At 38.7% G+C, this 72,089-nt stretch overlaps 1 protein-coding gene across 3 annotated transcripts; it reads left to right on the top strand.

Annotated features, from left to right (window-relative positions):
- Positions 1 to 1,233: 1,233 nt before the first annotated feature.
- LOC131229865 (pentatricopeptide repeat-containing protein At5g65560-like) lies at positions 1,234 to 28,795 on the top strand. Of its 3 annotated transcripts, none has more exons than XM_058225906.1 (4): positions 1,234 to 4,452; positions 5,648 to 5,732; positions 21,619 to 21,769; positions 28,485 to 28,795. In XM_058225906.1, exon 1 carries the CDS (start codon positions 1,542 to 1,544, stop codon positions 4,272 to 4,274), a length of 2,733 nt encoding a protein of 910 aa, XP_058081889.1. In that variant the 5' UTR covers positions 1,234 to 1,541; the 3' UTR covers positions 4,275 to 4,452; positions 5,648 to 5,732; positions 21,619 to 21,769; positions 28,485 to 28,795. The 3 variants fall into 3 exon arrangements, with proteins under 3 accessions (XP_058081889.1, XP_058081891.1, XP_058081888.1); XM_058225908.1 differs by having other exon boundaries at positions 21,619 to 21,754; XM_058225905.1 differs by lacking the exon at positions 21,619 to 21,769.
- Positions 28,796 to 72,089: the final 43,294 nt, after the last annotated feature.

Below are 72,089 nucleotides of genomic sequence, written 5' to 3' on the forward strand. Positions count from 1 at the left end.
CCTAATAAACAGATTGGATGTCAAATAAACAGTACAGTGGGCCTTAGGAGGATTTTAATGATGGATATCCAATCACTATTGTTTTCATGTGGTGTGGTCCGCCTGAGATTTATATACTATAATTTTTGGAATAAATTGCCAAAATGATCTTTAAAAATGGATGAACCTAATGGATGAAAAACATATATCACAGTGGGGCCCACAAAGCACCGACCACCAGCCAAGGGGCTGGTGTCAGGGGGAGTAGCCAATCCGATTTCGAGATGGATCTACCGTATTCCGGTTCTACCTCCTCCGCCGTATCCTCTCCAGCACAATGCACTTGGGTTTGGGGTTCGTACAAGTGGGGCCCATTTCTCAATCATCCAGAACATTGGTCTTGGATAGTAAGATCCTAGCCAAACAATACGAAACTCTTTTCACTGGAATGGGACCATCGCTACATTCTCTTCCTGACCGTCTATTGTTCGGACAAAAATCCACCGATAACGATTTTACAATCAGGGAGATTTTAGGGCCATCGTCCATCCATAGCAAGCCACAATAGATCAACAATCCAGATGACTTAAGATGGTCCCCATTTATCAGAACTTAAAACCCGAGTATTACAATGTGCAACCATGGGCCGAGGATAATGTAATGAGGTGCACTCATATGTTACCCGTACCACCACAGCTTCTAGTGGTATTGTGCTTCTGTGGGGCGCTCATCAACAGTACATCCGATCCACTCCGTCCATCGTGTTTTTCTTATGGTGATAAATTAAAAAAATAATAAAAATGCCGATCCAATTCTTATTTCGGCAAAAATAAAGATAAAAATATAAAATCATGCCTATGACCTGTAAATTCACGTGGTGTGGACCGCTTTACTTTTGAAATTTGCGTATTTTTAGTATATAATTTATCCTAATGGGAATAATACGATGAATGGATTAGATGAAATATAAGAAAAATGGTAGATCCCACAAACGGGGGAGAATATTTCATTGGTTAGACATCCCCTTCCAACTATTCCTTGATTTATGGCCCACCTAAATTCCTTTATGAATGATTTTCTTCCCAATAGCATAAAATCTAAGGATACATATAATGGACGGTGTGGATCTGATGAAAATTTGATGTGGGTCCCATATCAGCCCAGTACGGCCATAAGCTGTCGTTGTACCGTACCATACGTGACAACCTCTCCAAAACCCATTAAAACCTAGGACCGCAGCCACCCTCCGTCCGCTGTGGCTGTAATGCAGCCACCTCTCTCCTCAACCTACCACAGCGAACTGCCACTGTGGGTGAATTTCTCACCGGCCGATCACAAATCAAACGTCTACATACCGACTTTTTCTTTTGGGTGTGGATTTGCGTAGGGCCCAGCATCCATCCTTGATCGACTGCCATCGTACTTTCACAGCATATGCGCCTTTTTGGGCCCGATTCCCAAACCCGTCTCCACCTTCTCCCCATTTTCATCCGCCCTCCCTCCGGCAGCAGCAACAGCAGCAGCAGCAGCTCTTCCATGGCCGACAGCTTCCATTGCCATCCATGACAGCAATGGTAAAACCCCTCTCCTCCTCTCTCATAAAAAACCCACCTCACATCTCTCTATTGGCGTCCCTCCATCTCCTCAGATTCTGCTCAAACCCGTCTACGCCGTTGGTCTCAGCGGTCGCTGCAATCTGCGACATCCTCCACACTGATCCCCGATGGCAGCACAACCCTAACTTCAAATCACTGGCCCCACACCTCACCCCCCACCAAATCACCCAAGTCATTGAATCCCACCCTAACCCGAACTCAGCGCTCCATTTCTTCAACTGGGTCTCTCAGAGGCATTTCGACAAACACCTCATTGACACGTTCTTCGCGCTCTTGAACAAGCTCGTGCAGCACCGGATGTTTGGCCCTGCGGACCGCGTCCGTATCCTGTTGATCAAGGCTTGCCGGAATGAGGAAGAGCTCTCGAGATCAATGGGGTTCCTGGACAGGATCAGCGTTGGCGGGTTCAGCTTCTCTTTGTTCAGCTACAACACACTTTTAACCAAATTGGGTAAGTTTGATATGGTTGAAACTGCACAAAGTGTTTATAAACAGATGATGGGGAGCGGAGTAATTCCGAGCCTTGTGACGTTCAATGCTTTAATTAATATATTATGTAGGAATGGGAGGGTTAAAGAGGCCAAGCTGGTTTTGAGTCGGATTTTCCAATATGAATTGAGGCCGGACGTGGTCACATACACGTCATTTATTCTTGGATACTGTAGGAATCATGATTTGGATTTGGCATTTCAAGTTTTTGATAGAATGGTTAAAGAGGGATGTGCTCCCAATTCTGTGACCTATACTACTTTGATCAACGGACTTTGTAATGAGGGGCGGGTGGACGAGGCATTGGGGCTTCTTAAAGAGATGGTGGAGAATGGCGTGGAGCCCACGGTGTATACATATACTGTTCCGGTCACTTCCCTTTGTGGGTGTGGCAGGATCAAGGATGCATGTGATCTAGTTGTTGATATGAGGAAGAGGGGGTGTCGTCCAAATGTACATACTTATACGGCGTTGATCAGCGGATTGTTTCGTGCGGACCAATTCGAGATCTCCATTGGATTATTTCACAAGATATTGAGGGATGGGTTGGTCCCTAATACAGTGACGTACAATGCATTAATAAATGGGTTATGTTCGAACCAAAAAATTGAGTCTGCCTTAAAGGTGTTCGGTCAAATGGGGAGGAAGGGTTGCTTGCCTAATGTTAAAACTTACAATGAGATGATTAATGGGTTTTGCATGACTGCTAAGATTGAAAAAGCGATGGTTCTTTTCAATGGAATGCTAAAGATGGGCCCGCCGCCAAATCGGATAACGTACAACACACTGATCAATGGGTATTGTAAATGTGGCTACCTTAGCAATGCTATGAGATTATTGGATTTCATGAAAGGGAATGGATGCGAACCAGATGAATGGACGTACACTGAACTTATATGTGGTTTCTGCAAAGTGGGTAAACTTGAATTGGCGTCTAAAGTGTTTGATGAAATGGGGGAACACAGTTTGAGCGCGAATGAGGTCACGTACACTGCATTGATTGACGGTCACTGTAAGTCCGGGAAGGTAGACGTTGCATTGTCATTATTGGAGAGGATGGAGGAAATGGGCCGCAAACTGGACATGCAGACGTACAATGTTGTCATCAATGGTTTTTGCAAGGAGAATAGGTTGTCGGAAGCGGAGAAGCTCCTTGAGACGATGATTGAGCGGGGTTTGCTGCCGAACGTTGTGACGTACACGTCATTGGTTGATGGGCTGTGCAAGAACGGGGCGGTCCACCTTGCATTTAGAGTTGTCGATGAGATGGTGAAGCAGGACTGCATGCCGAACCTCCACACGTACAGCGTGCTGGTTTACGGGCTATGTCAAGAAGGTAAGGCTGAGGAAGCGGAGGCGTTGATTGGAGAAATGGAGGCAAAAGGATTAGTTCTTGATGAGGTAACATATACGTCGATAATCGACGGGTTTGTTATGTTGGGTAGGCTAGATCATGCCTTTTCGCTTTTGAAGCGGATGGTGAGTGCGGGTTGCAAGCCCAACTACCGAACTTTTGGCGTGTTGATGAAAGGGTTGCAAAAAGAACGCCAAGAGCTCAAAGAAAAACGTGTGGGCTTGCATGAAGGAATCTATAATTGCGGTTCGGATGACAAGGATGCACACTTTGATACAGCTTCCGATCTTTTAGTCAGATTGTCAGAGAATGGATGTGATCCTACTTTTGATACTTACAGTATTCTAGTATGTGGGCTATGTAGAGAAGGACGTGCATATGAGGCTGATCAGTTGGTTAGAAGCATGGCGGAAAAGGGCATGTGCCCAGATGCAGAAATGTGTAGTGCGTTGGTAGTTGCATACTGTAAGCAGTCCAGAGTTGATGCTGCCGTAGAAGTCTTCAATAAGATGGATGTTGGAGGCTTCGAACCTCGCCTAGGTATTTACAAAGCATTGATATGTGCTCTATGCAAGATAAGCAGGATAAAAGAAGCTGAAGCTTTGTTTGAGAGAATGCTTCAGCAGAACCGGAATCCGGATGAGGTTGTTTGGACAGTGCTCATTGATGGGCTACTGAAGGAAGGAGATTCGAAGTTATGCATGAACTTTCTACATGTCATGGAAGCAAGGGATTGTGCTATCAGCTTCCAGACCTATGTGATTTTGGCAAGAGAACTGTCCAAGGAAGATAAATCTATTGATACAGACTGGATTGCTGATAAGTTGAGAGTCTGAGGGATGTCTTGTTGGTTACGGCATTTGAAATTCAGCATCTGTTGGAATGATGGATGATTGCCTATTAGCAATCACTGTTCCTCAGTCAATGCGGGCCACATCTTTTCAGCTCGTGAGTCAGGAGATTTCAACTGAATATTGGTGGCAATCAGCTCTCGATTGCATCGAGTAATAAATGGTATGTGGATAATGTGTGTGCCCCAATTATTCTTTTTATTTTTATTTTCTTTTTGTTTGTTTTGAAGTAATTGGAGGTTTGCTAGCACCACACCCACTTTCTTGACATGCACATCTACACCACAGTTAAAAAACCTGAAAACTCGAGTCACTGGATGTTCATTTGGTCGGGTTAACTTGAAGACTCAACCTGACTCAACACAATGGCTAATAACTATTAGCTAACAAATAGTGGAAATGGTAGTAAACATTTAAATACTTGTATATGTATTAAATGGAAGTTTGCCATTTCTTCTTTTGTTTGAGAGCTTTAGATTGTATTCTTTTCCTACCTTTTGATGGGTGTCTTAATAAATTCTTAGTTCTCTCTCTCTCTCTCTCTCTCTCTCTCTCTCTCAAAAATAAAAAATAAAAATAAAACATTTAAATTACTTATATTTGTACATGTATTATAAGATACAAGAAAGAAAGCAACAAGTTTTTCCATAGCTTGATGGTTTGGTACTTTGCACCTCTAAAAGAGGTCTTGGGTTCAAATCTTTCCCATATCATTTTTTACCCTTAATGAAAGGAGGCCTGACAAGGTGAGTGATTAGGCCTGAGTTAGAGTGAGTTGCATAAATTTGACCGAGTTAATGAGTCAACTCGATTTGTCTCGCTTTGCTCGACCAAGTCATGGTCAGATTCGATTCTTTAAGTGACTTGGCTTGAAATCTTGCCAAGTTGAATAGACTCGGACGAGTTTTGCCTATCTCGGTGAGTTTTAGGACTATGATCTATTGGCAGTGAACATGCCCAACCTGGCAAGTTTGTGAGACATCCGTGTGCTGCATGCTGTGGCCCTCACCATGGAGATGGCTATACATAAAGATCAGGCTGGTTGAGTCATCAGGCAGAACCTGAGTTTATGTTGAATGTAGACTGTTGGCTAGTTTCATTCTAAACCATATATTTTTTCTCATAAATCCAGCCTGTTATTTGCATATGGTTCATGGTGGGGGCCACCGTATGCACTGAGCAGATGTCCCATACACTTGCCAGGTTGGCATGTGCACCTGTGGGGCTATGAAACCTTTTCATGACTGTTAGTGGTAGTGCTATGCTTACATTCTTTCTTCTCAAACAGAACATTTTAAAATGCGATATAGCTTTGGTAATCTAAATCCATTCTTCTTTTGTTTTTTCCACTATTGCAGTGCATGAGACATGCTGTACATTTTTGAACTTGGGGTTCTGGAATGGCTTTCTGGTGTTTAAAATGAAGACTACAAGAATTTTCAGGTAGGGAATTCACATGCTTACAATCTGAGAAGTCATTGCTGAAAGTGAATTGCTATTAATTCATTTTGAGTGCATCTGGATTCATTATTGAATTGATTTGCAGTTCTTCATCTAAGGCTATATTTGGACAACAAACATTTGAACATCCAGATTTTCAGGTAACCTGGATTTCATGGGGTCCATGACTGCCACAAGCAATAGCTTGTTGTTTTGCAAGTAACTCCTGCAAAATCACGAAATTCAAAAGTTACTGCAAAACCAAGAATGTCCGAACTTCTTGGTTTTGTGGGAGTTTCCCCCAAACTAGACACTACTGCTTATGTGGGTGGTAGGCGCGGGCAATGTGACAAAGATCGCTGAGATTTTGAAAATCTTGCAATAATTTTACGAAAAAAATACAGAAATCAATATTATCATGACATTTTTTAAAAATATTGATGGATCATAAAATATCATGTTTTTATTGCGACATTATCTTGAATTTAACCTGAAAAATACTAAAAACCTTAAAAATTGTTATATATTATATATTTAAAAATTAAAATTATTTATTTATTGATAACGAACATTTTTAACTATTTAATTTTCTGCGAGATTTTCCCAATAATATCCCGACCCAAGAAAATCCTCATGGGGTGATCCATATTGAGGTGGAAACCAAATGGGGCAGTTTACATGGGAAAGTATTTTCTCGTGGGGTGGGATGTAAATGGGTAGGTGTGAAAATGTTTACATATGTAAATTGGTGCTGATGAAAATATGCAAATTGATTTACATATGTAAATGGCATGGAAACAAACGCACCCGAAGGCTTCGGGTTAGCTTAGTACTGCTTCATGGCTGTAAGGAAGAGTTTTGTTTTTGTGATCATAGTATCATACAGACTATTGCAGATTACTTGATTTCTCTTTTCAAGAAGGAAATCTTCATGCTTTTGTCCATGCTTTTCCAGATGAAGACAGATTTGCTGTAGCTTAACATTCGGATCTTAAACTTCATGAATATTTTGTGTTCTGCTATTCTGTTGAGGGTTTAGCAAGTTTGTTAAAGACATGGAAAGTTTTCATTTTGAGAGAGACAACAACATTCACATATAGTTTACTGGATAAAAAGTTGGAAAAGTAATTCTATGCTGAGCATTGCACATTCCTTTATTGGCTGTTGTGATCACAAACAAGAATTTTCATTTGAGTATAGCAGTAGCATAGCATAATCATCCTAGGATAATTTCTAGAAATAGTTTCCACCAAAGAGCTGACAAACATGAAACAACAAAAGAAGTAAGGAGCTCTGTGGTCATGGTATGCCAAATCGGTTACGTATCGGCCGTATCGGCTGATACGTAACGGTAACGGTGCGAACCGTTACCCGTTTCGGGGCCGAAACGGCCGATTCGATTTTTTGTACCTGTATCGGCCGATACGGGACCGATACGGGCATAACGGCCCGAAACGGGCCCGAAACGGTAACTTTTTTTTTTTTTTTTTTTAAAGCTCTGTTTTTGCTGTTTTTTTGAAACCTCCTGCTTCCAAACTGTTTCTAACTCCTTCTACTACTAATTTCGACCAACCTTAGCTAGGTATTTGATAGAAAAACACATTATATTATAGATTTTTTTGAATCAAAGCTCGGTGGGCCATTTTTCAGAAATTCGTCAAAAATAAGTATTTATACTTTTTTAAATATATTTTGCTGTTTTAATCATGTCATATGATGTGTTAATCATAGTAGAACATGTTAATGTGCATTTTACAGATTTGGGGTACCATTTAATAAATTTTTAATATTTTTTTCTATTTACGCATGAATTTTGGCCCCTTTTTTTAAAATTCGAAAAATCAGTTTTTAATGGTTGTTTTGCTGTTTTAATCATGCCATTTGATGTATTAATCATAGTAGAATATGTTAATGTGCATTTTACAGATTTGGGGTGCCATTTTATATTTTTTTAATATTTTTTTCTATTTACGCATTTATTTTGGCCCTTTTTTTGAAAATTCGAAAAACCATTTTTAAATGATTCTTTTGCTGTTTTAATGATGTCATATGATGTGTTAATCATAGTAGTACATGTTAATGTGCATTTTACAGATTTGGGGTTCCATTTTATATATTTTTTATATTTTTTTCTATGTACGCATTTATTTCGGCCCTTTTTTTGAAAATTCGAAAAATCATTTTTTAATGATTCTTTTGCTGTTTTAATGATGCCATATGATGTGTTAATCATAGTAGAACATGTTAATATGCATTTTACAGATTTGGGGTGCCATTTTATATTTTTTAAATATTTTTTTCTATTTACGCATTTATTTCGGCCCTTTTTTTGAAAATTCGAAAAATCATTTTTTAATGATTCTTTTGCTGTTTTAATGATGCCATATGATGTGTTAATCATAGTAGAACATGTTAATGTGCATTTTACATATTTGGGGTGCCATTTTATATATATTTTTTATTTTTTTCTATTTACGCATTTATTTCGGCCCTTTTTTTGAAAATTCGAAAAATCATTTTTTAATGATTCTTTTGCTGTTTTAATGATGCCATATGATGTGTTAATCATAGTAGAGCATGTTAATGTGCATTTTACATATTTGGGGTGCCATTTTATATTTTTTTTCTATTTACGCATGAATTTTGGCCCTCAAAAATAATTGCAAACACCTAAATGTAAGATATTTTCATATTACATTCATTCTAATATATCTATCATTGATAGTAGATAGTTAGAAAATTAAATATATGAATTTTGTAGTCAAATTCAGGTTATCTGGTTCATAAATTCATCAGACAGTCCGATACAACTTCTCACTAAAGAGTGGACCGTTACACCACCATAAACATGTTCCAATTTATAAATGAATGTATATTTGGAATGCTTAGAATATTCCGGATTTAATCCATATTTTTTCATATTTTTTTGGCAAAAAAAGTTTTTTGGCAAAAAAATTTTTTTGCGCCGTTACGCCCCCGTATCACCGTTACGCCCCCGTATCCGTATCGGTTTTGGAGGTCACCGTTATGCCAACCGATACCGATACGGGACACCTTGTCTGTAGTATAGATGCTGATAAGAATGACAATCACAAACATAAGATCAGCTGTAATAGGTTAGGTGTAGAAATGCAGATCTACACCCACTGTATGCTTCTCAATTAATCCCAATTTTTGGAAGCAGTATCGAAATTTTACGATTGTGGGACCATAAGCTGTGTTACGAGGATATGGGAACAGGTGTCCCGTATGGGAAGGATCAGAGTATTGTGATCCTCCAAATTACAAAATCATAAAATAACAGATATGGCAAGCATCAGACAGTACATTTCCTTTTTCTACTTCCTCTCTCTCTCTCTCTCTCTCTCTCGCTCTCTCTCTCTCTCTCTCTTCCAAGAGATTTAACATCAAGTACGTTAAAGATATAGTTGGAAGTGTGTTCTTATTGTGTCAATAGCATTAGGCTTCTTTCTCTATCTCTGGATTGCTCTTTTTGGCAAGTCCCTGAGGAGGAAAATAGTACGGCCAATTGCCTCACTAAGCAAGGGGTCGTGGAATAGATTTCTATCTAGTGCCTTAGTGGATCTATGTATTTCTTTTCCCTTTGGACATTTTTAATAAGATCTTTCTTTATCTTTTGTTATAAAAAAAGCTTGTAAAGTCAACAAAAATAAGAGGTTATGGTTGTCAAATCGATATGAAATTAGGAATGGGTCCATCTATAGAAATTTGGAACTTGGTACATATGGCCCATGTGTATATTGGTAGTGAGCACGTGACAAATGACCATACTCTACCAGTGTATCAAGTAATAAGAATTGCTTTAAATAGTGATGAAATGTCAGCCTAGTGTAGCGATTTTCTTCACCCATTGCATTGCAACCAAATCCCGGCAGTGAAAGATCTCTCCCCCCATCCCTCTTCCTCTTTGGCCATCCTAACACCTCTCTCTCCATCCCATCTCACCATCCATGAGGAACTCTCTCTTTGGTGTCCTCTATCTATCTTCTTTGCGCCCCCGACCCCCCCCCCCTCTCTCACCTAGTCACCTAGTTGTAATTTGTACCCACATCATGTCATGTCGAAATGAGCACTCTCAGGTGTTTTAGAGGATCTTGGTTATAAAGATCATAAGGAGTGATGGAGGTCTTGGGTTTGTGTCATTATCCTCACATCATGGGATATATCTATAAAGTGATCTCTCTCTTTTAGATCTAGTCGTAAGTTGTACCCACATCATATCATGTCGAAATGAGTACTCTCAGGTATTTTGGAGGATCTGGGTATCGGAGATTGTGAGTGATGGAGATTTTAGGTTGTGTCATTATCCTTGTGGAGTGATATCTAAGATCCTTGCAAACCAAATGAAAAAGGTAGTGTTTCATATTTCCCCATCCTAAGAGTGTCTTCATTCAAGACGAGAATCTACATGGATTCTTATAGCAAGCATTTTGAATCATGAATTAAGGAGTTTTTTCTGTTAGGTAACAGGCAACAGAACACAAAATGGGAAGAATGGAGAAATCTCTGCACTGCATATTCATTAAGCAATCAGCCTTTAAATAGGCATTACACCAACTAATAAACAAGAAAATAGGAACTAACTTATATGCTGCAGAATCTGTAGATTTAATTCCTAAAGAATAGGTAAACATAACAAACTCCTATTGACTAGAACAATAAGCCACATGACAAAGTATTTACTGCTGACTTATTCAACAAACCCTCCCTTAAACTAATGATTAAATATTAGTTTAAATAAAAATACTGCTGTTGCTGCTGCTTTTTGCAATCGGTTGATCCTTGATTCTATTTTATATTAGTCTTTTGATTTATAAGGAAGAGAAAGAGGAAGGGGAAGAGGACGAGGTAGAGGTGGATATCATTCAACTACTCGTAAACCAAGTTCAAGAGACAAGTCTAACATAGAATGTTATCGGTGCCACAGGTATGGACATTACAAATCTGAATGTTGTACTCTAACATAGAATGAAGAGGAAGTCTCTCTTTTAATGGTTTGTTATGCGAAAGAAGAAACGGGCAAGAACATGTGGTACTTAGACACAGGCTGCAGCAATCACATGTGTGGTGATAAGTCGCTCTTCTCCACCTTAGACGAATCTATCCGAGACAATGTGAAATTTGGGGACTACTCCAAAGTCTCTATCATGGGCAAAGGAGAAGTAATTATCTAGACTAAAGGAGGTGCCGCTCAAACCATTTCCAATTTCCTTTTTGTTCTAGATCTAAAGACCAACTTATTGAGTATCGGTCAGTTGCAAGAGAGGGGTTATGAGGTTTCTATCAATGATGGAGTGTGCTGAATTCAAGATGCCAAATTGGGCTTAATTACTCAAGTTATGATGATTGCAAATCGGATGTTTCTTCTCTATTTCGACAATGTTAATCAAACATGTTTTTCAGCAAAATTAAAAGACATGGCTTGGCTATGACACTTTCGCTATGGTCATCTCAATTTTGCTGGTCTAAGAACACTTCAATAGAAAAACATAGTTGCTGGCCTTCCGAAATTATCAAGCACCTCAAATGCTTGTGCAGAATGCATTGTTAGCAAACAACATCGAGAGCCATTTCCAAAAGGAAAAACTCAGAGAGCAAGCCAGTTATTGGAAATTGTCCACTTCGACATTTGCCAACCTATCAATCCTGTATCTAATGGAGGTAAACGATATGTTATCACTTTCATTGATGATTTAAGCAGAAAAACTTGGGTTTACTTCTTACAGGATAAATCTGAAGCTTTAATAGCTTTCAAAAGCTACAAAGCCATGGTTGAGAAAGAAGTAGGATGTTCAATTCAAGTGTTGCGGACCGATCGTGGAGGTGAATATAATTCGTACAAATTTACAAACTTTTGTGAAGAGCATGACATCAAAAGACAACTCACCACACCCTACACTCCACAACAAAATGGAGTGTGCGAAAGAAAGAACCGCACCATCATGAACATGGTGAGGAGCTTATTGACGAAGGGTGAAATTTTAAAGAAGTTTTGGCCAAAAGCTGTCAACTGGAGTGTTCATATTTTGAATAGAAGTCCAACTCTTGCAGTCCAAAATATGACACCCGAGGAAGCTTGGAGTGGTAGAAGACCAAATGTTAGCTACTTCAAAATATTTGGGTGCATAGCCTACGCTCATATTCTAGACAAGAAAAGGAAAAAGTTAGATGACAAGCGAGAAAAGTGTGTCTTTCTTGGTGTTAGTGATTGTTCAAAAGCTTATAAATTATATAATCCTAACACTAAGAAGATTATTATCAGCCGTGACGTAATCTTTGACGAAGACAATTTTTGGCAATGGAATGCAAATAGGGTTGCACATCATATTCCTACAGATTTTGATGGAGAAAAAGATGAAGAAGAACAACATCTTGTGGGGAATCAGCAGCAATCCACCATTATTCAAGCAGATGATTCATCTGAGGCTGCAAGAGAACCAAGGTCACCACGACTCAGAAGGAGGCCAGCATGGATGCGTGACTATGAGGTAACAGGGATTGATCAGTCTGACACTCATACACTTTGCTCTCTTTGCAGATTGTGATCCTGTAACTTATGAAGAGGCTATTTAACAATCAAAATGGAGGAAAGCCATGAATGATGAAATTGCAGCTATAGAAAGGAATGACACTTGGGAGTTGACGGAACTTCCAAAAGGACTGAAAACCATTGATGTGAAATGGGTGTATAAGACGAAATTGAAGGAGAATGGTGAAGTTGATAAATACAAGGCGCATTTAGTCGCGAAAGGATACAAGCAAGAATTCGGCATCGATTACAAAGAAGTGTTTGCTCCCGTCACACGACACGACACAATCAGATTGATAATTGCATTGGTAGCTCAAAATTCATGGTCTATTTTCCAATTAGATGTCAAGTCGGCATTCTTGCATGGAGAATTAAAGGAGCAGGTATTTGTTAATCAACCTCCTGGTTATGTTAAAATTGGAGAGGAGTCCAAAGTTTATAAGTTAAAAAAGGCTTTATACGGACTAAAACAAGCCCCACGTGCTTGGTATAGTCGTATTGAAGCATATTTTTTGAAGGGAGGTTTTCACAAATGTCCTTATGAACATTCACTTTTCATCAAATTAGAAAATGTTGGGAAAATCCTCATAGTCAGTTTATATGTTGATGATTTAATCTATACTGGAAATGATAAGGTCGTGTTTGACAAATTTAAGAAGTCCATGATGGCTGCATTTGATATGTCTGATTTGGGAATGATGCATTACTTCCTTGGTATAGAGGTAGTTCAATCTGTTGGAGGTATCTTTATTTCTCAGAAAAAATATGTCCAAGAGATGCTCAACAAGTTTCAGATGAAAGATTGCAATCCCAGTTGTACACCAGCAGAAACGGGGTTGAAGCTTACCAAAGATTCCCAAGGAAAAAGGGTTGATGATACACTTTATAAGCAAATGGTGGGAAGCTTAATGTATTTAACTGCAACGAGACCAGACATAATGCATGCCTTAAGTCTCATCAGCAGATTCATGGATTGTCCAAAGGAGATGCATCTCTTAGCTGCAAAACGGATATTCAGATATTTGCAGGGAACAACTAATTATGGGATCCTGTATAAGAAAGGAGAAAAATCAGAGTTGTTTGGCTTTACGGATAGCGATTATGCTGGAGATCCAGATGATAGAAAAAGCACATCTGGTTATGTCTTCATGATGGGGTCAGGAGCAGTATCATGGTCATCGAAGAAGCAATCAATCGTCACTTTATCAACAACTGAAGCCGAATTCGTAGCTGCGAGTTCATGTGCTTGTCAAGCTATTTGGTTGCGGGAGATTCTTGCAGTACTTCACTTCAAACAAAAGGGAACTACAACCATTTTTTGTGACAACAATTCAGCAATTAAATTGTCCAAAAACCCAGTTCTTCATGGGAGAAGCAAACACATTGATGTACGGTACCATTTCTTGAGAGATCTTACAAGAAATGAAACAATTGATCTTGTGTACTGCGGAAGTGAGGATCAAGTTGCTGATATATTCACAAGGCTCTCAAACCAAGCGCATTTCAGAAGCTTAGGGAGCTGCTTGGTGTTTGTTCAAAGAATTCAGTTTAATTCAAAGTTTTTTTATATTTAAACTAATATTTAATCATTAGTTTAAGGGAGGGTTTGTTGAATAAGTCGGCAGTAATTAGTTTGTCATGTGGCTTATTGTTCTAGTCAATAGTAGTTTGTTATGTTTACCTATTCTTTAGGAATTAAATCTGCAGATTCTGCAGTATATAAGTTAGTTCCTATTTTCTTGTTTATTAGTTGGTGTAATGCCTATTTAAAGGCTGATTGCTTAATGAATATGCAGTGCAGAGATTTTCTTACTTCTGTCTCAACCATGGCTTTGTAGCTTTTGAAAGCTATTAAGGCTTCAGATTTATTCTGTAAGAAGTAAACCCAAGTTTTTCTGCTTAAATCATCAATGAAAGTGATAAAATATCGTTTACCTCCATTAGATACAGGATTGATAGGTCCGCAAATGTCGGAGTGGACAATTTCCAATAACTGCCTTGCTCTCTGAGTTTTTCCTTTTGGAAATGGCTCTCGATGTTGTTTGCTAACAATGCATTCTGCACAAACATTTGAGGTGCTTGAGAATTTTGGAAGGCCAACAACCATATTTTTTTGTTGAAGTGTTCTTAGACCAGCAAAATTGAGATGGCCATAGCGAAAGTGCCATAGCCAAGCCATGTCTTTTAATTTTGCTGAAAAACATGTTTGATTAACATTGTCGAGATAGAGAGGAAACATCCGATTTACAGTCATCATAACTTGAGCAATTAAGGCCAATTTGGCATCTTGAATTCGACACACTCCATCCTTGATAGAAACCTCATAACCCTTCTCTTGCAACTGACCGATACTCAATAAGTTGGTCTTTAGATCTGGAACAAAAAGGACATTGGAAATGGTTTGAGCGGAATCTCCTTTAGTCTGGATAATTACTTCTCCTTTGCCCATGACAGAGACTTTGGAGTTGTTCCCAAATTTCACATTGTCTCGGATAGATTCGTCTAAGGTGGAGAAGAGCGACTTATTACCACACATGTGATTGCTGCAGCCTGTGTCTAAGCACCACATGTTCTTGCCCGTTTCTTCTTTCGCATGACAAACCATTAAAAGAGAGACTTCCTCTTCATTTTCTGCAAGATGTGATTTTTCACCATGGTTTTTAGACAAGTTAGTACGACATTTAGATTTGTAATGTCCATACCTGTGGCATCGATAACATTCTATGTTAGACTTGTCTCTTGAACTTGGTTTACGAGTAGCTGAATGATATCCACCTCTACCTCGTCCTCTTCCCCTTTCTTTCTCTTCCTTGTGAATCAAAAGATTGATAGTCTGATTGCTGTTGCTGCTGCTTTTTGCAATCGGTTGATCCTTGATTCTGTTTTCTATTAGTCCTATTTGAGGCTAAGGACTGACTGTTGATGGAGGCTTGTAATGCTTGTTCATCCTCGTCTTGCTGATTGAGTTTCTGTTCATGGATCAGCAAAGAACTCTACAATTCATCAAGTGAAAGTTCATCAATATCCTTAGATTCCTCTATAGAACATACAACAAAATTAAATTTCGGAGTCATGGATCACAAAATTTTCTTCACAATTGTGACATCCTCTGACTTGTCGCCGTGAATCCGCATTTTGTTGACAATTGTCATGACTCGTGAAAAATAGTCTGTGACTGATTCACTGGACTTCATTCGAAGTGTTTCAAACTCCGTACGAAGTGCTTGAAGCTGCTGCCTCTTTGCTCTTGTTGAGCCTTGATACTTTTTCTTCATGGAATCCCAAATGTGCTTGGACGTATCCTTACACAGAATTGTCTCTAAAATTGAACGTTCAATGGCTTGGAACAAATAATTCTTGGCTTTGAGATCTTTCAACTTTGCTGCTTCTATTTCTGCTTTTTGTGCGTCTGACACTGCTGTGCCCATTGCTGGTTCTGGTATGCCATCAGAAACAACTTGCCAATACTCCTTTGACCTAAGAAAATTCTCCATCAACATGCTCCAATGATCATAATGACCATCAAAGCGAGGTATAGCAGGTTGTACAAAAGTTTCAGATGCCATTGCAAGAAAGCTGGTTACCGGAAGAGGAAACTACTGTTGTCTTTTTGGAAAACCTGGCTCCGATACCACTGTTAGGTAACAGGCAACAGAACACAAAGTGGGAAGAATGGAGAAAATCTTTGCACTGCATATTCATTAAGCAATCAGCCTTTAAATAGGCATTACACCAACTAATAAACAAGAAAATAGGAACTAGCTTATATACTGCAGAATCTGCAAATTTAATTCCTAAAGAATAGGTAAACATAACAAACTCCTATTGATTAGAACAATAAGCCACATGACAAACTAATTACTGCTGACTTATTCAACATTTTCCCCATGCATAGTATGTAAAGTGGTCATGGAAAAGCATATAACATGGATGGGACCTTTCTCTTTTATTTACTTGGAAGAATGGGGTTTGGGAAAAAATGGATTTGAAGGATGAGGGTTGTATCACATCAACCTAACTTTTGTTCAAGATTAATGGATTGCCAATAGTTTTTTTTTTCTATGCTCGAAAGGTCTTTGTGATGGTGATCCACTCTCTTTCCTAAATCTCTATCATGGTTGAAGGATTTTATTTGCCCGTGCATAGTGTGGCCAAACAAGGACTTTGAGGTTGTAGATTTGGAAATTGCAATATCACATTTGCAAGTTGCTGGCAATACTTTAGACTTTTCATTGTTTTCACAAAGCCAAGTTCCTCGAGCCACATGTTTTCGAAATTAAAAGGGGATGGCCTCAATGTAATACCACAGAAATCATAAGGTATTGGATGGTTGTCCGAAGTCAACATTGGAAATATTTGTCCCGGCAGATTTGGAAAATGTTTATCTCACCCTTTAGATATTGGGAATCAGTTGCGTTTCCAGTTGGTGACTCTTTTTGGTTTCTTTCATCATGTGAATATGCCTCCATTGAGTGTATATCTTTTAGCTTGTTTTAAACCTTTGCAAAGGTATTATTCCATAATGGTAATGGTGGCTGCAACGGCCACCATCATTACTGTTACAATATGGGCCATAGCGGCAGGTTTTTTTTTTTTTTTTTAAAATTAGGGGTCCATAACGGATCATCTTCTCTGTGACGGCTGTTAAGACCCCGTAATGCGGACCGGTTGTCACCATTACCGTTACGTAACGGCAGTTGCGGCACACCATGAACTTCGCATACTAGTAGTCAGTTGCGCCTGAACTTCTTGAAAGTAAAGTGAATGGCTTGATAGCTGTCACTTATACATCAAGGGCCTGTTTGGATGTGTGAAATCTGTGGAAGAAGAAAGCATTTTCCTTGATTTAACGTTTTATGCTATTTGGATTGCAAAGAAAATAATGGATTTTGTAAAGTAATCATTGGCCTTATTTACAGTCAAGATTCTCTGGTGCAAGATATAAGATAATTTTTGTCTAATGCATTTGGGATTTCTACTTGCAAAACAAACAAGACCTCTAAAAATAGAATTCGTTTAACAACAATGTTGGTAGAAATAATTATTACTTTTTCCATGTCCTCGCCTTAGATTCTTTATATCCAAACATGCCCTAAGATAAATCCTAAGATGTGGAGAAGAAGTTAGCTCCATCCAAAAGGCCTCCCTTTTAGCAAGATCAATAGACCCATAGACATTAGAGAGGTTCCATTAGAACCCATCTTCTTTCGAAGAAAAGTTTTTGGAGATTGAAAATTCGCCAATTCGTCTTGCTCTCATATACACCACGTCGTTATTCCACGCTAAGAGTCATCCTCCCAAGCCCTCCATGCTAAGGAAAAATGGACCATGAATACACCCCCTCCCGCAACGTTCTCTTATCGAGAACGCAGATATCAGCTGGACTTCCAGTTGTTGATGTCCACTCTGAATTTCTTAACATACTCCTTGGTAGGCAACCTTTTCTCCAAGGTCCCCAAACACTAATATTCCATGACAAAAATCTTCATTGAGAAACATTAATCGCTATTCCAGATTTCCTAGACATCTTGCAAGATTTCATGATGCATCTAGGCTGCATGCGGGCATCAAATAAGGCTCGGTTGAGTCCACAAGCTGGAAGATTAACGTTCAGACTTGTAGATGTTATATCATGCCCTTATTAGGTCCATCCATTGGTTTTATTAAATATCTGACAAAATTGACCGCCCAAGTTAAAGACCTGTAACATCCAACCATCTAGATTGCTGGTCTATAGCACATCTATTGGCCAGATTGGTATGATTGACGATTTGAATCAAATCAAGGGTCTGATGTCAATATTGACCTGATTCAATGGCTCGATTGTATTGAAGGTCTACATGTCTAATGGATGGAGTTAAATGACCTTAATACCCCTGTGTGTCATCATGTGCGTGGGTGGTTAGCCCCACAAGTCCATATTTTTACAACCATCCCCCGAGTTATTTGGGATCTGTCTTGTTTTATAACTTTTTTATTGGCTGTTTTATTTGTTTTTTTGTATTAAAGCAGTATAGGTGACGGACTATCTTATATTGGTTGGATGAGCTAAAAATGGCAAGAGTCCATATATAGGGGGGTTCTTTGTATCCAGTGTTCGAAATATCGATACTATCGGCCGATATATCGGCCGATATTATCGTTATCGCACCCATGCGAGACGATACACCCCCGATAACCCCCGGAAGATACCAAAAAATCCCAATTTCAAATGTCGGCCGATATATCATCGATATCGCACGATATTTTGACGATATCGCGCGATTTCCTCGAAAAAATCAAAAAAAAAAATCGAAACTATAATTATCCGAAAAAATCGAAAAAAAAAAACAAGAAACTGGATTTCGGTACCTGTACAAGAGATCGTCATCATCGAAAGCTTCTATTTGGTGGGCCATTCCAATCGAAGCTTCTTTCGTAGATTAGTGCAAGCAAAATCTTTGATTTGGGAGAGAAATCCGTCAAAATCCGAAGAAATCCGGGTATTTGGGCGACATCGGGAGAAATCCTCGTCGAAATCTGGAGAATCTTCGCCGGAATCTGAAGATTTGGGAGATGGGGGTCGGAATCCGAAGATTTGGGAGATTTTGGGGCCGGAACCCTCTCTGCTTAGAAAAAAAAGGGCGTCCGGCCCTGGTTTTTGAATTGGGTGGCGTCCGCATGAAATCGGATTGCGTACTGAGTTACTCGGTGCACTCTTATCGTACTGAGTAAACTCAGTTGGGCCCACCTTGAATGTATGTGGTCTATCCACGCCGTCCATACGTTTTTCCGGATCATTTTAGGGGTTGAGCCCAAAACCGAAGTATATCAAAAGCTCAAGTAGAACATACCAAAGGAAACAGTGGAAATATTGATTTCCACCGTTGAAACATTTCTAAGGCCCCCAGTGATGTTTATTTGTCATCCAAACCGTTCATAAGATCACATAGACATGGATGAATGGAAAAAACAAAAATCATCTTGATCTAAAACTTCTGTGGGCCCCCAAGAACTTTTCAACGGTAGACTTCAATTCACATCATTTCAAGTGGTGTGGTCCACTTAAACTTTGGATATGATTAAATTTTGGTTGAAAGCCCTAAATTTATATAACAAGGCGGATGTACGGAGTTGATACAATGCAAAAATGACAGTGGGCCCCACAGAATTTACTCAGTACGCTTAGCGTACAGAGTTGCTCAGTACGCAATCTGCTTCCGTACCGCACACCACCACGGGTGTGTTGACGTCGTCACCCAATTTTGTGGGTCCCATCATGAGGTATGCGTTATATCCAAACCGTTCGTCCATTTGGTGAGCTCGTCGTAAGACTTGAGCCACAAAATAAGACAGTTCCAAAGATCAAGTGGACCACACTGAAAAAAGCAGTGGAAGATTAAAGGTTTACCATTGAAACCCTTTTGGGGTCACAAAATTTTTGATCGATATGATATTTGTTTTTCCTCATTATCCAGATTTGTGTGACCTAATGAATGAATTGGATGAAAAATAAACGTTATGGTGGGCGTTATGGTGGGCCCTACAAATGTTTTAACGGTGAGAATCAGTCCCCACAATTATTTGTGGTGTGGTCCACTTGAGCTTTGGATATTACTCATTTGATCTAAAATGATCTCTCCATATGCATGAACAATATAGATATAATAAATACATTACTGTGGGGCCCATTTCACTTTGAATCGTTCAGACAACCTGAGCGGGAGGAGTGCCTGCGACGGACGCACATTTCATGCAAAAGACTTTCGCATTAAGTTCCTGCGCTGGGAACTCAGGTGGGACCCATTGTGATGTTTGTGAGAAATCTTATCCGTTCATCCGTTTTGTGAGTTTATTTTAGGACACGATGCCAAAAATGAACCGTTTCCAATGCTCAAGTAGGCCGAAAACATGATAATTGAATGTCCACAATTGAAATATTCATGGGCTATAAAAGTTTTGAATCATGCTAATATTTGTGATTTCATTTCATCCCTGTTGGAATGAAGTTATTAATGGTATGGATGGCACGTAAACATCACTGTCGAACTCAAGTAGGTTTCAACGGTAGGAACTTCCCTAACCACATTTTCCGTTAGCACGGCCCACTCAAGCTTGGTTCATTTTTGGCATATTGTTTTGAAATGAACTCACAAAACTGATGGAAGGGGAGGATTTCTCACGAACATCACAGTGGGCCCCATCTAGGTTCCCAGCGCAGGAACTCCATGCGAAAGGCTTTCGCAGGAGATCCACGTGCGTGGGGTGGGAACGACGTAGTGAGTAAACTTTGTGGGGCCACTATAATTCATGTATTTTATCCGCTCCATCCATCCATTTTACCATATAATTTTATGATTTTAGCCCAAAAAGTGAAGCATATCCAAAGTTCAAGTGGCCCACTAATGGTCAATCACCATTGTTTCCTATGATATGGTCTACCTGATTATTGGATCTACTTAATTTTTTGCAAAATCTCCTAAAATGATATAGAAAAATAGATAGACGGGGTGGATACTGGATATAGTTGTCTTAGTTCAATCGGACAGCGCAGAGCTTAGGACCCTCTACAAAGGAAACCTATTATGTGCCATTCTTTTTTGAGATTTTATGATTTAAAAGTGTGTATGGAGGTCTTTTTTAACAATTCCCAAAGTTTCATTAAAAATTCAACCATTTTCCCGATGTTTCCCCATATTTCCCCAAAAGTGCGATAAACTATGCGATACAAACGATATATCCCGTGCGATAACCGATACGTATCTGTATCCCAAGTGTGCGATACATTGAGAGTCCATATATAGGGGGGTTCTCTTATCTATGGAAGAAGATCTTTAGAGAGTTTTTGGATAACGTTGTGTTTGGATATGAGGAATCCAAGGCATGGACATGGAAAAAGTAATGATATTTCCATTGGTACTCTTGAAAAATGGATTCCATTTTTAGGGGTCTTTTTTTTTTTCCAAGCGGAAATTTTGTATTCATTAGACAATGGTTACGTAGGATGTTGTATCAAAGAATCTTGACTCTGATAAGGCTAATGATTACTTTGTGGAATTCATTGTTTTCTTTGTAATCTAAATAACAGAAAATATCAAAGCAAGGAAAAATGTTTTCTTTTCCTGCGGATTCTGCCTATCCAAATGGGCCCTAAATGAAATCTAAAGTGTGTATATGGGAAACTAATGATGATTTTTGTGGAAATGGAACGTTGTTGATTTTGATATTAATTTTTGTTGTTTGTTTTAGAGTGTAATTTTTCATGGAAAACCTTGGAGAGGAATCGAAATCGGTTTAGCTTACTTCTTTTGTGGGCATGGATATCAATTTAACCTCTGTTTGGGTGACATTGATTTCTAGGATTTTCTTGGACAAATGGGAAGGACATGCTTGAATGGCTGGCTGCACAAAATAGCGACAAGCACATTGGATCATTTTTCCTTGAACACCACTCAAGCCTCAAATTGGCATCCCTCCTGAAGGCCAACATGATAGGGTTGAAATCCTAACGGTGTTAACCAATGCTCTGAAAACCCTGTTATCCCATGATATTGAAAATGCATTGTTGTGTAAATTTTAGTGCATCAATGAATGAGATGTAGAAAAAATTATTTACATTTCTTGAGATACATTAGAACTATGTAAATAGTGTATAAATACTAATAAATAAACAAGCAAAAGATAAATTTCCTATAGTTGTATAAATGTTGCATCCTCTGTGACAGTTCTTTAGCAAAGTGGGGTGTTTTGTTACATAGCTTCTAGTGTGTCAAATAGGGTAGGTAAAGTAGCTGCACTTCTTGCAATTAGTTCACTGGTATTGCATGCAATTGTTCTTCGACATATACTGTTGAAGATGGGGTCCTTGGTGGGAATAATTGTCTAGCATTCAAAATGGGAAAATTTGATCTAATTGTGTATGCCTGCACACATTAATGTTGTTAGATGGTGTAATGCAGAAAGACGGTTGAATCACCACTAACATGTCTAGATACTCTGATTTCATTAATATGCGCAATGCTGTGGTTTTCTTTTCCTTAGGCAGATTCACAGTCTACAAATAAAATCCTCCCATTATATGGCTCTTTTTGTTATATTATTATTATTTTTTATTTTTTAATAATTTTTTTGCCTTTTCGCTATCTCACTCAAATGCTAAAACAAAATACATAAGATATAAAGGATGATTTTTAGCGAGCCATTTAAAAAAAAAGCTTCCATTGATCAAGTAAAAAGGAAGAGGTTTTCATTTAATTTTTAGAGAGATTCTTAGTATTCATTTTGAAAAGAAAGAGGTCAAATGTTTGCTGCTGCTTTTGGGTGTAGGGCCAGGAAGTTGCCATCCATGTACCTCGGCCTTCCCGTGTGTTGGTAAGCCAACTAAGCAGCTGCGGGACCTGGTAGTAGAAAGGTTCGAAAGGAAGCTATCAGTGTGGAAGGGGAGATCTCTCTCTTGGGAAAGGATTACATTGATTAAGTCAGCTCTTGCCAATATGCTCCTCTACTTTGTCTTTTTTCAAATGCCCAGCGTTGGTGTTGGAGAGGATTTAAAAAATCCAAAGAGATTTTCTTTGGAATGGGACGGAGGTACCATCACAAGTTCCATCTTGTAGAATGGAAGAAAGTTTGTAAATAATTTAAGGGGGAGCAGGTATCAAATTGTTGAGGGTTATGAATATGGCTTCCAAGGAAAGTGACTTTGGCGATATTGGTGTAGAACTGAATCACCTTTGGAGCTGTATTGTTGCATGTGAATATGGCCCCCACTATGGTGTATTGTTCACAGGGTATCATCCCAATATCGGGTGTTGGTGGCTTGAAAGGCTATCTTTAGGATGAAAGGACAATTTGCACAACATATCAAATTTGCTTTTGGAGATGGAGCAAGAATAAGATTTTGGGAGGACCACTGGCATGGAGAACAGGCGTTTCAGCTAGCGTTCCTGCTGCTTTACAAGTAGCAAGAGATAAAAAATCATGTGTGTGTGATCATTTCATCAAAAGAGGAACATCGATATCATGGGATGTTCATTTGAGAAGAGGCTTCCTTGACAGCGAATTTAAGGAGTAGATTAGATTGCTTCAGATCCTTCAATATCCATACACCCAAGAGAGAGACAAATGGAGATGGAAGAGGGAAAGCAGTGGCTTGTTTTTGGGTGAAATCTTTCTATGAGATCATCATGGGGGAAGTAGCTGGGTGAAGGCTCCTACACTCAAGTGTGGGCTTGCCAGGGCCCTCAAAAGGTAATGGCTTTTGCTTGGCTTGTGGGGAGAGGCAAGGTCTTAACTAGAGACCATCTTAGAAGCTGCAGAATGATTGATCCTTAATGGTTTTCCCCTTTGTGTCAAGGAAGTGGAATCTATCACTCATTTGTTTATGTTCTGCGAGTTTGCTTCATACGTCTGAGGTCAGTTACGGAAACTCTTTATATTGTCATGGGTCACTATGAGATCTATTGCAGCTCTTTTAGAATCATGGGAGTGTTTCCATTGGGAAGGGAAAGGAGGCTCTAGGTGTCTCTTTATAGTTGGGCCTTTGGTTAATCTGGAAGGAGAAAACAACTGGGTGTTTCATAATATTGAAGCTACAAAAGAAGAGAAATGACCGGGTTTTCTGTGATGCTGAAGCTAGAAACAACTGGGTAAGCAGGCTATGGTGCTTCCTAATGTCTCCTATGCATGAAAGAGCTGGAATCGATGGATCATGTTCATCCTTGCCTCTTTGCTAGGGGAGTGTGGGAGGCCATCTTGGACGTTTTAAAAATCCCCTCGTTGATGCTGGGTTCCATGGAAGGGTTATTCCCTCTTGCCATGAAGGCGTCCCCAATAGAAATGAAAAGCTGAGATGGCGGTTGGCTTTGCTCACTGGCCTTTGGACTCTTTGGGCTGAGAGGAACAGTCACTATTTTAGAAATCATAGTGGTTCCCTTCGGCTGCCCTCTGTTGGGTTCTAATGCACATCAGGGAGTGGGCTCCCTGATTTGAGGGGGTGGTCTTTGGTTTGTTGCAGGTTACTGTTTGTAATTTTTCTGCCTTTGGGCTTTCTTAATAAAATTCTTTATTACCTTTACATAAAAAATAAATAAATAAAAAAAAAACAAGTAAAAGAAGAAGACCTGTTTCAAGAGATCCAAGAGAAAGTTATCGAATGGGTCTGTGGCTCTTCAGTTTTGAAGCATTGTAATCCTGATGGTATTTATCATTTGTTGTTCTCTAGATGACTTTTTCACTGGCTTCTTTGTAATTTCATTTCGGGGTTTTAATAAATAATCCAAGGTGATGGTTTATTAAATATAAGTCAAAAGTTCGAGTTGTTGGTGCCATCATCTTAAAAAAAAAATCCAATATTATAAAAAAAAGGAACTAAAAAAAGGTTAAAGAGAACTGAGAATCCCTCAAGTCAATTGATAAGGGCTGATACATAAACAAGGATTGTTAACACATTCCTTAGCCAGAGTGTCAGCTTATTCATTGGCTTCTCTGGGTGAGATTAAAAGCGGCCCTAGCCTCAATGCTCAGGATTTTAGCCACACTGACAATAAATGATTTCCATTCCGTGATTCCTTGGTGTCATCAGATATGCCACAGTATGCAGTAATCACTCTTTGGATCCCTCTCCACTACTAGTGGCCTGAAAGAAGATTTTGTAACCAAGCTGTTCAATCCAATCAACAATCCTCGTAAACCAGAATTCCCCAGATTGCTGAAAGAGCTCCTATCCATAGAAAAATGCCATATGGCAAAAAATGGTGTGGGAAATTTTTGTGTTTAATTCAGTTTCGATCTTTAAAATGAGCAAGGGGAATCCGGACGAAGATGGAATCCACATTATTTTTTTCACCTAGTTCAAACTCTCTTGAGGAGATGCAACCAAATGACCACACAAGTCAATTGATCAAGATTTTACGAAAAGGCTCACAATTTTTTATTTTTTTTGAAAGATGGAAATTTATTAGGCAAAGCCAGAGAACTGTACAACAGGAGACCTTGTTACAAATCAGATGAGCGGGCAAAAAAGAGAGCCACTTTCCACCTCCTTTTCCTCACAGTACCAGATCCTCCAAACACACATGCTCGAAAAAGACCATTGATAGAAGCAGGCATCACCCAATAGATTGAAGCATATCCTTCAACATTCCAGGCCAAGCATAGGAAGAAAAGGGGCAGTGTAAGAGTACATGATCAATCGATTCTTCCGCACACAGGCAAAGAGGAAAGGCATTGGGTATAACCATTCCTCTTTTGATGAGGTTGTTGACTGTTAAGATTCACTTTTGACCTGCCAACCAAGCAAAAACAACAACTTTCAAAGGAGCTCCAAAATTCCAAATTCTAGAGGTGTGACTTTCTTCAACGCTCTGACCTTCTTCCGCTAGAAGTGAATAACATGATCTTACTGAAAAAGTCCGTCCTAGAATATTTACAGCCCATGGAGTCTTGAGAACCTTGCATCAATTGTATCCCCGGCAGAAGAGATGGCAGCACAATATGATCTAGAGTTTCATCCTCTTCTAAAATTCTACGACGAGGGGGGAGCCAAACACCACTTTCAAAGTCAAAGCAATGGTCGACAGGGATGTCGAGAGAAGGGGAACGGTTTACCAACCTAGGGAATGAAGAACAGAAAGGGTGGTCCCCAACCCAAACATCAGTTCAGAATCTAACTCTAGATTCGTCCCCCACTAAGAATTTAACACCATTAAAAATGATCGGCGCAATAGCAGCCACCCTTTTCCAAGTGAAAGAAGTCTTATAGATGAAGGAATTCTGTGTCCACCACCCAAGGGGAGCCGAGCCATATTCAGCCTGGATCACCACTTTCCAGAGGCTCTTCTCCTCCATACCATAGCGCCAGACCCATTTAGCAATCAGAGCCTGATTAATCTGCTGCAATCTTCTAATGCCAACTCCCCCATCCCTAAAAGGCCGACAAACCTCAACCATCTCAAAAGATGGAACTTCTTTCCATCTTCCCCACTTGCCATAGAAAGTCTCTACGCAATTTATCCAAATGACTTAGAACAGAAGCTGGGCAGCGAAAAAGGGAGAGGAAGTAAACCGGCAAATTAGAAAGGGAGTGTTTTATCATAATAATCCTGCCCCCAAGGGATAAAGATTTATTTTTCCACAATGATAACTTGCTTTCCATTCTCTCTACAATTTTATCCCAAAGGTGAATATGAGGTTTTCCCAAACACAGCGAAAGCCCAAGGTATGTAGACGGGAATGATCCTGCGTTGCATCCAAATAAATCGGCAAAAGTAGCAGTTTCTGTCTTCGATACATTGATTCTAAGAACCTCACTTTTACTCAAGCTAATATTCAGCCCATAGACAATTTGGAACCATCTCATAGCTATATGCAGATTAATTACCTCAGACTTTAGCGCATCACAGAATAACAAGGTATCATTTGCAAACAAAAGATGAGACATGCGGCAAGGTAAATTAAGAATAGAAAAGCCAGAAAAAAGACCCCTCTCATCTCCTCGAGAAATCATTCTACTTAGACCCTCTGCTACTATGACAAAAAACAAAGGGGAGAGTGGGTCACCCTGCCTCAATGATCTTCTAGATTGGAAAAAGCCAAAAGGAGAGCCATTTATGAGGATTGAAAATTTCACAGAAGAAGTACAGGCCTCCATCCATTTTCTCCATTTTCCCCCAAAACCCAACCTAGAGAGCATGTAGCTCAGGAATGACCAACTAACATGATCATATGCCTTCTCCAAGTCTAACTTACAAACTAGCCCTTGAGCCCCATGTTTCACATATGTATCCAGAGTCTCATGGGCTATCAGCGCGCTGTCTAAGATTTGTCTACCAGCCACAAAAACACTCTAGAAGGGGGAAATGACTTTATGAAGAACTCCTTCCAACCTGCGAGAGAGAATTGTAGCCAGAATTTTTAAGGACTTCCAAGTAGGCTAATAGGTCTGAACTGATTCAGCGTATTTGCCCCTTGGATCTTAGGAATAAGAGTTAGAAAGGTGCATCTCCTACAATATAACCAGAATTATAAAAATCCTGTGCAAAAGCAAACAGATCGACACACAGAAGATCCCATAATTCTTGGAAAAAGGCAATTGGAAACCCATCGGGACCAGGGGCCTTGTCCCTACAAAGGTCCCACAGCTTCCTTCAATTCCTCCAAACTGATGGGGGATTCCAGAGACTTCGCTTCCTCATTGGAGAGCGATTGAAAATTTAGGTGTGCCCACTTTTTCTTTTTAGGCCCACATCTCACTTGTGCACAAGAAAATGCCCACTTTCTCTTTCTAGGTCATCTCTACTTCACTTTTTTTTTTTTCCCTTTTAAATCTCTACATTAGGAAATATGTTTACTTTTCATTTCTTTTAAATCTCTACATTAGGTACTTTCCTTTGATATCTTTATATTAGGCAAGAAGTAATCTTAGATTCTTCTTAGTTAAGTGGTTTCTTATTTTTTAGGTCTTTGATAGATAGGAATTCTATTTTTAGATTCCATAGTTTTTGTTGCATATTGTGAGGACCGATTATAAATAAGGCCTAGGCCCTATGGAATAAGGTAAGTTGAATGATGTTTCTTTTGAGTAAATTCTCTTATTTCTTTACAGTAGTCATTTGCTCACAGTCTTGCACTCGAGCATTCGGCTAGAGGATTGTTGGGTCTTTTCCCACAATCTCTTTCTTCTTTTCTTTAATCTATTTGCTCCCCCTTTCGGGGTTTGCATTAAGGAGCTTCAGTTCATGAAAAAGATGAAGCAATCCATCCTTTTGGAATCTCGGATTGGGAAATCAGTATCTCTAAAGGCCAGCGAGCACATTCTGGCATGGTGAGGTGGCGTCCCCAATCCGATGGTCAATGACTTCTGCCGGACTCGCAGGGTGACAGTTTGGGCACTAACTGGCGGGGTTTAATCCGTTCTAGTAAGAAAATGAAGTGAAAAATGGCTAAGTGAACCGACGCAACTAGGAACACTATAACTTAATACTATGAGAACACTAGAGCATTTCTCATTTTATTTATTTACCTGAATGTAACAATTTTAAACAGTTACTACTAATTTTAATTTATATTGTATACCGTGTCAGTCACATGAAAACCCAGTCGAGTTGTTAAGTCAACCCATTCCGCTGGATATGGAGTCGAGTTTTTGAGCTACTGGTCTGAACTGTCCTAAACCTTTTATGATTCTTGCTGGTTTAGGTAACTAATCTCCCATGACTGTTCTTTTGCAGGACTAACTTGCATCGAGTGATGAAGTCAATGCAGCAGAGCAACTTCTTCCACTCAACTGTTTACACCATAAAAAGGCAATTTTTAGGTAACATACAGCACTGATTCATTTTTCTGTTAACATACAACACTCAATCATTCTGTTGTATATTCCATAAATTGATATATATATATTTTGGGCCACCAATAACATTCAATCAAATGGTTGTTTCGAATACACTGAAATGTACTGATTTTGAGATTTCTAAATCCAAACTTGCATCTCTAACCTTGGATTTGGAACTGAATAATAATAATAATAAAGGTTGCAGTTTTTGGGGTCTTCAAGAGCAGCAGTATAGATTGAAATGACATGATGAGCTTTGCTGGGCCCATACTCCAGTGCAATAAAGCTCATGTATATGCCACACGTGTGCCAGTGGGGCATGATAGAGTTACTCTGTACACCAGGAAACTCTGTTGGGCCCACCTTGAATGTATGTCGTTTATCCACACCGTCCATCCATTCTTCGAGCTCATTTTACGGGTTTATCCCAAAATTGAAGCATATCCAGAGCTCGAGTGGACCATACCACAGGAAACAGTAGGGATAATGATATCCACCGTTGAAACAATTCTAGGGCCCACAGTGATGTTTATTTGTAATCCAACCTGTTCATAAGATCACACAGACATGGATGAAGGATAAAAACAAATATCAGCTTGATCCAAAATTTCTGTGGCCCCCAAGAATCTTTCAATGGTAGACGTTCAATTCACACTGTTTCCTGTGGTGTGTTCCACTTGAGCTTTGGATATGCTTCTTTTTAGGGCGCATGCCATAAAATTATCTGGTAAAATGGATGGACGGAGTGGATAAAATAGATAAATCACTGTAGGCCCCACAGAGTTTACTCAGTACGCTAGCAATCCACTTGGGGCTTGATAGGTCCTAGATCCAATCAGAGGGTTGAAATATTACATCTGAGAGTTTTTCAGGCAGCCCACATTTACGGGGATCCTTATCGAATATATGGTTTGGGTCATTGAAAAACATCCCAAATCCAACGGCTGTGATCCCGGTATATCTTATTGCAATACGAGGGAATGTATCCCAGGGAAGCACTGTTTTATATACTGATATTTGAATCTACAAGTTTTTTGAAATGCCAAGGTCTCCCGTCTAACCAGTTGGACTTAGCTACAGTCCACCTGTTGGATAAATCCCAACCATTGATGCGCATGTGACATCCAACCCGTTCAATAGGTTTGCCCCACCATCAGGATCATATTTTGTAAAATTCAGCCATATTGAATTTCCGAGTGAACCACATCTATTTACCAATGACTAGGCTTTGTTTTCTACGGTGCGGCTCACCCGATGAGTAGATCGGGTTGATTTCTGTACCAGGCGATCCTCATGGTGGGCCCAACCTATTTGAAGGGTTGGATGGCAAATGCACTTAAAAGGTTGGAATTTACCCGCTGGGTGGATCGTACTTGTGGTACAACTGGTTGGACTTAACCTTCTTGAAATGAGAAATAATAGCAATGCTGTCCATCAGGTTTACACAGGGAATTTGTACAAACCATCTGTACCTAGACCAATCGTCCAGTCGGTGGGTCCCAGCTCAAAGCCATGCCAATGGGGCTGTCAGCGGTCCAGATTGGCCCATCGGACTTTTGTTGAAACATTTATAGGGGCCACCATGATGTTTTTTTAGATCCAACATATTTACAAGTTAGCATAGAGATAGATGAAGTGAATATATATATATATATATATCAGCTTGATCGGAAACTTCTGTGGCCCCTAAGAAGTTTTGAACAGTGGATGTCACTGTCCCCACTGTTTTCTATGGTGGGGTCCACTTGAACTTTAGATCTATCTCATTCTTTCTCTCATGACATAAAACGATCTCTCCAAATGGATGGACGGTATGGATACAACACATGCATCATGGTGGGGTCCACAGAGCTTGTTGACGTCACTTCAGTAGGACCTTGTCAGTATCTAATCCGCGCCCCTCAAACTGTGCCTAATCATCATAGCGTCAGAGGCTTGTGCTGGGCTCAGGCCGAGGTTTTACTCCGCAGGCTGGGCTACCACAGATTCGGCTAATTCAGAGCCCCTCAAGTACCGGCCAATTAGAGCTGGGCACTGGATGACTCGGCTCGTCTAACTCGACTTGTTCGACAAATGGGTGAGTTGGTCTGAACCGAGTAGGCTTCACCCAATATGAACTCAAACTGAGTTGAGTTCGAGTTATCCAATAACTTGACCCGACTCGACCCGAAACTCGATCCAGACAAACTTGACTCGATCCGAAACTAACTCGACTCGGATTTGGCTGTATATATAATAAATTTTTTTAATTTTAAAGTACTCTAACCTTATATGCCACATCCGACCTTACCCTGACCCGATCCCAAACTCTCTTCCTCTCTTGTCCTTCTCTTCCAAGCCCGGCAATCACCCACTACTATCACCACCCTCCTCTCTCTCTCTCCTCTCTACTCCCTCCCATCCTCCTGTTCCAAACCTAGTGGCCACCCACTACCATCACCACCCTCCTCTCCCTTCCCTCTCCACTCCCTCCTTCCCTCATCTCTCGATTTGAATCGGTGCCAACTCGAACTGACTCGGTACATTTTATTGGGTCAGACTCGGTCTGGATTAGTCCACACCAAACCTGGATTCGGATTGGTTCAGGCATGCTAGACTCAGTACCAACTCGAGTCGAGTTCGGGCCAGGCATATCTCAAAACCGGATCGAGTTGAGTCAGAGCCCATCTTGAATTGACAAAATCCCAGTCATTCAGTCCAATAGACCCTCTTTGGATCACTGCTTGTAAGCTATGGCAGACGTGAGATGATACGTTAGGGCGAGTTGGACCAAAATACGGTAGGAGCCATCTCGATGTGGTGATGTTTCAATTTGGAATGTCCATCTAGTGGGCCCTACTTTCAATGGCAAAGGGTTCCAAGGTACATAGATTGGCTCATGAACTTTCTGACTGAACAGTGGCCTTAAAATAGACGGTGGTGAAGAAAAGAGTTAGTGGTCAACATCAAGTGCTAGGACAATGAAGAAAGGTGATGGACAAGATCGTCTGGCAAACATTAGCCATCCATAATGAAGCCCACTAGGTGGACGGTTCCGATTGGGTCATCTCCCCTGCCACTCTAACATATCATCTCATGAGACAACATCTGGAGATCCAGACCGTTGATGGGGCTGCCTGAAAATCTAAATTGGAAGACCCCAACCTTGACCTTGAATTTGGACAGTTTCTGTATACTTCTTTCCTAACCGTCTAATTATAGGCCATGGATTGAAAATGGACTGTTGGAAAAAAAAAAAAAAAAAAAGACAAGAAAAGTTAAAAAAAAATAAGCATTCTGTGTCCAATCTACACATTTGTCTCACCTGATTAGTGGTATCTTGATCTTTGGAGGTCATGCTTATAGTGGGCCCCACTTGATGGATGCTCCTGATTTCACAAGTGCCAACATTGTGCACGTGCTGTTCATCAGGTGTGGCTAGCTTTTGAAAATGAGTCGAGCCTGTGTGAATTCAGGCTCAGATTTTGAACTGATTAGGATGGACCATTCAGAGCTTTTATTTTGTTGAGCCTAGGCTCATTTCCCACCCGAGTTGGTCCACCTTGCCCAAAAATCACACTAGTCTTAGTCATTAGATGGGCAACAGTCTGATAAAAGTGGACAGATAGATGACGAGTGGTCCAGATTCAACGGACATGTGGCCCACCATTGAGCAGGCCACCATAAACTGTAACATAATTTGTGTGGCCCACTGTGATGTGTGCATGACATCCAATCCAGCCATCATGTGTATCCCCTCAGGTTCTCCTTCAACTTTGATATCAGCCCAATCATTCAGTTGATATTCAATATATGCTCAACTCAACCATTGATCTTTAATATCCAACCAATCGGACCATTGATCTTCAATATCTAACCAATGCACTGTCCACCTCTAATTTTAGTCAAACCAAATCATTCATCTTTGATATCTGTCCAATGTACTGTTGATCTTTAATATCAACTCAATTTGACCATTGATCTTCAATACCTGACCAATCACACCATTTATCTTCAATTTTGGCCCATCAGCTTATTCATCTTTTATATTGAACCGTTCATCTTTAGTAATGTTCAAACATGACCATTCATCTTCAATATTGTCCCTATTCGACCATTAATCTCAAATTTTAGCTCAACCAAACCGTTTATCTTTAATATCAGTCCAATTTAGGCCCAATCTTTCTTAAAATCAGTAGAACTTATTATACTAACTATCATGCCATGGATATGAAACTCAATTTACTAGGACCATTCATGATGAGGGGCCACCTTTCGTGGCCTACCTTGCACTTGAGAAAGGAAAAGAGAGAGAGGGAGAGATCCACAAAGAAAGTAGCAAAGAAGGCATATAGTTTTTTTTTTTTTGAAATGATAAAAATAAGTAGCGCTCACTTGAATCCTTTTGGAGCTTATAAATAATGAAGCTTAATCGGGTTCTCCTAAAGTAAGAAAATAATGCATTATACAAGTATAATATGCTGTAATTATGATCATAATAAGTAGCAAATGGCCTTCATCAAGAGAATATATTATGCCGTGATATATTATTTTTAGAGTATGTTTGAACGGGTGAAAACAAAATGAACCTGGATACTCTGTTTGTCACAAATAGAATTTTTTCTGTTTGTTGCAATGTAACCACATCATTGTATACTATATTTAATGTAGTAGAGCTGGCAATGTCAATGATGATGTGGACCATTGACAATGTAGAAAAATAAAAAAATTCTATTTGTGGCAAACAAAGGATCCAGACTCAAATAAAATATAAGGAAATAAAATATGGTTGATTATATAGGTGGATTTAAAGTTAATATAAGTATGAAAGGAAGGAAATAACTTGCATATGTTTGTTTTTTAAGAGAATTGTAAAGAAAAGTGTTTTTCCTTTTCAATTTTTAATGTTTGAATTGTAATTTTGTAAGAAAAATATCTTCTTCCTCTAATATTGACATTTAATATATCAGAATAAAAGAAAACTACTTTTAATTTCTACAAATTAACTTTTTGTGGAAAAAAAAGTTTTACTCCCCTATTAAGGAAATAAAATTGAATTTTCGTTTCTTTTGATGTTTTCCAAACTAAAGAAATGTTATACTAAAAGAAAAGTGAAACTAAAGAAATGTTATACTTAAAGAAAAAAACTACTTACTTTTCTTAATTTTCGTTCATTTTTCCTTAATTTAAGCATGCCCTTAGAAGTTATAAGTAGGTCCACGATAAACTATCTAAACTAGCTCTTAAAGGTCTAAATTCAATGAACAAATACTCAATAATCAAAGGTTAATATCATTTAATCAATCTAAAATTTGTAAGATAATAAATCTTTGTTAGTTCTGGTACTTTGGATAGTTTAAATTAATTGTGCCGTGGATACAACTCTTGAGTGCTTGCATATCAGCCATCCATTCTACCATCATATCAAATAACTAGTATTGATGTACATCTCTATTTAGGTACTTTTTAAAAAAAAAAAATTATTTTTACACACGCACACCTACCCCACACACTCACGCCGTAGTGGAATTTCACCACGTATGGGTATTCGAACCCTTGACCAGGTGTTGAAACTCCCAATAGTCTACCGCCGGAGCAAGAGTAAGGACCCATTTGGTTACTTAGTTATCGTCATATGATATACATGATTATATCAGTTGCGGGTTGATGTTTGATGATCTAAAGCCATTCATATGATGGGCTCCACTAGTGATGGAGGATGCTGTGGGTGCAACTTGAGTTAAGCTTAACCAAAACCTAATTGGCCCAACCTAAAATTTTGGTCGCGTCTGGTTGGGTTGGGTTGAGGTCATGATGGGCTTGGATTAGAAATCCTCAACTCGGCCATGGATTGGTTGTGATTTATCTTATATTACGTATATAGTATAACTTGTTATATCTAATGTACGTATAGTATCAGATATTGTTGAGCATGAAATCATGGTTCACAACCACCTTCCTCCACCTAGTATTTAACATCACATTGAACTTTATTAGATAGTCCCATAGAAAAATCGAAGGGTTCTGAAACTCGTTGCAGTCGTTCTTAGCCTTTATAATAATTGAGCTAGTAAAAAAACATTTTAAAGCCTTCGTGCATATTCATATCTATTTAAAAGTCTTTACTCTTGTCCAAGGATGTCTTAGCCTTTGCACTTGTTGTAGAGCATCTTCAGGCGCTTCTCATCAACTGAGAGAATGCCATATCATCATAACTACCTTTTTCATGGAAAATCAAGCCACTTATGGCTATTAGATACCATTTGTAGCCTAGTTAGTAAAAATTAAACACTTGAGACTTTAGGCACTAACATTCTTCCCCTTAATTAAGATGCGCTTCACTAGCATGAATACTCCTACTCACTTATGGGAGAAGATTCTCTCTGGTTGTAGACCTCCCTTGGGGGAAGGGCTCTACCTTATAAATAAGAGTGGATTCTCTCAAGAATCTAATACCATGTAAACAAGAGTGGAAGATAGATAAAATGATCCACACCAGACTTAAGAGTTTCATTGTTATTTGTACACATGTACAGGTAGATAAGGATGAGATGGTTACAACAAATATTTGTCTGACTTTGAAATTTAGACAATTTAAATTCAAATGACTATCTTTTTTTTCTTTGCAATTGTGATGATACATTAACATACCTGACAAAGATATGTATTTTATAATTTGTTCTTGAGGTAATTGGTGCTAAGACTTAGCTCTAAACCTACTCCACATCTCGACTTTTCTCACTTACATTAGGTTCAAAAGTCACATACATAGATGTCACTATAAAAACATCAACCATGTTATTAAGCATATACACTAAGTATTAGCCTATCTTACTTCATAGCAGACGCCAGCTCTATTTTGCTACTTGCGACATGTGCTAACCTATATATGCCTCAAACGGGTAGTCTCAGGCACTACTTGGCTATTAAGGCATCGATCAACATCTTCTTCTAATGGATGTGAATTCATATCTATGCATTACTAAGAGTCGTGACTTTGCTCAACCTTGGATCCTTGTTGCTATATGTTGTAGAGTAATTAGTTTACCTCATGTGGTGATACTTTCTTACAAAAATGCACTAGGGTTCTTTCAATAGTGCCATAGCATAATGCCTCTCACACAAAGTTGACGCGGTCTCCTTATAGCCTCGTTTACATGGTTCCAAACCATTGATCCGAGCTCACACCATAAACAAACACCTTTGCTAGTGTCACTCAATCAACAGACACTGTTGTCAACATTAAGCAACTAGTAAGAGCATTTGCAAGTGCTACACTACAAAAATTGTGTTCCATACATATTTTAATGTTATATTACAAAAGTAGCTTGTAAGAGCTTTTGCTAGTTTTATACAAGGTCAATGATACTTGTCATTATACCAACATTGGTTTAAACACCAACTCCAACCAAGATACTTGTCTATTAAAAAGTTTTACATTCATCCTACTCATTAAGAGATATGAATCGGCTCTTCAATTTTCCTCATACATGTTAGACTCATGAGAGTGTTTGAATGCAATTCCAGCCAAGACAATATTGCTAGAAATTATTTGATAGAGTTAAACAACTTAGCTCAATTAAAAGATCATATCAACATTTCTTATAGATACACAACACTTATACACTTTGTGGATGTATTAGCTATTGGGATTTGTGCTGCAGAATCATACAGATATGGATCTAAGATAGTAATCCAAGAGCACCAAGCAAACACCAGAGAACACAAATATTTAATATGGAAAACCCTTGCGGGAAAAAACCACAGCATAAAGCGATAGAATTTCACTATGAAAGAAGAGATTACAAAGATAGAGAACTACTCGGCTTGAGTAATCCTCAAACCTCACCTTTCTTACCCCTTGAAATTCTAGAGCCCCTTTTAGAAACCCTAGAACCCTTTTAGAAACCTTGGAATGCATTAGAATACTTTAGAATACCTCTCAGTCCCATATACAACCCTTTATATAGCTTTAGAAAGGAACAAAAATGAAATAGGAAACAAAATCCAAAAAAATCTGTATTTCCATAGAAAATCTGCGTAAACCTTTAATGACATCGAAAAATGACAAAATATGTTCAACGAGCAGGGGTGAAAATCCTGAAAATACTCGATGGCATCGAGTGGCTTCGATGTCATCAAGCCCTACAAAAACAGATTTACGACATCTGTTATCAACAATCTCCACCATGTCTTCAATCTTCAAACGTGTAGCTTCTAGTCCTCTTCTCTTATTTCTGCCTCGCATCATAGTTTCATCAACGCTTCTCGTGCACACTCAGTCCTTATTTTACGCCATCACCAAGCCCAGAGAAGTTGCACAAAACTTGAACTTCTCCGTAGGAACAACATTGGTGAGCATGTTTGCTGGATTCACGCTAGTGTGAATCTTCTCCAATCTTACGCCTCCTTCTTTAAGCACCTATCGGATAAAATGGTGATGAACATCAATGTGTTTAGTACGAGAGTGATAAATAAAATTTTTAGCCAAATTAATAGCGCTCTTGCTATCACAGTTAACTGGCACGGTCTTCTGCTCATGAAGTCTCAACTGATTTATCATGCTTCTTAATCAGACACATTCCTTAAACGCTTCCGTTACTGCCATATATTCTGCTTCTGTTGTGGAAAGAGTCACCACAGACTGAAGTTTCGACATCCAACTAATTGCTCCACCCGTTAGTACAAACGAGTATCCTGAAGTTGACTTTCTGGAATCGACACTGCCTACGTAGTTTGAATCTACATACCCTACCAACTTTGTCCCTGTCTTCTCAAAAGTTAAGACATAATCTTTCATACCTCGAATGTATCGAAGTAGTCATTTCACTGATTCTCAATATTGCTTGCCGGGGTTTGACATGTATCTGCTCACAACACCGATGTTCACACCCCAAGTATAGGGTTGTGATGTAGTAATAATCTCGATAAGACTGAGGTCGAATCCATAGGGATTGAACCTTGTACGTAATATGTAAGTAACTTGAACTAAAACTAGGTGAAGATGTATCTAAAATAGGGAAAAGGAAGAGAATAATTTTGAATTTAATTAACTAAAATTTGTGAAATTCAAAGGTGGGAAACTAGGGTTTCAGAGGATCCACTTGTAGAGATCAGGGAGATCTATGCTTGATTTAAGAACACAACTGGACTTGAGTCCCATCTTCATCCAGTTGGAAGATTAAATCACTAAAACTCAATCCGAACTTCCTTCGATCTAGTTTTCAAAGAGATGAAAGGTATGAGAATTAGAGTTTATTCCATCACAAAATCATGTCCATGAGACAAAGTAAACAACATAATTAAACTAATCAACAACCAATCAAGATAGACGTATGAATGTTAGGAAGGATTCCATCATCCAACCATGTCCAAGGGACAATGGTGAACAACAGGGCTTCCTAACTTCTTAATGAAAATAAGGGAAAGGAAATATTCAAAACTATCGCAGACTTATTGTAATTTAAGTCACAACAAATCATTAAAAATAAAAAGCATTTCTATTAATCAAACTAGAATCAATATCAATTCAAAAGCATGAATCCAAGACGTAAAAATCACCCCACCACACTACAAGCTTCACCTCTTAGCCCTAGTTAAGAGGTTTAGCCTGACCTGGGGAGGCTAGATCTCTCAAAAACACATAGAAAACACTAAGAAAAACTTAAAAAAAACTCTAGACTTCTCTCTCTCTCTCTCTCTCTCTCTCCAAACATCTCAGCACTGGATACCCCATCCACTTCTTTCTCTCTCCTTCTTATAGGCAGCAAAGTCGGTGGATGGTGAGGGGAGCTGGAGTCAGCTACTGTGTGTAGAGGCGATGGAGAATTACGCAGTCACTTGCGTTTACGCAGCAATGTGCGCAGCCGGTCCCTATTTCTGCAGCCAAGAAAACGGGAAAAACTTCCCCACTTTCCTTCCTTTCTTTTCAAAGAAATAACGTCCCCTAGGATGTTTCGGGGTGGCCTACATGATGGACAATCTAGATCGGCCATCCGATCAATGCCATGATCGTGCACCGACCGAAAATAATGGCCAGCATCCGGCACAAAAACAGGGCCTGTGTAAGGGCCTTTGCGTTGTGACATTGGTCGGGCCATGATCATCGACGGTTTGAGATATCCACATTATCCATTAGCTTCGTGACGAAATTTAAGCTGGAGAGGGCCGGTTTTGGATTGCTGCTGACGCGTCCCACTTAATTTTTCATTTTACCGTCCAACCTACGTTTTGACAGTTGAAATCTGATACATGCTGTCTCCTAAAATTCTATCACCTAGGCTTGGGTAAGACGGACCATGTGATTTTAATGGACGGTTCGGATCAGTTGTCTGGGCCAAGATGGAGGCCCACAGAGATCATCGGCAGGCTCTGTTTGAGCGTTCGCAATGCGAGAGATTAGGATCCACAGGTACTGTGGGCCAACGCTCGCTGACCGTCTGACTCGATTCAATGCACCGGGAGATTAGGTGCGCTGGATGCGCATTCACCCTCAGGTGGGTCCCATCGTGATGTTCGTGAGAAATCCGCTTCGTTCATCCGTTTTATCATCCCATTTAATGGGTTGAGATCGAAATTGAAGCATATCTAGATATCTGGTGGGCCCGAGTTTGATAATTTGTGGGCTGATATGACCATTGGACCAGTTCCACAGGAATCCAATGGCTGAATTTCGATGTGTACGGTTAATTTATGGTCCCCAGGCTAGATTTAAAGTTTCGAACTGAACAGATAATGAGAACCCTGTGATCTAGCATTCTGGACGACTTTCAGGCCTCTTTAGTGTGACACGTGATTTTCTTGAATCTCGACCGTTTAAAATCATCGATCTCGGTCCCTTGGAGTCCGTCGCTTGCCTTAGTGATTCCTGAGTGTCAAATCCATGCTTTTAGCATCCTTTTCACCCATGCTCGTGAATTCACCTTGCATCATAAACACAATTAAAATAAGGCGTTAAACAATATTATGTTCGTAAAAGTAGGTAATAATCGGGGTCTAATATGCAATATTCAACCCTCAACAACGTGATCCTCAGCTATTATTCTGTCTCGTAAAGACCATGACATACATTAAACTACCAACCGCATTCGAATAAGGCACATGAGACATAACTACTTTTCCTCATTTGATTTAGAACGTTGTTCGAGGAAATCTTGAAGTGAGCCGCATGGAAAATGCTCAGCTTTGCCTGGTCTATCCCATACTTGATCAATACCTTTTCAAGATATTCTTCCTATGATAACCAAAGTCTGCTCATCTGTCTCTATGAATATCTTTGCCGAAAACCTTTGCAGCCCCCGGATCTTTCGTCTCGAATGTCTCGATAAATGAGTCTTCGTATGTTGATCTGGCGATCAACATATCATCAACATACAATACTAGGATGATGAATTTTTCATCATTCAGTGTCTTATAATAGATACAATAATCGTATTGACTCCGAGTAAATTTCTAACTCAACATGAAAGAATCAAATTTCCTATACCACTGCCTAGACGACTGTTTTAGGCCGTACAGCAACCTCATTAACCTGCAAACCTTTTTCTCTGCCCCTCTAACTTCATAACCCTCTGGTTGCTTCATGTAGATCTGCTCTTCTAACTCCCCGTGTAGGAAAGCAGTCTTGAAATCCATCTGTTCCAGCTCAAGATTGTATTGGGCAACTAATGCCAATACGAATCTGATGGATACTTGCTTGACCATAAGCGCGAATATCTCTGTGAAGTCAATTCATTTTCTCTGAGCATACCCCTTCGCTACCAATCTTGCTTTGTATCTATCCTGTTTTCTTTTTATTAACCACTTGCATCTGATCGCTTTTCAGCCCATTGGAAGCTCCATCATCTCCCATGTGTGATTTTTGTGCAACGAGTCAATCTCATCATCCATAATCACCTTCCACTTTTCTGCATCAGGCTCATCAAGAGCCTCCTGAATAGTTAACGAGTCTCCTTCATCTATAATGAGGGCATATGTGATATTAGAGTTATCCCTGTATATTGCCAATAACCTGTGATCACGCGGTGGGTTCCTTCTCACAAGTGGTTGCTCCACTGCTCTCGTACCTTTGTCTGCATATCTGTTTCTGCCTGAGTATCATTAGCATCAATTTGGATATCTACAATCAATATTTTTTGTTCCTCTTTATCATTCTTGAGGAATAGGGAGCTTTTATCAAATTTGACGTAACGGCTAGTGATAACCTTCGTGTGACCTTGTCGAATAACCTGTAAACTTTCACACCAACACTACAGCCAACAAAAATATACTTTTTCGCTCTATGGTTTAACATATCTCTCTCAACTGACGCTACATGAGAGAGCTTTGGATCTGACTCATTCTTTTTCTCATGGCCTAAAATGATATCTTCAAATGGATGGACGGTGTGGATACAACACATACATCATGGTGGGCCCTTCAGAACTTGGTGACGTCACTTCATATCCCTGTTAATAATAAGTATATTTCTCAAATTTTACTTTTTCAGTTATTCTCTGTCTTTTCAATGAATTGGTTGTGTTTTCATACATGACTATAATATATTTATAAATATCATGCATTCAATTTTAATATAGTTGCATTAGTTCAGTTAAACATCGCATGGCTTAGGACCCTATACAAAGGAAACTTATTATGTGTATATTTTTTTGAGATGTTATGATTTAAAAGTGTGTATGAAGGGGTTTTTTAACAATCCCCAAAGTTTCATTAAAAAATTCAACCATTTTCCCAATGTTTCCCTATGTTTCCCAAAAAGTGTGATAAACTATGCGATACAAACGATATATCCCGTGCGATAACCGATACGTTTCTGTATCTCAAGGGTGCGATACATTGTGCGATTCCGATATTTCGAACACTGTCTATAGGTACTGAACCTTGTACGTAATCTGAAAGTAACTTGAACTAGAACTAGAATAAGATGTAATCTAAATCAGGTGAATATAAGTGAAGAATGGTGAAATAGTAATCTAAAACTTGTGAAATTCAAATGTAGGAAACTAGGGATTTAGAGGATCCACTTGTAGAGATAAGGGAGATCTACGCTTGAGTCATGAACTCAACTAGACTTCGAGTCCCATCTTCATCAAGTTGGAAGATTATGTTAATAAAACTCAATCTGAACTTCTTTCGATCTAGTTTTCAAAGAGATGAAAGGTATGAGAATTAGAGTTGATTCCATCACATAATCATACCCATGAGACAAAGTAAACAACATAATTAAACCGATCAACAACCAATCAGATAGATGTATGAATGTTAGGAAGGATTCCATCATCCAACCATGTCCAAGAGGCAATGGTGAACAACAAGGCTTCCTAACTTCATAATCAAAATAAGGGAAATGAAATACTCAAAACTATCGCAGACTTATTATAATTTCAGTCACAACAAATCATTAAAAACTAGAGGTATTCTTATTAATCAAACCAGAATCAATATCAATTCAAAAGCATGAATCCAAACCGTAGAATTAGTCCCATCACGCCACAAGCTTCACCTCTTAGCCCTACTTAAGAGGTTTAGCCTGACCTGGGGAGGCTAGATCTCTCAAAAACACATAGAAAACACTAAGAAAAACTTAAAAAAAACTCTAGACTTCTCTCTCTCTCTCTCTCTCTCTCTCTCTCTCTCTCTCCAAACATCTCAGCCGTGGATACCCCATCCACTTCTTTCTCTCTCGTTCTTATAGGCAGCAAAGTCGGTGGATGGTGAGGAGAGCTGGAGTCGGCTGCTGCGTGTAGAGGTGGTGGAGAATTACGCAGCCACTTGCGTTTATGCAGCAACGTGCGCAGCTGGTCCCTGTTTCTGCAGCCAAGAAAATGGGAAAATCTTCCCCACTTTCCTTCCTTTCTTTCCAAAGAAATAACGTTCCCTAGGACGTTTCAGGGTGGCCTACATGATGGACAATCTAGATCGGCCATCCGATCAATGCCATGATCGTGCACCGACCGAAAATAATGGCCAGCATCCGGCACAAAAACAGGGCCTGTGTAAGGGCCTTTGCGTTGTGACATTGGTCGGGCCATGATCATCGACGGTTTGAGATATCCACATTATCCATTAGCTTCGTGACGAAATTTAAGCTGGAGAGGGCCGGTTTTGGATTGCTGCTGACGCGTCCCACTTAATTTTTCATTTTACCGTCCAACCTACGTTTTGACAGTTGAAATCTGATACATGCTGTCTCCTAAAATTCTATCACCTAGGCTTGGGTAAGACGGACCATGTGATTTTAATGGACGGTTCGGATCAGTTGTCTGGGCCAAGATGGAGGCCCACAGAGATCATCGGCAGGCTCTGTTTGAGCGTTCGCAATGCGAGAGATTAGGATCCACAGGTACTGTGGGCCAACGCTCGCTGACCGTCTGACTCGATTCAATGCACCGGGAGATTAGGTGCGCTGGATGCGCATTCACCCTCAGGTGGGTCCCATCGTGATGTTCGTGAGAAATCCGCTTCGTTCATCCGTTTTATCATCCCATTTAATGGGTTGAGATCGAAATTGAAGCATATCTAGATATCTGGTGGGCCCGAGTTTGATAATTTGTGGGCTGATATGACCATTGGACCAGTTCCACAGGAATCCAATGGCTGAATTTCGATGTGTACGGTTAATTTATGGTCCCCAGGCTAGATTTAAAGTTTCGAACTGAACAGATAATGAGAACCCTGTGATCTAGCATTCTGGACGACTTTCAGGCCTCTTTAGTGTGACACGTGATTTTCTTGAATCTCGACCGTTTAAAATCATCGATCTCGGTCCCTTGGAGTCCGTCCCTTGCCTTAGTGATTCCTGAGCGTTAAATCCATGCTTTTAGCATCCTTTTCAGTCCATGCTCGTGAATTCACCTTGAATCACAAACACAATTAAAATAAGGCGTTAATCAGTATTATGTTCGTAAAAGCAGGTAATAACTGGGGTCTAATATGTAATATTCGACCCTCAACAACTAACTGCTTGGGAAATATCTAGTCTCGTACAGACCATGACATACATTAAACTACCAATTGCATTCGAATAAGGCACATGAGATATAACCTACTTTTCCTCATTTGATTTAGGACATTGTTCTGAGAAAAGCTTGAAGTGAGCCGCGTGGGGAACGCTCATCAGCTTTGCCTGGTCTATCCCATACTTGATCAATACCTTTTCAAGATATTCTGCCTATGGTAACCAAAGCCTGCTCCTCTTCCTGTCTCTATAAATATCTATGCCGAAAATCCTCTTTGCAGCCCCCAGATCTTTCGTCTCGAATATCCTTGATAAATGAGTCTTCAGTATGTTGATTTCAGACATATAATGACTGGCGATCAACATACAATACTAGGATGATGATGATGAATCTGTCATCACTCAGTGTCTCGTAATAGACACAATGACTGTATTCACTCTGAGTAAATTTCTGACTCAACATGAAAGAATCAAATTTTTTATACCACTGCCTAGATGACTGTTTCAGGTTGTACAACGACCTCGTTAACCTGCAAACCTTTTTCTCTACCCCTTTAACTTCGTAATCCTCTGGTTGCTTCATGTAGATCTGCTCTTCTAACTCCCCGTGCAAGAATGTAGTCTTGACATCCATTTGTTCTAGCTCGAGATCGTATTGTGCAACCAGCGCCAACACGAATCTGATAGACACCTGCTTAACTATCAACGTGAATATCCCCATGAAGTCGATTTCTTCTCTCTAAGTGTAACACTTCACTACCAACCTTACTTTGTATCTATTCTGTTTCATTTTAAATAACCACTTGCATTCGATCACTTTTCGGCCAACTTGAAGCTCCACCAGCTCCTATGTGTAATTTTTGTGCAATGAATTCATCTCATCGTCCATAGCCACCTTTAACTTTTTTGCATCAGGCTCATGAAGAGCCTCCTGAATAGTAGACGGGTCCTCCTCATTTGTAATAAGGGCATATGCAATAGTAGAGTCATCCCTATATCTTGCTGGTAACCTGCGATCACATGGTGGGTTTCTTCTCATAGGTGGCTGCTTCACCTGATCCTATACCTCTGTCTGACATCTGTCTCTGCCTGAGTATCATCTGTGTTAATCTGGACATCTACAATCAACCTTTCAGGTTTCTCTTGCTCATGCTGATCATTCTTACGGAATAAGGAGCTTTCATCGAATTTGACATCACAGCTAGTGATGACCTTGCATGTGACCTTGTCGAATAACCTGTAACCTTTTACACCAATCCATAGCCAACAAAGATGTACTTATTGGCTCTATGGTCTAGTTTATCTCTCTTAACTGACGGTACATGAGAGTAAACCTCGCAACTAAATATGCGCAAATCTGAGTAGGCTAGCTTATGACCACTCCATACTTTCTCTAGAATTTTACATTCAATTGCTATAGATGAGGATCGATTCACCAGGTAGCAAGCCATATTAACGGCCTTAGTTCATAAGTCCTTGCCCACCGTAGCATCACTTAACATGCATCGGGCCATCTCCAAGAGAGTCTAATTCATCCGTTCAGCCACACCGTTTTGTTCGGGCGTGTGGCACACTGTGTTGTGCCTAATAATCCATTCATCCTTGCAATATTCATTAAACTCATTGGAAGTACATTCTCCACCATTGTCAGTTCTTAAAACCTTTATTTTTTGCCCTGATTGATTTTCCACCATTACCTTCCATTATTTGAATATGGTGAAAACTTCAGATTTACGTTTCATAAAGTAAACTCAAACTTTCATGGAGTAGTCGTCAATGAATGAAACAAACCATAACGACCCCCCAATGGAAACATCTGACGATGACCCCCATACGTCAGAGTGCACATAATCAAACACTCCGTTACATACATGTTTTTCAAATTTAAAAGATAATTTAATTGTTTACCATATATACAATGCTTGTATATATGTAAATCAAAATTCTTAAAAACTGGAATTAAATATCGGTCAGACAGTATCTTCACGCCTCGCTCGCTCATGTGGCCCAGACAAGCATACAACATATGTGCAGATGTGGAATCTGCAACATTCGCTACTGCTCCACCCTTTGAAGTGCTTCCGATCAACCTGTAAAGGTGTCTTTAAAGTAACAAAAGGGGCACTCGTGGTTACTTTAAGGACACCATTGACGCCGGTGAACTTGCACCCTATAGTCTCGAGTGCATCGAGAGAAATCAGACTTTTCTTCATATTAGGAACATGCCTGAAATCAGTCAAGGTACGCTCCATCCCATTAAACATCTTCATGCTCACCATACTAATAGCCACAACATTACAGGCATTGTTATTGCCCATAAAAACCTGTCCACTATCCCATTCTCTGTAATTGGTGAACCAACTCCGATGAAGAGTCATGTGATATGACACTCCTATGTCGAGGATCCACTCATCTCCATGATTGTCGTGCAAGTGTTCGATCATGGACATAGACAGTACATCACCACCACTTGCCTCTTCATCAGATGTGACAACATTGGCATTCTTGGAAGAAGCCGCTAAATTTTCTTTCTTCACTTTAGGATTGGTACAATCCTTCCTCATGTGTCCAGATATCCCACAGTTCTAGCACTTTAGTTTTCCTTTGCCCCTGCCCCTGGATTTGGATCTAGATCTTGAAGATCATATACCTCGCTTAGAATTCTTACCTCCCATAATCAGTGCATCAAAAGATATTCCATGTCACCGTTTAACTTTCTCATGGCCTTCCCTTGAAGGGCTAAGATAATGGTGTCGATGCTCAGAGGTTTATTTAAGGTACACATTGCGTCCTTGAATGACTCATACGATGCTGGAAGAGAATTCAGCAATATATATGCTTGTTCCTCATCTTTAATCACTTTCTCTGTATCCAGCAATTTGCAAACCAATTTATTAAAGTTGCTGATGTGGGTCTCCAAATCTCCACCTTCTGCCATCTTGAAGTTATAGCACTGTCGCTTCAAGTGTAAGCGATTTTCAGAGAATTTTTTTGCATAGATATCCTCTAACTTCGCTCATAAACTAGCAGCAGTTTTCTCCCTCAAAACATTATAAAGAACCTCATCCGTGAGACATAAATGGATTGAGGATAAGGCCTTCTTATCAAGGGTATTTCATTCATCATTAGTCATAGTAGACTTTTTCGGCTCAAGAGCACCATCCTCACCTTGCTTGGTTAAGGAACTGATCATCTTAATCTTCCATAACTCAAAGTTATTTTTGTCTGAGTACTTCTTAATATCATACCTAGTACTTTCCATTATTGCTAATCTTGCAGATTCAGATCTGTGTCCCAACGATATCTCTGATATCACTTGTTGGGATTTCTACTGCGGAATCACACAGATATGGATCTAGGATAGCAATCCAAGAGTACTAAGCAAACACAAGAGAACACAAAGGTTTGACGTGGAAAACTCTTGCGGAAAAAAACCATGGCACAAAGTGACAGAATTCTACTATGAAAGAAGAGATTACAAAGATAGAGAACTTACACGGCTTGAGCAATCCTCAAACCTCACCTTTCTCACCCCTTGAAACCTTAAAGCCTCCTTTTAGAAACCCTAAAACCCTTTTAAAAACTTTAGAATGCTTTAGAATACCTGCTAGTCCCGTATACAACCCTTTATATAGCTTTAAAAAGGAACCAAAATGAAATAGGAAACAAAATCCGTAAAATCTGCATTTCCGCAGAAAATCTACGTAAACCTTCGATGACATCGAACTACCTTCGATGTCATCGAAAAATGACAAAATATGTCCAGCGAGCAGGGGTGAAAATTTCAGAAATACTCGATGACATCGAAGCTTGCTCGATGTCATCGAGCCCTACAAAACTAGATTTAAGACATCTGTTATCAACATTAACTATCTAATACTTTGCTATATAGATTATCTTGATGCTTTGGAAAGCTATATGTATCAACTTCATGATGCCTCACCACTATATAAAATATTTATGCCTAACAACTACATAAAATGTTTGATCTCCAATAGCTAAATGAGCTTCTTTGATGCAACATGGCTAAAGAGACAAACTCTCTTGTTGCCATTACTGTTATTTAATTTGAATACGCGGCCATACGTGTAACGAATATCTTGATTTTTGTTATGCGTCTGTGAGTATATAAGTGCTGGGCATGCCAGAGTCATATTTAACTTGAATCGAACCGAATGCCTTATGACCCTATATGTTGAGATAAACTGATTAAGATCAGATCTGTGAACATTGACCACCTATTTGGCCATCGATTTGCAAGGCGATCAGACGAGTTATGGAGGGTTAGTCCTTCAAATAAATTTTTTTCCTTGAAAAGAAGGACTTTTCTTATAATGGTAATAGCTTGATTGCGTTTCTCAACAAAGTAATATAAAGATAGAAACATTGAAAAATAAGGTTATGTGCCAATTTTATTAATTTAGATATAAATATATTATAATTGACAAATAAAGTAAAGAAAGCATAATAAATTACTGATGATATGTTAAGTTGGTGAAATGATTGTGGTGCTGACGGTCTTCCGAACTTGGATAGTCGTGAGATGATTTAGATGGTTGTGAGTATTTTGGTCAGCAGGTCGTAACCAGAGAATCATAAACACTTAAGGATTTAGGGGATCCAACGATGAAGTCATGGATATTTACCTTAAATTAAATCAACTTGCAACTACGGTACAATAGACATAAGTATAAACTAAACTTAGACTAAGCTAAACACTCCGAGCTTGTTGCAACATGGTACTAGATAGAAGTGGAGGTATTTGAAATTAAAGTAATTGAGATAAGTGTTCATGAGGGATGATAGGCAACGTTGAGTTGAAAAAAGTTGTATTGATCATGTTGGAGTGAGGCTTGGAGCTCTTCTTTCTACGCCGCCTTTATAGGCTTGGAGGGACAGTAACCTTGAATTCTTGTGCAATTCTTCTTAATCCTCCACCTAAGGGCAACTTATCACATTTGATCATATGTACAAGAGAGATCACATTTCCAATGAGTATCATCTCTTGCTATTTCAGTTGTAATGTGTATAATAAGTTTTACTGGAGAGTTTTTACGTTGTTGGACTTTTTGCTTTGCTAGAGAGTTACTGTTGTTGGAGACTTGCATTGCAAAGAGTTGATTTTATTGGTTTTTATCATTTAATGCTTTACAAAGAGCTTATTTTGTTGGAGACTTGCATTATAAAGTTATTTTTCTTTAGCATTTACATTTAATGATTCTCAACATAAGAACATTTTTAGCATATTGGATTTGATGTTCATTTTCACCATGTGGTCAATGTTATTAAAATCGCATTTCTTTTTCTTTAGAAAATTGTATTAATAGTAATAAAAATCATATATATATATATATATATATATTTAAATATATATTTAAAATCAACTTAGGGTTCACATGTATTAGAATATCGCTTGTTTTTACTTCTTTTAAGTTTGAAGGATTTTAAAGCTTGTGGGTCATATCTAAAGAAAGAAATTTGTATATCTTTTTCATCGCTCAACGAAATCGAATGTTACTTGTTGCATTTGATTTTTACATTAAAATAAATAAGAATACATATAAAATATTCATTAATTTTTTTCTATTTCATTCTTTCATATTTAGGTGAAAATATGCATTTTTTAGAAAAAATAATATATTTCAAAAAAATTTCATTTTCTTCTACAGTTTTTTACAAGATTTTAGGGCTTTTGTGTTTAAAATCTATTTAGACTACACATATATCATAATATCACTTCTTTTTTTAGAGAGTGGTGAGATTTGGAGTTTATGTGAGACTAAATAGTTTTTTTCCAAAAGTTTTCTCATTTATTTCAAAATTTCAATATATATATATATATATATATATATATATATATAACTCATTTAAAGTTGTATGTTTGTGTGGGGCCTAAATAGTTTTTTTCTTAATATGTATGTAGACTTGGCTTGTCACTTGTGTGTTAATTCTTGAACAGAGGAAGATGAAAATGAAATTGAAGATGATCTTTAATCTTACATGAAAATATTATTCAAAAATTGATGAGAACAATAATCTCAACCTAAGATATAAATTTTGTGAGAAGATATATTAGAGAAGTGTATTTCGAATGAAACATCACTCAACCTAAATGAAGAAAAATGTAGTGACATGTTCCCAAGATGGTAATAATATAATGAAAAACTTTAAGAATATGCTGGATGGTAATGCTAGTGAGAAGAAGCAACATGAAGAAATAGTGTACAATATTGGCTGGGTTTCTATTGTAGATGATGAAGATAAAATAAGTGGTGGACGAAGAAAAAAAAACTATGTATGATTTTATAGGAAGAAAGAATGGGCCAAAAGAAAAATAACAAGTCACTTTAAACAAAATATGGAAGAAAGGATATAGAGATAGTGTGTGCCTATTTATTTATTATTTCCTATATCAAGTGCTCTACCGTTTAACCTTATAAATAACTCATTCTTTATATTTATGATGGAAGCAGTTGCTCCATTTGAGCCAAGATTGAAGCTTTCGTTGTATCACGAAATAAGGAATAAAATTTTAAAGATGGAAGTTAAGTTGATAGAGAAATTTATTGATGTTTATAAGAAGGAATGTGGAAAGACTGGATGCACAATAATGTTAGATGGGTGGACCGATGGAGTGAATTAGGTGATTACAATTTTTTTAGTTAATAGTCCAAACGGAACTACATTTTTTAAATCTATTGATACGCCTAATATTTTAAAACATGCTTACATGAGTCAGTTATTGATAAAGTTGGTAAAGAGAACGTAGTATATGTAGTTAAGAATAACGCATATGCTTATGTGAAGACAAGTCAAATGTTAATGAAAAAGAAGAAGACGTTTTGGTTTTCATATGTGGCCAATTATATAGACTTAATGCTTGTAGACATTGAAAAATTGTAAGTACATTAAGAGACCATCGTGAAAGTAAGGACTATAACCATTTATATTTACAAACACTATTAGGTCTTGAATTTAATGAGCAAGCACACAACTGGGGAGTTGACTTGATGGCTGTAACACAGTTTGCTACGTGCTATTTGACTTTCAGAAATATCTAAGAAAACAGAATTGACTTCAGGTTGATGTTTACCTCAAAAGAATCAGAATGCGACAACTTCTCCAAGACCACAAATGGGAAGCATGTTGAAGATATAGTTTTATCCGATGTAGATTTTTAATCATTTATCAAATTTTGTTTGAAGACCACTCTCCCATTTATCAAGTTGTTACAACTAATTGATTCAGATGAGAGGTCGACCGTGTGATATATTTATGAAGCAATAGATCAGGTGAAAGATACTACAAAAAAACATGGCAGAAGTGAAGAATCGATATTTGACCATATGGAAAATCATATACCAACCATGGAATCTTCAATTGCATATGCTCTTATATGCGATGACTTATTTTTTAAATCGTAGATTTCAGTATGATGATAATTTTCATCCGGATTTAGAGATTAAAACTAGCCTGTATGACTATATTGAAAGAATAATCCTAAATTCAAGGCAAATTATCATTATTGATGATCATATAGATAGGTTCAAAATGACCTATGATTTATTTGAAAGAGAGATGACAAAATTAACTAGAAAAACAAAGCAAACAGGTAATTTTATTTACAATTATTTTGCTTCTTCAAGTTTGATGGTCCATGTGCCTATGGTTTATGAATTAGTTTATTTATATAATTATATATGATTTTTTTTTTTTAAAGGTTTATGGTAGGAAACTTATGAAGACAAGCGTCCAAAATTATAAAAGCCGGCTATTCGTTTTTTGAATTTGACATGTAGTGCCACTGGTTTGAGCACAATTGGAACACTTTTAATTAGATGGGACATTATTGAATTCATTAATCAACTTATGAATTCACCATACAATGATCAATAGCCTTATTTTATGTAATATTATGTTCATTATAGATATATTTAAAGAAGAGGAATAGACTAAAGCAACAAATAATAAATGCGCTTGTCTTCATAAAATATAATATCTATCTTTAAGTTCGTCATGTTAAGAGAGGACCAATGGCTTGATCTTATATGCTTATCAAATATGAGATCTAATGATGAATGGATTACAAAAAAAGAGGATCTTGCACTTCGTACAGATAACACTTGGATGAACATAAGTGATGCTTTGCCAAAGGCTTAGAGGATGTAGAAGGTGTAAGTGGATTTACATCAAGACTGGATGGGCGACGTGGTATGATTATATGTGATATGATTCATATTATTATTGTTTAGTCTTGTAGTCTTATAATTATTAATTAATAATGTTATATTATAATGCATTTTGCATAAACTATTTTGTAGGTTTTAGAAAACTTGCCATTCGAAGTAAAGCGAAGAGAAAAGTGAAAGTAGTAAGAGAAAAGAAAGATGAGTTTATTTCGACATCAAATTCTAAAGAAGAAGATGATGTTGATACTGTTGATCTCATTAATGATGATGTTGATGATGGCATCATTGCAGCTGCAAAGAATAGATTTGTTTGAACTTTTTATTTTTTATTTGACTTATAGAAGTAAGTGAATAGAGAATATATTATACATGTAAATGGAGATAGGAAAAATGTTATTTTTTGAATCATATATAAAATTTACATGTATATGAGATTGAAAAATGTTTATTATTATTATTATTATTATTATTATTGTAAATAAATTGATTATGACGTGAAATACAATACATGTACAATGAATTAGCGATACATTTAGTATATAATTAATCACAATTTTCATTTTTATTTTGTATATTCATGACAAAAATAGATGATTGATTTTTATTTATTTATTTATAATTTATAATTTTATGAAAATATGAAAAATCTTATAATTTACGATACAATACGAATTGGACTCCTTTACAATTTATGATATGATAACGATTATGCCAACATTGCATGTTGTGTACATAGTTGTCCCGTGACATCTTCTAAGTTGTGATTTGGCAGTGATAGGCCGGGAGTAAATAACTATACTATACATGCAGACACTCCTATAGAACCACTAAGTCATTGTATTCATGCATTGATCTCATATTCATTCATGATTATTACACTTGTTTTTTTTTCCTTCTTTTAATTTAGTATTTTCTCTAAGGGATCGTTTGGTTGTCGATAAAGTTTTAAGTTGTAAACACTTTACATTTGAAACTACACTTGAAAAGAGTTTCAAGTGTAAACTATTTACCAACTATTTTATTTAGCTTTTACATGATAATTGGTTCACAGGTAAATAGATTACATGTTTGGCTAACTTATAAAGAGTTTACGATATGTAAAGTAGGTATTCACAACATATAGAGTTTGTGACTGTAACTCCTACTAAAATCAACAAATCATATAAAAAAAACTTAATTTTTTAGGGGCCTTTAAAAGAGCATCAAAGCATACATGCACTAGACGGACTGTATTTCATCTACTCATCCCGATGCGCCACAACTGCAATCTGAAAGTTTTTAATGATACATGTCTTATAATTCCCTCTCGTGAGGTCTATTTGATGACCAATCAAGTTTTTTTTTTTTTTTTTTTTAAGAGAGCATCGAGGGGGCATATTAACTATTATATTTTATCATGTATAATGTCTTTTTAACTTTAAAGACTATCTATAATATAAAACATGGGTTTTTGTTAGGTTTCATATTATAGCTAAAAATTATAAGTAAATAATCCCTACATCCAATTACTTATAATATCTTTACAACTTAAAATTTTTATAAGCATCCAAACAACCCTTTAGTGATGTAATTAAAAGCTTGTGATATCTTAAAACCTAATTAAATTTTGTCCTTAGGTCAACGAAGCCCTTGAAAGAAATATTTAGGTATAAATAGTTTTTCTTCACTAAAAAAACAAGTATTATAAATACATACTATACTACTATTATTAATAGAGCATACTATCCCAGCAATATGTGCTCAACTCAAATGGACCCGACCCAACTCACCTAAGTTGCATCCCCAGGTGTGTTTAATTACACCAAATTTCACCAAATTGAATTAGATTAGTTAGTGATGAATAGGGTTGCCAATAAGCCAGGCTTAGGGTTGATCTTGGCCCAGAATTTGTACTGTTTTAGGCCGGGCTGTCGGGCTGACATTATTTAAAATTTTAATTTTGCTGGCCCGACCCGGGCCCATTGACACCCTTTGTGATGAAATATCATGAAATTTGGTGATGTTTGATACAACCAAGCCCATCCAAAAAACTCCCGAATTATATTATTTAAACCATTTTGTTATCTAAACCTTTCCTTTGGATATTGACCTGTCTAACCCATTGATTTGGAGGCCAATCTTCTGAAGATTTTAGAGGCGGTCACTGTCACCTACGTATTTTGTCAGATCAAGGGTTCGATCACCGATCATGGCCCAAACTCGGACAGATATAGTAAAGGCATGTAGTAGAAAACCTCCTCCACGGGCTACATGGACCGGATCACTCACACGTACCCCACATCGGCACGTGTGATGCGAATTGCACCTTTAACCTATCCTCGCGCGAATTCACAGGGAAGTTGTCCAATAATAAAAAATAAAAGCTAGGCGCGCAGCAGCCGCAGCAGCATCTGCAGCTTTCTCACTATCATGCCATTCCCATCCAAGCGCTCCCTGCCAAAACAGAAAGTAGAGAGAGAGAGAGAATTTCTCTCTCTTCTTTTCTCCTCGATGTTTGCTAATTCCGCACGCGTGTGGGAGCCCCACCAATCAGCCTCTGTGGCACGTGCCAATAGAAAAATGTGCGATCCAAGAGCTTTCCATCAGGTGGGCTATATCATAAAAAACAAATGGACGGCTGGAAAAATTTACTTCAAAAAGGCCCACACGAGGAATTAAAATGGCTCATTTTTGGGGCTGAAGATCTGAAGATTATTTCCAGAAAGATGGAAAGATCTGATCTAGCACGCGTGTTTTGTTTTGAAACGTGTGAAGCATGCGGTGATGATTGGGGATGTTCCACGCGCGCGTGGAATTAGAAACTTCGTATTTTCTCTCTCCTCATCACAAATCATTTCATCAAACCCAAAACTTATTCCCTCTTCCAACCCTTGTCTTGTCTCCACTCAGCTCTCTCTCTTCTTTTCTTAAACCCCCAACCGAAACAAATAAAACAAAGAGGGAGTATTTTATGTTAAGTGCACTCAACTCGCACGTGTAATCCAGGAACACATGTTTGATATCCGAACGGTTCATTAGATAATCACAAAACTCTAATTTTTATTTCTATAATTTGGGACTTGTCTGACGGTTATTTTGGTCACACGTGCATGACACAAATGAACGGTGAGATGAAATATCCAATGTCGGTACTCGATTCAACCAGTAGGGTTGATTTTTGAGACGTGGCATCCGTACAGCGAGGATAGGCTGATGAGCGGCTCCTTTATCACGAACATGTGGGTGGTCCGCACATGTGGGGGGAATGTTCCTTCGAAAGGAATCATACCGTGCTCTGGCAGAGTACGACATGTCCTTTGCGTGCATGTGACTCGCTGTAAGCCGTTCAATCATGGATCCATACGTGATGTTTGTAATGCAAAGATGATCTTGACCGTTGAATCAATGGGTACTATGGTCGTGCGGTGGGCAACAATTGATGAGGGGAGGTTCATCATGTGGACCCACCTAGTTGATGAGCCATCTATTGATAGTTTGCGGTGGGGGCCACTCATCAGGTGGCCCTGACCGGATGGCTCATCACTAGCCATAGTCTTTCTGGTGGGCGACTATTGATGAGGGGGCCACCTAATGAGCGGCTCTGATGTTTGAAACATGGCATGTTGTACAACTATTTAGGGTACCCTATTGAGCGGCTCTGATCTCACAAGTGTATTATTCATTCCCACGTGTGAAGGGGGAAGAGAGAGAGAGAGAGAAGGTTTTTTTTTTTTTTTCAATATTTATAACAAAGGCCACCCAAAAAAAGCACATCTTCTCCAATGACAAAAGGTGGGCCATGAAGGGAAACCGACAAGGCCATCATCCAACCATTTATTCCACAGGAAAAGCCCATCCAAACGCTACATTCCATGTATGTTTGGACTGTATCTCCCAACCTTTTCTCCCTAAAAGCTCTTTTGCCCCCCCTCTCCACATCCACCAACCCAGCTCCTTAGATAGCTCTACAGCCTTTCCTTCTTGGACTTTGCACTCCCTCAGCCGATTCTCTCTCTCTCTCTCTCTCTCTCTCTCTCTCTCTCTCTCTCTCTCTCCCCTAGATCAACCACGTTCAATCAAACGACCCAAAATTCCATACTTTTTTAAGTGAAAACTTTCCATTGTGTGTCTACCACCATTTCTTAATGGTGGTTCTTTTTTCATCCTCCATATGGCTTAATTCAGACCATCCAATTATAGGCCACAAGAAGAATATAAACTCTAAACCGTTAATCTCACTTATCCGACCATTGGATTGAGTTTTTTTTTTCGGCTATTTGAGATCAAATCAGCACCACCAGTTTACATCTGTCACTGTGTATACTCAAACAACGACAATTTAATCCTACATTTTATGCTAAAATCCATTTGATCCTACATTCCTAACCATCCAATTAATGACTATCAAATGGATGGTCAAAAGAAAATGATCATCGGTGCTATTAACAAGCTATTCTCCATGGAAGGCCGTGATTTGAACGGTCTGGATCATTAAAAGAAAATGGTTGGTGGTTCAGACCCAACATATGATATCAGATGGTTGAGATCATCCTGATATTGTATCCTCAATCAATTATGAAGGCCCACAATTTGAATGGTCTGGATCAAAATGACCAGTAATTCATAATCTTGTGTCAGATCACTAAGATTATCCAAAAGGCACCATTTTCAGGCTATGCCCCATAAAAATGAAGGACCACAATCCCGACGGTCCAGATCGACGTACATGCATGTCATACGTACACCACAGTTTAGAAAATGGTGACAAACGTGCACACTAGTCCACTCCTTGTGTATAAAACTATAAAAGGAAGAAGACAAAATCCACTTCCTATATATACACTTACAACCCATACAACCCTCTTTAAGTCTCCTACAACATATAAGACTCTCATCAATCCCACCTGTATTAGGACTCTTTCTCTTCTTTACAAATGGGTAGGGAAACTACTAATTCTCCTACAACCACTGTACATTCTTCCTCAATTGCACTCCTACAAGAGAGGTTTAGACAGTTGCAAAGAGTCAAGGAGATGAGAGAGGAGAAAGAGCTTCAAAGGATCTTTACTGATGCTGATCGTGTGGGGCCCACTACCAGTTACGAGCCATCCAAGCCCTTCTTCCATCCAGACCTGATCCGACCGTCCAGGCCACAATCCCTCTCCGTTCGATCCGATCCAAGGGCCAAGATCGCCGATGGACCGCTCTCGATGACCTTGTGGCCCAATAAGGCGATCGTGCGGCCGACGATGATTGATCTTGATGATACGGACGTGGACACTTCTCTTCATCTGTAGACCTGCGTACATGCTTGTTTAGTGGCATTTTATTTTGTTTTTTTGTTTTTTTGTTTTTTTTGTTTTTTTTTTTTTTGTAGTAAGAAGAATGCAAAGAGTGGAGGAGTATTAGTCTCCAATTTCATGTCACTGTTGTTTCATTCTTACCGTACACGTGGCAGACGTGCAGTGATCGGGACTGTCCATCAAGTGGGCCCATGTGAAGATTCTGTAGCCTGAAAAAATGGGAGTGACTGGGAAACTTTGAAGATGGACAACTGCGAGTTTTGAATGTTGGATGGCGACCATTCTCTGTTTTGATCAGACCGTCCTTTTTTTGGACCATCCGGGTGGACAGATTCGCTGTCCAATTACCTTTTATTTTTGGACATCACCCATCCACGTGGCATATGAAATAATCAACAGTCATGATCACCATACGATGGTGCACCCTCAGTGAAACGAGCTGCATTGTATGGTCAAGGCTAACACATGGACGTGGCCCACCACTCATCAGATGGGCCGCAGTATGTTCGGAACTGATGAATGGCCCAGATCTTTCACACGTATGACAAGATTTAGCAAGTCGAAAACCAGAGGTAATGAGTCCGTACTGGTCCTGCACATCCAAAATTAGTGGATTCCGTATACACGTGCGCCGCATGCACACTAATCGAGACCTCTTGAAATCTAGCCCGAAATTCATGCTGACCGGATGATTCTGACCGTCCATTTTTTTCTTTTTTTTTTTTCGTAAAAAAGAATTGGAACTGCTAATCATTTTCGTCTTGACCGTCTAATTCATGAATACGAATTGGACTTTTAAGACGTTGAATCAGTGGGAATTTTGATGATGCCCCATTTACAATAGGCTCCCATGAATTGTACGGTCTAGATTATGGAAAATATTGTTTACACCTGGCATTCATAATCACATTCAACGGTGGAGAAGCCCTCGTGTGTTGGCGCAATCTTACATAAAATCATACAAAAATGCTCACGGATCGTTAATCGTTACGGACACCTGTCGAACATCAAGAGAATCGAGAGGTTATGAGTCCTGCGATTGTCGGGATATAATCGGTTGTATTTTTTATGTTTCAAAATAAATAAACAAATAATTATAAATAATTTGAAAATTTCTCTCTAAAATTCTAAAAATTAATAAAGTTAATGTGTATTGCAGTACTCAAGTTTTTTTTTTTTTTTTTGGAAAAAAAAAAAAAAAACAAACACGCGTACACACCGCCACACTCACCCCGTGGTGGGTTTTCACCACCTATAGGTGTTCGAACCCTCCTGAGAGTCTACTACCAGAGCAAGGGTAAGGACCCACTGACACAAGTTTGATCTCACCTCAAATACGTAAAAAGAATATTTTAAATTTACACGAAGAATGTTTTGCATAAGACTTAGCCCCTAGCTCCTCTTAAGGGTACGTCAATTTGGTTATTTTGAAGGACCATGCCATTAGTCTCAATTTATGTCATGAACCACGCGTGCACGCATTCTGCACCACACTATGCGCGCTGGGCATGGTGTAGTGCAGAGTGTGCACATATGTGTGTGATTATACTTGTAACCTTATAAAGTTTTTATTACCCTTTGAAATTTCGTTTTGCAACGGTTGGCCAAAACAATTATTTGTTTTAAATTTTTGAACATAGTTGAAAAATGAAAATGTTTCTTTTTCAAAAAACTCAACAACCATTATTGTTGGCAAGAGTGCATAGATCACCCATTCCAGACAACCTTTGAAGTATATATAAGGAACTTCTCTAGTTTTGAATTTTAATTATTATTTTTTTCAACCTTTCAGCTCCCTCTCTCTCACTTTGAATCTCAACAATGATTGCATTTGGTCCATTATTCAGGTTAGATGTACAGTGAGGGTTTGGGTCTTCGTATATAGAATGTGCTGGTGTGATGAGATAACATTCGAGGGAGTCCTAGAGATTGATTGATCAATATACATGTTGCACTACAAACATCGTTCAAAGGAGGACAAATTAATTTTAAGTCGAGTGACTTTCGTCGCGTCTTAAATCAAATGAATTTTCTAAATTCATCCATATCCAAAATTTTAATTTTGTTTTAATTTCATTTTACAATTAATTTTAATTCCAAACTTTCATAATTGTAGATTTATAGATATAAAAATTCTCACAACATGCACAATTAAATTCAAAAACTATATGTAGTTGAAGAATATAGCTGCAAAAGAATGCGCAAGCCGATGAAATATTAAGGCAATAATGCATATTGATATATGGCCACATATAATTGGCTGTATGCATTTGAAAGTAGGTGGGTGAAAAAGAAAGCCATTAAAAATTAGAACATAATAGGCTAAAAGTACTAATTAGTTAGCTGAATAATCCCACAAGCTAAGGAAGACATACATAAATCCAAGTTTATATGACGAAGGGGAGGACGTGAGGTTGAGCATAGTCTTCCTCGAGAGGATAACTGTTTCAAATCCACGAAACTTCTCTGGACTCCTCACGGAGACTCCTCGAATCTACGAGGAAAAGAACAAGAAAATAAAAAATAATTTCTATAAAATTCAAAATTGATTGGTAAATGAAATAAACGAATTCACAACCCTTTAAATAGAGATACCAAGCAATGGGAGAGAAATCAAAATCAAATTATAACTAAAACTCCTAGAATTCACAACTTACTATAAATAGTAAATTTACTGTTTATAAAGATCATGATGTCTATTAGTGCGCAAGGTTTTTGGCCAAAAATAGTAAGTGTCATATTTAGCTTCACCAAGCTGTTCTCCTAATTATTCTAAGATCTTTTCATGTTGGGCATATATAACTCCTAAAGCCCAATGGATGAAGAGTTATAATCAAACTAAAACTTACCATTTATAGTAAAAATGGAATTAAAAAGGAAATGACTGTCGATCTGGTGGTATTTGGCAAATCCGGCTTGCATAACCCGACGTAGCGGGATTGGGTGGCTAAAGTAGCTCGTTCTACCCCAAAATTATATATTTTACGTCCAATAACCCAATCCGGATTGCAAGATACGCCTGATTTAAGGTCCAATGGTCCGGATCACTTCTGTCGTCGACCAGGCCTTTTCTGATCCATCCTAGCCATGAAATTATCCGCTACCCTCTCTACATCATTATAAAAATCGCATAGAATAAAGAGCTTTATACCCTATTCAATTCAAACAAACAATTTCTTTATCCAACGCAATGTTACCTATCTTTTCTTTCATTTCACATAAATGCTTATCATAGTTTAGTCTCTCAACTTCTATCTAGCATAATGCTGGAACAAGTCTGAATCAATTAAAGAGTTTTAATTTAATTCTCTACTTTTCTCCAGTGCATCGCTATGATAAATTGAGTTTAATTTGACTTTTCATACATAATCTTATTGTTAAATCTTAAATCTTTAAGTTCTTACTAAGTCATTTCACTAGGCTATGACCAGTGGGTTAGACCACGACCATCCCACTACTACTACGATTTAGACTATGGTTAATCATCCACAATCGATTTGCTCACACAAATTACTGTTGGAAATATTTTTCTATTTTATTTATTTTCTTACCGATTATACTACATTCTTTATCAATTTAATAAAATCAATTCTTATCCTTATTATTGTTACATAATATAAGTTATCATTATTGTAATAGAATACAATTGTTTTCAAGGCAAAAAAAACTCATTTAAAGGAATAACCATCCCATTAACAAATCACTTGAATTTTTGTATTCGATAATAAGATAGATGGCCGATCTTCTCAGATCTGATCTTAATTTATCTATTTCAACACCTTGGGTCACAGGATGTTCGGTTCAAGTTGAGTCAAAATTGACAATGCCAAGCCTGACATATAAGCATATATGATCACAACATGTAGGACCTAATTCCAAGCCAACAAAATATATGACATATATACGGTGGTAGATCGGTTGCGATTGTATGGTCTACCTATGGATGGAAGTGGATTGAGTCCTGCTCAGGCATGGACCATAATCCATTCGTCTAGGCAGGGACTCCGTGGCGTAGAGCTGGGCATCGAGTCGAGTCGGACTGAGTTGGGGCTGACTCAACTCGATCCAGTTTTGAAATAGGCCTGACCTAAACTTGATCCGACTCGTTACCGAGTCCAGCATGCCTTACTTGATCCGAGTTTGGTCTAGCCCGGACTGATCCTGACCAAGTCCGATCCGGTTGAAAGTACCGAGTCGGGTCGAGTTGGCACCGAGTCAGATTAAAAGATGAGGGAGGGAAGGAGTGGAGAGGAAGAGGAGGAGGAGGGTGATGGTGGTGGGTGGTTGTTGGGCTTGGAAGAGGAAGAAGAGGAGGATGAGGGAGGGAGTGGAGAGAAGAGAGAGAGGAGGAGGAGGGTGATGGTGATGGGTGGTTGCCAAGCTTGGAAGAGTAGGAGGATGAGGGAGGAAGAGAGAGAGTTGGGATCGGGTCGGGGTAGGGTTAGAGAGTCGGGTCGAGTCCGGTTTCAAATCGAGTTGAGTCTACCTGGATCGAGTTTCGGGTCGAGTTATTGGGTAACTCGAACTCGACTTGGTTTGAGTTCAAATCGGGTAAAGCTTACTCGGTTTGGACCGACCCACCCATTCAGTTCAGGTCGAGTCGGATCGGATTGAGTCAGACAAGTCGAGTTAGCAGGATCGAGTCGTCCCGTGCACACCTCTACTGAGGGGTAAATCATGATGTATGAGTTCTATCCACTCTATCTATTAATTATTTTTTCAGATTATTTTAAGTTATGATAAAAAAAATAAGTCAGATACAAAGTTTAATTGGATAATACCACATAAAACAATAATGCTAATGACACCCACCTTTGAAACCTTGCCATCTAATGTATTTATAAGGTTATATAGACTTGGTTGAAGGCAAAGCAAAAATACCAGCTTGATCCAAAACTTATGGGGCTACCAAGAAGGTTTTAACGGTAGGAATTTAATCCCTACTATGTGGTCCAATTGAGCCTTGAATCTATAACGTTTTTGGGCTGGTATCGTAAAATGATCTGAAAAAATGGATGGACAACATGGATGAAATATGAACATCACGGTGGGCCCCACAAAGCAGTGCCTGGATGGATTAATGTACATGCGGGGGGCAGGACGCAATCCGCTTCCCCTCTGGATGGTTAATAAGAGATACACTGATTCTGCACACGTGTGATGTGATGCCCGTGCTGATCCACACGTAGGCTCACGTGGCTCCTCACTCGTGTGGAGCATGACTTGGAGAACAAATGATGTAGGTTGCATTATTACTATATGAGGTGATTCCATGCTTTTGAGGCCATTAATTTGGTGATCCATACCGTTGATCTTTTGGGATTCAACGGATAAGATGGACTTTTCAAAAATATCTCGGATCGAAAGATGTTACCCTTTTGATTGTTTGGCTATTATCTTTTGATTGTGAGCCATTTCTTTTATTTCATTTTAACTGTACATTTGTAGGTCGAATATCAAAGGATTGACATCTTCTAGGCTGCGAACGTTTTTCGGAGTGCCCCATCTATGGTGGGGCCCATCACATAAACTGTCTGAACACAAGATTGAGATCTTCCTCTCCGTTGATTTTCATATCTAGATTCCTAATGAAAAAGTTGTGGTTATACCTTAAAAAAACAGGCTGTGGCAAGGAACTGAGAGTCTGTGACCAACTGATCATCTTGGAGTTCCTTGCTACTCTGGCAGAATGTAATGGTTCGTATACATGCACTGAGCAGCTACACGAATTCACGTATATCTTTGTTAACAATATGTAAAATAAAAGCTGGGTGTTGATTGCGACTAGGGACCCTCCAACGCTTAAGTCAGGTGTGCAGATCTAAAATAAAAGTGGGACTTGAGTTGAGGTATTTTTGTTATTTATTCAATTACGATGGGTGTACTTATAAGTTGTTTAGTCAGTTTCAATACTTATGTATCCTGGTGAGATTTGTTGGATTCATTGGAGGGTTCTTATTGGAATGAGAGATATACTTCTAAAAATATCGTCCAACCCATCTCAGTCGGTGTGGTCTTTGGATAGAATCATGCCAAATCTTTCTTTTCTTTGATTCGAGGCAGAATTTTCTCTTAATTTTTCGTTCCTCTGGTCAGAATCGATCTGATTAGGTTGTGAGATGATTCCCATTGCTGAACTCTGCTCTTAAGCAATTCAGCTCAGGGTCGCCTCATGACTCATTTATCTATAGATACATTATCATCTTGGAAAGTTCATCCTAGTATTGTCTAACGATTGGTTGCATTTTATGCACAACGGTTCAATTTTCCCAACAACACGTGTAACCTAAAATTAGTCGTCCAAAATCGTAGTACCTGCAGATAAGCCTAACATAAAAAACTAGACTCATGTGCCTCCTCACGTGTGGCACTCTAGCAGGGTTATCCAGACCATCCAATTTGTGGGGGAAATGGTGAACGGTGCTTATCTCTAAAATCGCACCGATCAAGAAATTCTAACCGTTCATTTCATGGATGTCAATATGGATGAGTTCAAACTAAATAGTGAGCAGTCCAAATACCAGTGGAAAAATTAGATGCTATTATCATATTCTCAACATAACCTCTTGTTTAAACTCCATCTACAATTGGGTCAGCCATTTTGGACCGTTCGAATTGCCTTACAACTACAACATGTGTATGGTTCCAGAGTCACCACCATTTAAAAATGGTGGCGAAACTGTACATTACAAGTGTCACAATCGAGTGTCTGGGGTTCATTGGTCTGTGTGACCTTATCAACAGGTTGGATGGCAAATAAACATTATGGTAGGTCTTAGGAAGTTTTTAATGGTGGACGTTCAATTACCACTGTTTCTTATGGTGTGGTCCACATGAGATTTGGATATGCTTCATTTTTGGAACCATGCTCTAAAATGATCTGGAAAAATTGATGGATGGCGTGGATTTACAATACACATCAAAGTGGCCCCCACGATCACCACTCCCGATATTTGTTACCACAACCGTCCATTAAACGTCCACAAACTGGCCTGTTAGAAAATTAATCCAGTGTAATTTTATATTATTAAGCCAAGACTACTAACTTATCAGAATGACAATTCCAAAAACCAAAGGACCTTACACAAGGTCATCAATCAATCCAACCATATAAATGCAACACAAAATAATGAGCTCCAAGCTCTCACCAATCTAATCAAATACAACTCTTTTCAGTTCAATCTTGCCTATCAATCTTTCACCCCTTATGGACTTCTGTTAACATTTCATCCTTAATCGTTCATCTTCGAGGAATGCTTATCCTATCTACTTTTGGCCAACACCATGATGTAGCAAGTCTGGATTGATAGCATAGCTTAGTTTATTTTACACTTATGTTCAACGCATCGTTGCAACAGGTTAGCTTAATTTAGTTAAATATCCACGACCCCATCGCCAGATCTCTTCTAAATCCTTAAGTCTTTTGTGATTTCTTGGCCACATCTTGCTAACCAAAACCAGGAGCATCTCACGGCCAACTCACAACCATTTAGGTTTAGAAGATCATCCAGTCCAAGGTCGTCTCGCCTAATCAAACTGTCATCGATAACTTTTTCTATTTTATGTACTTTTATATGCTGATTGTACCACATCTATATTCATACTAATAAAATCAACACTTGGCTTTTAAATTCATATTTTATTTTCTTAATGTTATTTATGTGAACAAAAACGATTAAGCTATCACCATTGTGATAAGAAGTCCTTATCTTCAACGCAAATAGAATTCATTTAAAGGATTAATCTTTCCCTTTATAAATTGCCTAATCACATTGACAATCGGTGATTGAGTAGTCAGGCTAATCTTTATAGATCTGGTCCTAATCTGACCATTTCAACTCCTGAGATCACAAAGTATTTAGTTTGTTCAAGTCAAGCATGACTCTAATATGCTTGACATATGTATACACATGCATAATCAAAATCAACCATTTGTTATGTGTATGGCCACGTGTCCAAATCGAATAACAACACTTACACATGTGACACATTGACACATAAGACAAGAAGTACGATAACTTACTTCCAGGTTATAGATAATTAGGGTTGTACACAAGTCGAACTACCTCGAAAAGCTCACTCCACTTGGCTCAATCTAGGTCGGTTTAACTTAGCTTAAACAGGAACTCGAGGAGAGCTAAGCTTCATTTAACCCAACTCGTTTTGAAAATGAGTTGAGGTCAAGTAGAGTGGAGCTTGACTTTGCTCGACTAGAACTTAGCTTAACTTGAAGCTCGAGCTCGACTTAGCCCGAATATAATATGTGTGTGTGTGTAATATTTAAAAACAAAAAATCCTACCCTACTCGTCCCTTCTTATATTTTCATTTCCTTACCCAACTCGTCATGCTTGCCTGAGCTCCTCTCTCTCTCTCTCTCTCTCTCTCTCTCTCGCCTGAGCTCCATAGTCCACTCACTTTACCAATCTCTCTCTCTCTCTCTCACCCTCCCCTCCCCCGACTCGGCCACTTGCCCAAGCTCGACTCAGCGTATACTTAGCTCAGTGTCCGCCCGGCCTGCACGCACCCACTATATAAACTCTCTCTCTCTTGCAATAGCAAGGTACCTCTAATCTTTGATTCTTTTTTATTTATGTAATTTTTTAAAAATAGAGAAATCCCAAATCCCAAAATTAAGATTTGGGGGTCAGGTATGGTTCGAGTTAGGACTTGGTTAAGTCAGGTATGGTTCGGGTTGAGTCAGTTGGGTTGGGTTGGATGTGGGTCGATTTAGAGTTGGTTTGGGTCGGGTGTGGTTTGAGTTAGGGCTGGGTTGAGTCAGGTTGGATCATGTAGTTCAATTTAGGGTTGTAGAAATTTTTGGACTTAATGTTGTTGAATTTTAATTTGTATTTTGTAGCAAAAAATATAATAAATTGAGATGGGAGTAGGCTCGCCTCGACTCGATCTACTAGTTTGCCTTGACTCAATTCACTAGCTCGCCTCGAGCTCACCTCGAAAGGTTTGGCAAACAAGCCAAGCTCCAATAGTAAGCTCAAGTTGAAGCTTAAGGAGAGCATGGACGAGTCAAGCCAAGCTTCGCTCACGTGGACTCGACTCGGCTTGATGTACAACCCTATAGATAGATAGTACTCTATTCAATAATCTAAATGTGATGTCCTTACGATGTCACTTTTTGAGCGTGATGTTTGTGTTTTATGCACTCCATCTATCTGTCAAGATAGTCTGAGGAAATACGGCAAAAGATGTAGGAGATCTAAAACTCAAGTAGGCCATACCAATTAAATAGTGAGATTGAATGCCCACCATTCAAACTTTCTATCTAGCCACAAGCAAGTTAGTTCAGGCTGATATTTGTGTTTTGCCTTCATCCATGCTCACCTTATCATTCTAGTAGAAGTGGCAATGGTCTTGCATGATGTTGGTCCTGACCTAGCCCTAGCCCTAGCCCGGTTGAAGCCCTAATGGGTTACAAAAGCACCGACCTTCCCCTCACCTTAGTGGGCTGGGTTAGTGCTGAGCTAGGATGGGCAAGGCGGGTCTAATAAGTTAAAGATAAGTTGTATTTAGTTTTGTGTATAATTTATTTAAAATTGGTGTAAATTTGGCAAGTATATGTTCATGAATTTATACTCTTCACCCCACCTTATTACTCTTAATATGCATGGACTTTAAGTACATTAATACTGTTCACAACCTAAAGTGGGGTCCATAATTTCGATAACGTAGTAGTGCTTGTGTATCATCTATCATATTTTACCAGAGCATTAAAGTTCTTTTTATTGCTATTTATATTAATGTATGGAATCTAAAATCTAATATATAGGGAAAGAGGCTAGGCAAGGCAAGCTGCTCATCATTACCCTAGTATAGCTGGCATGAACATTAAGCTAGGGCTCACCTCTCGATCCAAGTTTGGTGGCTTAAGCTCTTACTCTTTAGCACTGCGTCACTCAGATTGGGCTAGGTAGCCCATTGCCAATGGAAATGGATTGGCTACTCATCGCTAGTTAGGGGTGGGCATCGAGTCGAGTCGAGTCGAGGTGGGCCAAGCTCGGCTCGGCTTGTCCATGATGTACTCGAGTTCGAGCTCGAGCTCAACATTGAAGCTTGGCTTGTTTGCCAAAGCTGTCGAGTCGAGTTCGAGTCGAGCTAGTGGTTCGAGTCGAGTCGAGTTTACCTTGAGTTGAGCTCAAGCTTTTTCATATGTTAACCATTTGGGCTTTTGATCTTTTCATCAAAGAAGCCAATAGACTATCTAGTAGAATATCAATGATATCATTACTGATCTTTCCATAGAATTAAGTTTGTAAAATATCAATGATATCATTACTTCATTTAGATCTGAGAAAAACATTGTTCATGGTACCTCAATTCATATTTAAGAAAAATATTGTATAAGTTTCAATCCTAGTTATGAAATCATGACCGTGGATTTGATTAAGAAAAAAAAATCAACAATGGACACTTAGATTGGGCATTTATTTGTGATCTTACAATAAGTGGGGCCAATAAGATGTCCTGGGTTAGATTGAGCATTTATTTGTTCTTGAGATCTTTCCATCAATTGGGCCCAAAAGTACATCACTGGCTACATCTTGAATATGGATAGTCGAATTGAGGATTGATGCTTGTGCCACGTGCTAACCGAGTTGGGATTAACGAAAATCAATGGATAAAAAAAGAGGGTGAGTGCTAACCGAGTTGGGATTGATGAAAATCAATGGTCTTCTTCGCTTGGCGAGATCGATCGAGTAGGCAGTGGGCAAGCCGCAGCAGGCAGGCAGTGTGCTGGTCGTGCACCGATGGTGGTGGTTCGATGGATTACTGTTGGTCAAGAGCTGGGCGGGTGTGCGGCGGGTAGAGAAAGAGAAGGGAAAGGGGGTGCGTGCGAGTAGTGTGCTGCATGCTGGTCTTGCTGGAGAGTGGAGAATACTGGTGGTGGTCCGAGCGGGCGTGTGACTGGCAACGGGTAAAGAAAGAGAAGAAAGGAAAAGGGAAAGGGAAAGGGGGGGTGTTGTGTGCGGTCGGGTAGAGTAAGTAGGGTTTCTTCACTTAAAAAAAAGTTAAAACTTATAACTTATATAATATAATATATATATATATATATTATATAATATTTAATATTATTACTAATCAAGTTGAGCTCGAGTTCGAGCTTCGAGTCGAGTTGAAATGCCTCGTGGTCGAACTTGGCTCGAACTCAACTCGAGCTACAAAATATAAGCTTGATTCAGCCCGAGTCAGCCATTCAAGCCAAGTTAATCCGAGCTGACTCGAACCGAGTCGAGTGAGTTATTTAAGCTAGCTCGACTCGTGAACAGCCTTACCGCTAGTGGTCGGTGCTTTGTGAGTCCCACCATGATGTATGTGTTTCATACATGCCATCCACCCATTCTTCCTGATCATTTTATGGTATGAGCCCAAAAATGACGTTGATCCAAATCTCAAGTCAGTGTTGATTGAACGCCCAACATTAAAAACTTCTTGGGGGCCACAAAAGTTTTGGATATATATATATATATATATATATATATATATGGAAATGGTAATATGCGCTCGACCTCATGAGTTCATCCCATGAGGTCGAGCTGTGTGGGCCCCACCGTGATGCGTTTTGAACATCTACCCCATCAGTCAGATGCACCATTCCATCGTGGGCCTAGGTCTCAAAAATCAAGTCAATCCGTGACTTGTGTGGGCCACACCACATATAGAAGTGGGGAGGGGCCGTGCACCATTAAAACATTCATAATCATTTTTTGGACCCACTGAGATGTGGTTTGCAAATCCAGCCCATCCATCATGTGTGTCTCACTTGGATGAGGGTTTAGACCAAGTTTCAACAACATTCAAAACTCAGGTGGGCCCCACCAAGTGCTTTTATATGTTTTAACGGTGTCTCCACATGATTTTAGATGGTATGGCCCACCTGAGTTCCGTATACGGCTGATTTTTGGGATATCCCATAATTTAGAGGGAACCCATCAAATGCACGGTGTTGATGGTCGACACGCATCACGGTGGGGCCCACACAGCTCGACCTCACGGGAGCTTATCGTGAGGTCGAGCGCATAGTACCTTTTCCCTATATATATATTCCCTTCATCCAAGATGTCAAATAACCATTACAGTGGGCCCCAGGAAGTTTTTAATGGTGGACATTCAATCATTATTGTGTTTCTCATGGTGTGGTCCACCTGATTTTTAGATCTTTCTCATTTTTGGAATCAAGCCCTAAAATTATCTTTCAAAATGGAAGGACAGCATGGATAAAGCATATAGATCATGATAGGGTCCACGTATCACCAAATGAGACCTTCTTGATTGTTTATACAGACACTAAGATAAGTCTCAAACATCCAACCCATCATTGTGTGTGTCCCACTTGGATGAGGGGTCACACTAAATTCTAGGACATTCTGAAACTTAGGTGGGCCCCGTCAAGTGCTATTAGATGTTTTAGGTATTACTTCACGTGATATGGCTTACTTGAGTTCAGTAGATGGTTGAGTTTTCAGACATCCCATCACGAAGAGAGAACCCATCAAATGCACAGTGTAGATGCATTTCTTACACACATCAAGATGGAAATGTCTTAAATTGAAGTAGTTAGATCATATAGTAGATTCACTGAGCAAATAACTCCAAATGCTTAAGTGCATGTGAAAACCAATCTTTCCAATAGATTGGGCTCAAAATGAGGGGTCTCTTATTGTAAAAATCAACCATACTTACTCATCAGTAGGTCGCACCTTGGATAAAAATTTCTAGTCATTGACAAATAATAAAATAAAAGTGCAGTCCACTCAATAAGCGGATGTATGTGATTTTTACCGATTTTTATCCTCATGATGGGGCAACCTATTGAATGGATTGGATCTCTCACATATATGAAATGTTAGAAGTAATACGCTAAGTGGGCCTTAACTTATAGTCCAACCTATACCAGCTGGACTTATACTTTCTCTCTATGCCTAGTTGAATTTTAATGCGAGATGGTATATAAAAATGAGATTTTTCATATAACTGCCTATTGTTTTAAGTTATTTCTGAATAAATGCATGGTTTCAAAATATTTATAGTAAAATGGACAAAAAAATTGACTTTTAACTTGACTAATGCTCAATGGCAAATTTATGTTGTTAACTGAATGATGGATTTATCCTTGCAGACTTTATTTTCTACGGTTATGCCCCTTGCGGTATTCTATGGGCCCACCTTTATGTGTATGTGTGATCTATGCTGTCCATCCATTGTGATCTTATTTTACACCATGAGCCCAAAATGAACCAAATCTAAAGCACGTGGATCCATCAAAGGAAATGCTGGTGATAAAAAATGCCTACCATTAGAAACATGTTCGAATTATGGGAAGTTCAAATCAAGCTAAATTTTTATTTTCCCTTTATCTATGTATGTATGGCCTTAACAATAGGTTAGATGTGAAATTGCATGGTGGGATGCCTCGACTAAGTGCAGAAGCTTGGTGGAGTTAAGGAATGATGGTTATGTCTTAGAGGGAGGTGATTAAGACCAATTAAAAATTATGCCTTTAAATTTAATTGTCTACTTAAACTAATATGCAATTCAAACTAAGAAAGACAATTAACTTTGAAGCTTTCAAGTCAATAAAGGGTCCAATCACATATACTACAAACAACTAGTCTATAAACATGATATTGTATATATGTGTGTGGGATATGTTAATTATCAACACATAGCATTTATCTAATCATGCACATATATAATTAAACATTCACTATATAAACATAATTAAACAAGTGTTCAAGTAACAATCTCAAATACAAGCATGCGTAGTGGTTCGATTTTCCTACTTCAATTTTCGTAGACGCACTGAACCCATAAGTGTACTAGATTTTACTATCGAATGTATTAAATAATGTTCACCTCTAACCTTTACATATCCTACATAAGGACTGACTCCCGCAGGAGACTCTACGTGATTTTCTATAGGCTTGCCATGAACATCGGTCCTATACATGAATCTACTAATGTATACTTCCGTCGAAGGTTTTCGTAAGAGACTTTACTTGGTTTTCTATAGGCTAACCAACTACCTCGGTCCTAATCCAATGACTTATATTTACTCCCATTGGAGGCTCCCACGGAGACTAACATGTACGCACCCATGTCTGGTGGCCTACATAAGTAATTTGATTTAGGCCCTACACAAGAGCCAATCTCCTACACAAGAATCTAGTCGAGTTTGATAATTCAAACTCTTAAACTCAATCCTACACAAGAAATTAGTGTATACAGACTCTCATACTTGACAACTTGTTGAATTGAGCCCTTATTGTAACACCTTCTTGGGTTGCTTGATCGATGATCTCTTGTCCTTTAATCAGCTCCCCTTTGCTTCCCCGATCATGAAGACGATGCTTTGTCAAGGCTTTATCTCCAAGATCAAACACCTTGCATGCGATGATCCGATGCGGTGGCCAATGTGATGGGATGTTGGGCATAGTCTCTTACAACTAATGAGAAGTTTTAAAGTCTATGGGATTTTACTTAATGGATATTCTAGAGGTTGATAGACATTTGGATTTGACAAAAAAAATGACATCTAAACTCCAAATAGGACTTGCGATCATGGTCTTCTTGTAGAGGAGCTTTGAATGCTCATTAGAGTAAAGAATCATTAAGAAGATAGTATGGATCTCATTGAGATAAAATATAGGAAGTTTGGTAAAGCTTGGGATGCATTAGGGTATCTAAAATGTAAAAATTCATCATTTTCATAAAGATTCTCTTCCTATATTTATAAGAAAAAAGCTCCAATGGATCTACAACGGCTAGTCTTCGATCGCACCAAGTTATGTTTTGTTGTACTGATTTTAAAGTTCTATTTTACCGAATTAAACAAGAAAGCTGTTGGACAGATTTGGGAACTTTCGGTCACACCGAATGTGTTCTTTAAAAGTATTGAATGTAGTCTTTGGTCGCACCGAAAGTGGTCTTCGGTGAGACTGAAGGTGGCACTCGGTTGGATTCAAATTATCCGAAATTCATCCCTATCATGTTGTCATGTTTTAGCCGTTTTTGGCGGGATTGAATATGGGTTCAGTGGGACCGAAGGTTGCTAAAATTGTCCAATTTTCTTAGCAACACG

This window comes from Magnolia sinica, chromosome 16 (assembly GCF_029962835.1).
Source record: "Magnolia sinica isolate HGM2019 chromosome 16, MsV1, whole genome shotgun sequence".
Taxonomy (NCBI): domain Eukaryota; kingdom Viridiplantae; phylum Streptophyta; class Magnoliopsida; order Magnoliales; family Magnoliaceae; genus Magnolia; species Magnolia sinica.

Bases quoted from the DNA above. Each gene is read 5' to 3' on its own strand.
- LOC131229865 (XM_058225906.1), top strand. From the start codon at position 1,542: ATGACAGCAATGGTAAAACCCCTCTCCTCCTCTCTCATAAAAAACCCA.